This window comes from Rutidosis leptorrhynchoides, chromosome 2 (assembly GCF_046630445.1).
Source record: "Rutidosis leptorrhynchoides isolate AG116_Rl617_1_P2 chromosome 2, CSIRO_AGI_Rlap_v1, whole genome shotgun sequence".
NCBI lineage: Eukaryota > Viridiplantae > Streptophyta > Magnoliopsida > Asterales > Asteraceae > Rutidosis > Rutidosis leptorrhynchoides.
Genome location: NC_092334.1, coordinates 701,795,554 through 701,867,642, shown reverse-complemented (window position 1 = coordinate 701,867,642; position 72,089 = coordinate 701,795,554). Strand labels below are relative to the sequence as shown.

General features: G+C 34.8%; 2 protein-coding genes across 2 annotated transcripts; both read right to left on the bottom strand.

The window, feature by feature from the left end:
- Window positions 1-35,677: 35,677 nt before the first annotated feature.
- Window positions 35,678-38,962, bottom strand: LOC139894138 (DEAD-box ATP-dependent RNA helicase 35). The gene is made up of 3 exons (XM_071877342.1): window positions 38,825-38,962; window positions 37,507-38,408; window positions 35,678-36,646 (listed from the first exon to the last, which is right to left on the bottom strand). The coding sequence occupies exons 1-3, from the start codon at window positions 38,825-38,827 to the stop codon at window positions 35,782-35,784; spliced, it is 1,770 nt and encodes a 589-aa protein (XP_071733443.1). The 5' UTR covers window positions 38,828-38,962; the 3' UTR covers window positions 35,678-35,781.
- Window positions 38,963-41,476: 2,514 nt separating this feature from the next.
- On the bottom strand, window positions 41,477-41,932 carry LOC139890424 (uncharacterized). Its single transcript, XM_071873306.1, has one exon. The coding sequence runs from the start codon at window positions 41,930-41,932 to the stop codon at window positions 41,477-41,479; it is 456 nt and encodes a 151-aa protein (XP_071729407.1).
- Between the last annotated feature and the right edge of the window lie 30,157 nt (window positions 41,933-72,089).

Here is a 72,089-nt window from a genome sequence, read left to right as displayed (position 1 = left end):
GGAACCATCATTTGGCAACTAGCATGAAATATCTCATAAAATTACAAAAATATGAGTAATCATTCATGACTTATTTACATGAAAACAAAATTACATATCCTTTATATCTAATCCATACACCAACGACCAAAAACACCTACAAACACTTTCATTCTTCAATTTTCTTCATCTAATTGATCTCTCTCAAGTTCTATCTTCAAGTTCTAAGTGTTCTTCATAAATTCCAAAAGTTCTAGTTTCATAAAATCAAGAATACTTTCAAGTTTGCTAGCTCACTTCCAATCTTGTAAGGTGATCATCCAACCTCAAGAAATCTTTGTTTCTTATAGTAGGTTATCATTCTAATACAAGGTAACAATCATATTCAAACTTTGGTTCAATTTCTATAACTATAACAATCTTATTTCAAGTGATGATCTTACTTGAACTTGTTTTCGTGTCATGATTCTGCTTCAAGAACTTCGAGCCATCCAAGGATCCGTTGAAGCTAGATCCATTTTTATCTTTTCCAGTAGGTTTATCCAAGGAACTTAAGGTAGTAATGATGTTCATAACATCATTCGATTCATACATATAAAGCTATCTTATTCGAAGGTTTAAACTTGTAATCACTAGAACATAGTTTAGTTAATTCTAAACTTGTTCGCTTACAAAAGTTAATCCTTCTAACTTGACTTTTAAAATCAACTAAACACATGTTCTATATCTATATGATATGCTAACTTAATGATTTAAAACCTGGAAACACAAAAAACACCGTAAAACCGGACTTACGCCGCCGTAGTAACACCGCGGGCTGTTTTGGGTTAGTTAATTAAAAACTATGATAAACTTTGATTTAAAAGTTGTTATTCTGAGAAAATGATTTTTATTATGAACATGAAACTATATCCAAAAATTATGGTTAAACTCAAAGTGGAAGTATGTTTTCTAAAATGGTCATCTAGACGTCTTTCTTTCGACTGAAATGACTACCTTTACAAAAACGACTTGTAACTAATTTTTCTGACTATAAACCTATACTTTTTCTGTCTATATTCATAAAATAGAGTTCAATATGAAACCATAGCAATTTGATTCACTCAAAACGGATTTAAAATGAAGAAGTTATGGGTAAAACAAAATTGGATAATTTTTCTCATTTTAGCTACGTGAAAATTGGTAACAAATCTATTCCAACCATAACTTAATCAACTTGTATTGTATATTATGTAATCTTGAGATACCATAGACACGTATACAATGTTTCGACCTATCATGTCGACACATCTATATATATTTCGGAACAACCATAGACACTCTATATGTGAATGTTGGAGTTAGCTATACAGGGTTGAGGTTGATTCCAAAATATATATAGTTTGAGTTGTGATCAATACTGAGATACGTATACACTGGGTCGTGGATTGATTCAAGATAATATTTATCGATTTATTTCTGTACATCTAACTGTGGACAACTAGTTGTAGGTTACTAACGAGGACAGCTGACTTAATAAACTTAAAACATCAAAATATATTAAAAGTGTTGTAAATATATTTTGAACATACTTTGATATATATGTATATATTGTTATAGGTTCGTGAATCAACCAGTGGCCAAGTCTTACTTCCCGACGAAGTAAAAATCTGTGAAAGTGAGTTATAGTCCCACTTTTAAAATCTAATATTTTTGGGATGAGAATACATGCAGGTTTTATAAATGATTTACAAAATAGACACAAGTACGTGAAACTACATTCTATGGTTGAATTATCGAAATCGAATATGCCCCTTTTTATTAAGTCTGGTAATCTAAGAATTAGGGAACAGACACCCTAATTGACGCGAATCCTAAAGATAGATCTATTGGGCCTAACAAACCCCATCCAAAGTACCGGATGCTTTAGTACTTCGAAATTTATATCATATCCGAAGGGTGTCCCGGAATGATGGGGATATTCTTATATATGCATCTTGTTAATGTCGGTTTCCAGGTGTTCACCATATGAATGACTTTTATCTCTATGTATGGGATGTGTATTGAAATATGAAATCTCGTGGTCTATTATTATGATTTGATATATAGGTTAAACCTATAACTCACCAACATTTTTGTTGACGTTTTAAGCATGTTTATTCTCAGGTGATTATTAAGAGCTTCCGCTGTCGCATACTTAAATAAGGACGAGATTTGGAGTCCATGCTTGTATGATATTGTGTAAAAACTGCATTCAAGAAACTTATTTTGTTGTAACATATTTGTATTGTAAACCATTATGTAATGGTCGTGTGTAAACAGGATATTTTAGATTATCATTATTTGATAATCTACGTAAAGCTTTTTAAACCTTTATTGATGAAATAAAGGTTATGGTTTATTTTAAAATGAATGCAGTCTTTGTAAAACGTCTCATATAGAGGTCAAAACCTCGCAACGAAATCAATTAATATGGAACGTTTTTAATCAATAAGAACGAGACATTTCACTGCCAATGTTACACTCATGTCACAGGGTGTAATACAGGCCTCAAATCCTTCTATGTCCAAAGATCACCTTTCTTTTCAACAAGAAGGCTGTGAGGACATACCAACCCTACCCACATCCATTGGCACTACTTCTCAGACTGAGGCACAAGTCACCATGGTTGGCCTGCATCAGGCTTTGACCAGGTTGACTAAGGAGTTTGATGACAAGCTTTCTGTTGTGCAGTCTAAATTTAATAATCTTAACTTTAATAATAATTTTGTTTCTAAAACTGAGTTGATGGAGGTGAGGAGGTTGGTTGGGGATATGCAGGGGTTGACTGGTTCAAGTGGTTCAGGGTCTGTAACAGAGATTAATCAAAGGTTGACAGAACTGGAGAAAAGAATGGCTGGTGTTGATGAAATAAAAGAATGTTTTACTGGATTTGCATCTGATATTTCTTCCCTCAAGGCTGAACAAACTGAAATTTGAAAGTTCCTATCTACTCTTCCTTTGGATGATGTCAAAAAGGGGGAGAAAAGAAAAAGATCAGATGATGCAGATATTGCAGGTATTGAGGGGGAGCAATCCAAGAAGACTCGCATTGAGGGGGAGCAATCCAAGAAGACTCAAATTGAGGAGGAGGATATTACTGATAGGGGTGATGGTGAAAAACAGGGTAATTCTAGTGGTGTTTTGGTTGCTGCTACACAAAGAGCAGATGGTGATCTTAGGGCTCAAATGAACAAAAAGTTCAGATTCAGAAGATATGATGGTGACATTGTGAAAGTTGAGGTTGAAAGGTCTGAGTTTGAAGGTGTAATTCTTTTGCTTACAATTACTCATATATCAGACAGGAGGTTAAGGGTTAAAATAAATCAAATAGTTCGTTTGGGTTTTTGTGAATGGAGAGGCATAGCTTTTTGTATTAAGGAGTGTGCAGGGGATCAGGTTATTTTGGATGAAGTTTTAAAAAGGGTGTTTATGTTTGTTTGAAGAGGGGTTCATAAGCACTAAAGATTATGAGGTGTTTTGTGAAGCTTTTAATCTGGAGATGAAAGAAAGAAGAGTTAAGGGTAATGTTGAAAGGTATGTTGTTCCTGAGCATATGGAATTTGTGGATAATATGTATGTTGAATATTTGGATGGTTTAATGATTAAGACCACTGGAAATCAAAAGATGTTAATTAGGTGTGATCATTTTGAAGGAGCTGGTATCGAAATGTTGATTAGTTTACTGTCCAGATGTGAAACACAACAAACAACTCCTTTCAGGATGCAGTTGTTAAAGCACTTGCATAGCAAGCTGAGCATGTTGGAGAAAATTTCTCATATGAAGAGCAAGTGCAAGCTAATTGAAAGGGAGTATGCAAAGATGTTTGTTTAGGAGTTGATGTGGTAGCGGAGTGGTATATAATACTATTAAATTTTACAACGAAACACTATTAAATACGATACAATTTTACACAAGATATTTATTTATTTATAGAATGGATATACTTAAACCTTGCTACAACACTTATAGGCAGTGTACCTAATCGTACAGTAGTGTAGTTTTTAGTAAGTCCGGTTCGTTCCACAGGGAATCTTTTTTAAACAAAGCTCAACGCTATATTAGTTTACTTTTATAAAAATACAAATATATATATAAGTAATATTATTATTATAAAGGTGGGGTTTTTACCGTTTAATGACCGGTTTGTCGATTTTAAAACTTTAGTCGCAGTTAAAACCAAATGTAAAATATTAAAAATAAATACAAGACTTAAATTAAAGCATGAAGTAAATAACGATAAATGAAATTGCGAATAATAAAAGTGCGATAAAATAAACTTGCGATAATTAAAAAGTACGATAATTAAAAGTGCGATTAAATACAATAACAATAAAAATGCGATAATTAGAAGTGCAATTAAATATAAAATAAAGGAAATTAAATATGAAATAAAAGAATTATGCTTATTTAAACTTCCGTAATCATGATGTTTGACGTGTTGATTTTAGTTTTATGCCCATGGGTTAATTGTCCTTTGTCCTGGATTATTTAATATGTCCGTCTGGTTTTTGTCCATAACAGTCCATCAGTCATAAATATAAAGTGCGAGTGTCCTCGTCAAATTATCCTTATACCCGAAGTTAAATATTCCAACTAATTGGGGACTTAAACTGTAACAAGATTTTAATACTTTGTTTAATAATTACACCAGGATGTCGACTGAGTGTAACCCAAGGTTTTAATATTTTGTTATCAATTATACCAAGTGTCCTTTGTACATAATTTCACCCCTGTTTTAATTATTCTAGCGGCTATTAATCCATTCCCGTGTCCGGTTAAATGAACGATTATTCGTACATATAAATACCCCGCCCATCGTATCCGATTGAGTGTATATGGTAATTTATAGGGATGCCCAATTGTAAATCTTTATATTAACATTAACAAACTATCATTTAGTTAAACAAATATAAAGCCCATTAATAGCCCATAGTCTAATTTCCACAAGTGTCGTTCTTTTGTCCAAACCCCAATTATGGTACAAAGCCCAATTACCCAATTTTAGTAATTAGCCCAACATCATGATTACTTCGGATTAAATAAGCATAATAATAACTTAGCTACGAGACATTAATGTAAAAAGGTTGAACATAACTTACAATGATTAAAAATAGCGTAGCGTTACACGGACAGAATTTCGACTTACACCCTTACAATATTCGCTAACATACCCTTATTATTAGAATTATAATTAAAATTAAAATTAAAATATAAATTATAAATATAAATATATCGTATGAATGAGGAGAAAAAAAAAGATGATGAAAATGATCAGAATTCGGTTTGCTTTATAGGGAGTTTCAAAACTGGGGGCTCCGCGACTCGCGGCCATTTTGGCCTTCAAACTCCGCGAGTCGCGGAGAATGAAATTACAGCTCACATCTTTGGAGTCTTTCTCTGCCGACGGTTTTTATTTATAAATATAATATATATATAATTAATATAATTAATTATATATTATATTATATTTATATACCTAGTTAACTTGTAATTTTTAGTCCGTTGCGTCGAGCGTTGAGAGTTGACTCTGGTCCCGGTTCCGGATTTTCGAACGTCCTTGCGTACAATTTTATATTTTGTACTTTGCGTTTTTGAATCTTGTACTCTTGTAATTTCGAGACGTTTCTTATCAATAATTGGAACCTCTTTGATTGTCTTTTATACTTTTGAGCTTTTTGGTCGTTTGCGTCTTCAATTCGTCGAATCTGTCTTTTGTCTTCACCTTTTATTATTTAAACGAATATCACTTGTAAATAGAACAATTGCAACTAAAAGTTTGTCTTTCTTGAGGAATAATGCTATGAAATATATGTTCGTTTTTAGCATTATCAAATATTCCCACACTTGAGCGTTGCTTGTCCTCAAGCAATATCGTCTTGAAATACTAGAATCACTTCTTTATTCTTCACACTTTGTACATCAGTGATTTCTATACGGTGGTATAAACAATGGTAGTAACGATATGGTTTACAGTCCCACATGACTATAAAAATTTAGATCCATTAAGGAAACTGGATCTTTATGAAAACATTTGATCTTTTGAAAATTAAATCTAGTTTTTACCCTAGATAAGTTTTCCGGAATAACCCTTTACCGGTGTTTGCAAAATATTTTTGTGGGTTTGGTGGGTTTCAGATTTGAAAATTTTAGCTCAAAACTTATGGTTTTGTGTCACCCACTTGCTAACCTTGTATTTGGAAAGCAACACGTCCAGTTTACTTGTCCCGTATATTACCTTTCGGTAAACTACCGTCCGGTTGTAAAGGAAAGCGTTGAACAAGCGACTGTTAAGGCAATGTCCCCTGACATTCTTTAAATTATGGTCTATAACGTGTCGGATGCAATTACTATCCTTGGTAGGAGCAATAGTAAAGCTCACCCTCATGATTTTTCGATATGGCACAAGGTCCTGTCTTTGACCACTATGCAACCACCGTTCTTACGGTTGACACCCTATTTAGTTCAGGTGACCTAATGAATTCCAGGTGAATTCCTAGGATTTTACGTTCAATGGTAATGAATGCATTGAAAATAGGATTTTCAGAAAACAAATCGGTTTGTAATTTTGATCAAAATATTTTCTCGTTCAAGCTCGAGTTTAGATATCATTGAATTCCATGAGTTTGTAATTCTCAATCTTTAAGGTCAATCTCAAGGATTGAGTGATATCAGTCTTAAAAGCTGATTTTTAATCTTTAAGGAGATTATCCTTTCTGGGGATCTGATTCATTAGTCTTATCCGGCTAATTTGCATGGTGCCCCCCCATTGTACGAGATAAATCTTTCTCATGGTTAGGATAAATCTGACCACTTGGCGACCCTGTTTAATGCTAAGGTCCGTGGATTTCCTGCTGATTTTAGTGATGACTTTTCTAGATTTTTCGTCAACCTACAGCTGGTCTGGACGACAACTTCATGACCTAAATCAAGAAGCGCGTTTCTTTTTCGGAAGACTTTACTTCCTTTTAGTGATGGAATTGATTCATCGTGTAGATCCATCTTTTCTTTTCTTTCATTTGGTAAAACAGTTTAGTTTAGTCCAAAGCAAAAGTATTTTCAGTTATTTGTTACAGATATATGTGACATATGTTTAAGATAACTTGGTAAATTTTCCCACACTTGGCTTTTATTTTCCTTTTTATCGTCCTCTATTCTATTTTAAATGAATTTTAACATTTTAGTTTGTTTCTCAATTTATGTCCTTTCCGAGGTAACAATAATTTCGGTGTTAAAACCTAGTTTTATCGTTCATAAGTATGTATAAACATGATTCATTTAATTAAAAATTTTGAAAAATTTTACTAGAATTGGGTAGTCAGTATATAAGACCAGGGCTGTTCTTTATTATCATAGAGCACTAGATTCTAATACAACTACTGCTTTACTAGTATTTTTAATGGTAACCAAGTGTATAAAGTAAAAAATTTTAAAATCCGAAAGAATTTAACCCCTTCCCACACTTAAGATCTTGCAATGCCCTCATTTGCAAGAAATCAGGAATAATTTAAATTATTGAGGGTGATTTGTGTGAAAATGATTAAAATTTTACCAAAGTTTCCAAATATATTGGCGTTTGTTTTCTGAATGATAAATGGTGCACATCATTTGTTCATTCCGTCTTGTTGTTATTTCACATATATTTTGCATCTTGTCGTCAAAATTAGTTGCTTTTGCTGAACTTAATGCCAGTCTTTGAAAATGCGTTGTTTTACCCCGCTGTGTACATAAGATCAACTGCAAACATATATACATATTTTTGAAGTTTGGTATATTACCCCACATTCAAAAATTATTAAAATCTAAGAATAAAAGTTAGATAATTATAAAAATGATTACAATATTAACAAAAGTATTAAACGTATCAATAATTACAAATTACAAAAAAAAAAAAATAATAAGTATACTAGGGATGATACTGGTACCAATAGGGGTTCCAGGCATAACCATAGGTGCTATAGAATGCTTCGGCAGGGTCATACGTAGGATATGGTGGCTGCATCTCTATAGACCAAGGAGGGAAGATGGGTTTCGGTGTAGGAATATAGTTTCTACCTATATGTTGGCAATGAGCTATGATTTGGTTCTGATGAACTTGCCAATCTTCAAATGCTCTCTGTCTAGCATTTTCGTATTCCTGAGAAGCTATAAACCTTTGCATTTCTTGCATCTCATTCCCCCCTCCTACATTACCTTGCTGTTGGTTTCTCTCCACCTGTGGATGTCTACCATGGTATCGTACTGCGGCGTTATTTCGCCTCTTCAAAACTTTCGCACCATGGTATACATTTAAACCTATAGTATCGCGGGGTTCTGGTTCTTCTACTAATAATCCCCCCCGACTTATATCCACACCGAGATATTCACCAATCAAAGTAATAAAAATACCACCTCCTATTATGCTATGCGGTCGCATCCTCCGAACCATAGCTGATAAATAATAACCCACACAATACGGTATACTTACAGCGCTTTGTGGGTCTCGAATACACATATGGTAAAACAAATCCTGTTCATTTACTTTTTTCTTGTTCTTACCCCTTTGTGTAATCGAATTAGCTAAAAACCTATGAATCACTCTTAATTCGGCTCTATCTATATCCAAATAAGAGTAATTTCCCCCTTTGAAACGGTGATGGCTTGTCATTTGACTCCACACACCGTGTGTATCAAAATTTTCATCTATCTTTCTACCGTTTAGTATCAACCCTCTACAATCGGCAGATGCTAACTCCTCAGGCGTATATATACGTAAAGCCTGAGCCATGTCCAGTAAAGACATGTGGCGCATCGAACCGCCTAACAAAAATCTAATAAAAGAACGATCGGTTAAACTAGCTACCCGATCATTCAACTCTATACTACATAACAATTCTTCACACCATACTTTATATACAGGTCTACGCATGGTGAATAAACGTACCCAGTCATTAAAAGTAGAATTACCATACCTCTGTACAAGTAATTCCCTAATTGGCCCGGCCAATTCTACAGCTTCTAAGGGTCCCCATTCTATGACCCTCGGTACCTCAACAACCTTAGAATGAAGAGTATGAAAACCCCTTTGATATTTTGGATAATCTATCCAAAGTCTGTCAAATCTCAAGTTCGGGTGCAACTCTTCCAAGTGCATATCAGAAAAGGTCATGACTGGATGAGGTATATCCTGCTTGTAGTAGTTATCCACCTCCTGTTGTTCCACATTCTCAGTAGGAGCATTGCGGGCTTGGGATGAAGATTCACCCCTTTCAGTCTGCAAAACACATCAAACACAATTTTTGTGCATCCAAATATGCATTAGTGTCAGCAAAATCATCAATCAAAATAATTATAATGACATTATCAATTTATATCAAACTTAAGCTCATTTTCATATTGTCATCAAATCTACACTTTTTCAAATAAGCATATACGAAAATGTTCGCCAAGTTCATAAGCATTCAACTCAAATAACATGTCAAAATAATCATTACTAGTAATTAAACAAGTTTCAAATGGCATTGTCTTTCAAAAATCAAGTTCATGAATTTTAGACTTGAAAAAGTCCACTTTAATTCTCAAAATCATGTTTAGGCTCAAAGTTTGGATCATTTAACTACCTAGACATGTTACACTACTCAATTTAGCAACAATTCATGACAAAAATCGGCCATAACCTGTTTATATCAAAAAGCCCCAAATTTGCTCAAGAACACAAACCCTAGATTACTCAAAATTTGAAGTTTAAGGCTTCTAATCATGTTAAACAGCATCAATCTAGGTTATACAAGCATAATACATAAACAATTTAAGCATAATTACACTAAAAAGTATCAAAATCAAATTGGGGAAAAAATAGCTCAAGAACACTAATTTCGGATTAAATGGTGTTTAGGTGTAGAAATTTACCGTTTTTCTTGAGTAATTCCTAGATAGCATCCTTCTCAACATGATTTTAGTAAAAGATTTGGTGATTAACGGTTAAAAATTGTGATTTTGGGGTGTATTTTTCGGGTTTTTCGTGGGTTTTTTCGCAGTTTGTTTGAGTTGTGGAGTGTGAAACTGAGCTGTTGCAGCTCTTTATTTTTTTTCTGTAATCCGGTACTCCCGCGACTCGCGGTGAAATACCCTTCAAACTCCGCGAGTCGCGGAGTTTGCTATATTTTTTTTTTTTATATAATCATTAACTTATAAAACAATTAAGTACTTAATTTTTAAAATTTTGTTTCCCTTGTTATTTAGGACGAGGTCGTTTCGGATCGATGTCCTAGTCCGTCCTTCGACAAAATTTTAAAATTTGTCTTTTTGTAGCGATTGTTTTAAAAGCTAAGATTTTTTTTGTTTTTTTAATGTTTTTGGCATACTTTAATTCAATAAGATTAAAAATAATGATAATAAAAGTTCTCGTCCCTCCCTCGGGTAAAGCAATTTCGGTTCAAAGACCTAGTCTTCAACTTACGACGAATTTTAAAAATCATATTTTAACTTAATGAGATAAAGTAAATTTTTGTTTTTAAATTCACACAACTTAAATATAAAATTCAAAATTAATATTAAAATTTCACACCAAACTTAAAATTTGAAATGCATAAAATTAAAAATTCATATTTTAAAAATTAAAAATTCACACCAAACTTAATTTAAAAATTCATATTATAAATTCATACCAAACTTATATTAATTTTTCAAATATTTACAATTTTAAAAACATTGTTTTTACAAAGTTTACAATATTAATTTAAGATTTATATATTAATTTTAAAAACATGGTAAAAATAAAATTAAAAATCTTTTTGTCTTTTTATCCCACTTTAATCAATCAAATATTATCAAAAATATGCGCCCCTCTTTTCGGTAAAGTAATTTCGGTTCCAAGACCTAATTTAACTCATGACGAATTTTTGAAATATTTTGTGTTGATTGATTAAAGATATTTATACCTTAAGAATAAACGTTAAATTTCGCAGTGATGTAATAAATTTTTGAATGATATCAATAATTTCGGTCGCCAAACCTAATTTTATTCAATACCAATTTAATACTTTTTAGCGAACAAATTAGCGTTTATTATCAAAAGGTTAAAAATAAAAATAAAAACTGTACAGACATACCTGTGAAATACATTTCTTAGTTATATGATCTATCCCATTCATAAGATAGTCGGTTTAATTGGTTTTCCATGGCTACATAGGCGTAACCTCGAGCATTCAGTGTCTTTTCTCCTAAACATATGAACGGTCCGTCTCTGCATAAAGTAACAAATTCGGTATTTGAATAGGTTTGATTATTTGAACATTTACCTCCATGTGACCATTTTCCGCATTTGTGACATCTTTCTAGGTGTCGTGCTCTTCTTTTCGCTGCGGATTTTGATTTTCCTTTACCAAATTGTAACTTATTATCTTCGCATCTGGATTCTTTTCTAACTCCGTCCATTCTTTCTCTGATTACTGATACTAATTCACTCGGTAGTATGTCATTATTACGTTTAGTGATCAAAGCGTATAGCATTAGACCATGGTTTAGTTCACAGGCAGTCTTCATTTCGTAAAAACCTAAAAAAATAAAAATTCAGAATGGGGGGAGAAGACTAGTTCTTTAGGGTCTGCTAGGGAAAGACCATTTGGGTTCCATTTTCGAGAACTACACGAAAACAGACAATCTAACTCTAACAGAAATACATATTATCCTTTAAAGACTTGATTCTCCCCACACTTAGTTAGCTGTGGTGTCGAAATTGTGATTAACTTCCATCGGACCATGTATGTAATGTTTAACTCTGTGACCATTAACTTTAAATTCAATCCCATTTGAATTTATCAATTCTATCGTTCTGTATGGGAAAACTCTTTTGACTATGAATGGTCCAGACCATCTTGATTTCAATTTTCCAGGAAATAGCTTGAATCGTGAATTGAAAAGAAGAACTCTGTCTCCTTCTTTAAATTCTTTTGAACTACTGATTCTTTTATCATGCCATTTCTTCATTTTTTCCTTATAGATTAACGAATTTTCGTATGCTTCATGTCTTAATTCTTCTAATTCGTTTAGTTGACTTAATCGTAGACGTCCAGCTTCATGTAAATCAAGATTACATGTTTTCAAAGCCCAAAATGCTTTGTGTTCAATTTCTACTGGAAGATGACATGCTTTTCCATAAACAAGTCTAAAAGGTGTGGTTCCAATTGGAGTTTTGTAGGCTGTTCTAAAAGCCCAGAGTGCATCCTCCAATTTAATGGACCATTCCTTCGGATTTGATCCTACGGTTTTCTCTAGAATACGTTTTAAAGCTCGGTTGGTATTTTCAACTTGTCCACTTGTTTGTGGATGATATGCGGTGGAGATTTTATGAGTTACTCCATATCTTTTAAGAACTTTCTCAAGTTGATTATTACAGAAATGAGTACCCCGATCACTTATTAAAGCTTTCGGTGTTCCAAACCTTGCAAAAAGACGTTTTAAAAAGTTGACTACAACTCGTGCATCGTTAGTTGGGAGAGCTTGTGCTTCCGCCCATTTAGATACATAATCAATGGCTACGAGTATATATAGATTATTATGAGATTTTGGAAATGGACCCATAAAGTCAATACCCCAAATGTCAAATACTTCACATACTTGGATGACATTTTGTGGCATTTCATCACGTTGACTTATTTTTCCAGCCCTTTGACATGCATCACAGGATTTGCAAAGAAGGTGTGCGTCTTTGTAAATTGTAGGCCAATAGAATCCAGCTTCATAAACTTTTCTTGCTGTTAGTTGAGGCCCATAATGCCCTCTTGTTGGTCCTGTGTGACAATGGTTTAATATTTTACTAGCTTCATCTCCAAATACACATCGGCGTATTATTCCATCGGGACAACTTTTAAACAGATGTGGATCTTCCCAGAAATAGTGTTTTATATCACTGAAGAATTTCTTTCGTCTTTGGTACGATAATCCTTTTTCAAGGAATCCACAAACCAAGTAATTTGCATAGTCTGCAAACCATGGGATTTCTTTATAATCTATCTTCAATAGATATTCATCAGGAAAATTGTCTTGTATGGCTGATTCATTTAGAACTTCTAATTCGGGATTTTCAAGACGAGAAAGATGATCAGCGGCGAGATTTTCTGCTCCTCTTTTATCTCGGATTTCAATATCAAACTCTTGTAAGAGTAAGATCCAACGGATTAATCTTGGTTTAGCATCTTGTTTTGAAAATAAGTATCTAAGAGCAGAATGGTCGGTATAGACCACCGTTTTTGCTAGAACGAGATATGATCGAAATTTGTCAAAAGCAAAGACAATAGCAAGGAGTTCTTTTTCAGTAGTTGTATAGTTCGTTTGTGCTCCTTGTAACGTCTTACTAGCATAATATATAGGTTGAAATCGTTTTTCAATCCTTTGTCCTAAAACGGCTCCCATTGCAAAATCACTTGCATCGCACATTAGTTCAAATGGTAGATTCCAATTTGGTGTTATCATGATCGGTGCATTAGTGAGTTTCTCTTTAGGAATATTAAAATATTTGATACACTCATCTGAAAAGATGAATGGAGCATCCTTTTCTAGGAGTTTATTCATAGGAGTGGCAATTTTAGAAAAATCTTTTATGAAACATCGGTAAAAACCGGCATGCCCTAGAAAACTCCTAACTCCTCTAACATTGGTGGGATGTGGAAGTTTAGCAATTACATCTACTTTAGCTCTATCCACTTCAATTCCTTCTTTTGAAATTTTATGACCAAGAACGATGCCTTCTTTAACCATGAAATGGCATTTCTCCCAATTAAGTACTAGATTTGATTGTTCGCATCTAAGAAGCATTCGTTCAAGATTAGCTAGACATGATTCAAATGTATCACCGAAGACTGAAAAGTCATCCATGAAAACTTCCATGCATTCTTCTATCATGTCGTGAAAAATCGCCATCATACACCTTTGAAAGGTTGCAGGGCGTTACAAAGTCCAAATGGCATGCGTTTGTAAGCAAAAGTACCATAAGGGCACGTGAATGTGGTTTTCTCTTGATCCTCGGGTGCTATTGGAATTTGAAAATATCCGGAAAATCCATCTAGAAAACAATAGAAACTATTTCCGGCTAATCTTTCCAACATTTGATCTATGAAAGGTAAGGGAAAGTGATCTTTTCTGGTGGCGTCATTTAATTTTCTATAATCAATACACACACGCCATCCTGTTACAGTTCTAGTAGGAATAAGCTCATTTTTCTCATTTGTAATGACAGTCATGCCACCCTTCTTAGGCACGCATTGAACTGGGCTTACCCATGGACTATCAGAGATTGGATAAATTAAACCTGCATCTAGCAGTTTAATAATCTCTTTCTTAACTACATCTTGCATATTAGGATTTAGTCTTCGTTGGCGTTGCACATACGTTTTATGACCTTCTTCCATAAGGATTTTATGTGTGCAATACGAAGGACTTATTCCTTTAATATCATGAATCTTCCATGCAATGGCTGATTTATGAGCTTTCAACACAGAAATGAGTTGTGATTTCTCATTTTCAGTAAGAGAAGACGATATTATTACAGGTAATTCAGATTCACCATGTAAATAAGCGAATTCCAAATGGTTTGGAAGTGGCTTTAACTCTAATTTCGGAGGTTCTTCTATCGATGATTTATATCGATATCTGTCTTCTTCTTTTAGCATTTGAATTTCTTCTGTTGTTGGTTCATATCCATTAGCTATAAGTGTAGCTAACATTTTAGCTTCATCAATTGGTTCATTACCTTCTCCTAAAGAGCATTCTCCTGTTCCTTGTAATTCTGGAAATTCTTCTAATAATTCTGCATGTGCATCTATAGTTTGAATATAATAACATGTATCATCTGCAGATTGTGGTTGTTGCATTGCTCTATCAACTGAAAAGGTAACACTCTCATCCTCTATACTTAGGGTCAGTTTCTTACTGAACACGTCTATCATTGCTTTAGCCGTGTTTAAGAATGGTCTTCCTAATATGAGAGGAACTTGAGAATCTTCTTCCATGTCCAGAACAACAAAATCTACTGGAAATACTAAAGTACCAACTTTAACTAGCATGTTCTCCATTATCCCTCTAGGATATTTTATTGATCTATCGGCTAGTTGTATGCTTATTCTGGTTGGTTTCAATTCTCCAAGGTCTAGTTTAGTGTATAGTGAATACGGCATTAAATTTATACTAGCACCTAAGTCTGCCAATGCTTCTATTGAATTAAGACTACCCAGAAAACATGGAATTGTGAAACTTCCTGGATCAGATAGTTTTTCTGGTATCTTATTCAACAGCACTGCTGAACAATTAGCATTCATAGTAACAGCCGAGAGTTCTTCCATTTTCTTTCTATTTGAGATTAGATCTTTCAAGAATTTAGCATATCTAGGCATTCCTGAAATCACATCAATGAAAGGAAGATTTACATTTATCTGTTTAAACATATCCAAGAATTTGGATTGCTCGGCTTCAAGTTTTTCTTTCTTCATTTTACTCGGATAAGGAAGTGGTGGTTGATATGGTTTAACATAAGGTTTAGCCTTAGCTGTGTTATCTTCATTAATCTTTTCAACTACCGGTTCTTTTTCCTTATCTTGATCAGGTTGTGGTTCTTGTGGAGTAGGAATGACTTCATCAGAAGTTACAGGTATTTCAGGTGGTTTAAGTGTTGTACCACTTCTTGTGGTAATGGCTTTAGCTGTTTCATTCCGGGGGTTAGCATTTGTATCACTAGGTAGACTTCCCGGTTTTCTTTCACCTATTAACCTTGCTAGGTTACTTACTTCTTGTTCCAGATTTTGAATAGAAGCTTGTTGATTTCTAAATGCTTGAGCATTTTGTTCATTGGTTTGTTTCTGAGATGTGAAAAACTGTGTTTGAGTTTCAACTAGCTTTGTCATCATATCTTCTAAATTCGGCTTTTTATCATCGGTTTGTTGTGGTGGTTTGTTTTGAAAATTTGGTCTTTGCTGATTGTAAGTATTATTGGATCCTTGTTGATTGCTAGGACCTTGTTGGTTGTTGTATGGAATATTTCGGTTATAATTCTGGTTTTGATTGTAAATCGGTCTTGGCGGTTGATAATTATTCTGATAATTATTTCCAGGCCTTTGGTTTATGTATGAAATATTCTCTCTTTGTTCCATTGTTAATTCAATACTGAGACAATCTTTTGTCAAATGTGGTCCTCCACACTGCTCACAACTAATTCGTATTGAGTGAATATCTTTAGTCATCTTTTCCATTCGTCTCTCCACAGCATCTATCTTTGCGGAAATGGAATCTAAGTCATGGCTAGAATCGGCTCTAGCTGCTTTAGATGATCTAATGATATCTTTTTCTTGGTGCCACTCATGTGAGTGGGAAGCAGTGTTATCAATAATTTTGTAAGCATCAGTTTCGGTTTTCTTCATAATAGAACCACCAGCTGCTATATCTATGTCTTTTCTTGTAGTGATGTCGCATCCTTGGTAGAATATTTGTACTATTTGACAGGTGTCTAAACCATGTTGCGGACATCCTCTTAACAACTTTCCATATCTTGTCCATGCCTCATATAGAGTTTCATTCGGTTTCTGTGTGAACGTAACAATTTCTGCTTGAAGTCTTACGGATTTAGATGCAGGAAAGAATTGTTTAAGAAATTTGTCAACTAAAACATCCCATGTATCAATCGCCCCTTCAGGTAACGATTCCAACCAATCTTTGGCTTCTCCCTTTAAAGTCCAGGGAAATAACATGAGATATATCTGTTCATCCTCCACTTCTCGGATTTTAAATAGTGTGCAGATCCTATTAAAGGTACGTAGATGTTCATTTGGATCTTCCTTCGGCGCACCACTAAATTGGCATTGATTAGTCACCATGTGTAGAATTTGTCCTTTGATTTCATAATCTGGCGCATTAATGTCTGGATGAGTAATTGTGTGACCTTGGCCAGTGCGTTTAGCTCTCATTCGGTCTTCCATACTTAAAGGTTCCAGATTCTCCATAATTGAATTTGTTGAATCGGTATCACAAGATGATTCTGATTTAATGGTTCGTTCCTCAACAATCTCTGTTTGAATGATTGGTGGCTCCGGAGGAAAGTTTAGTGGTTCAGGATCTACGAACCGTTCCTGAATATTCTCCGGATTCTCAATTGTGAGGTTGGGTTCAAAAAATGGATTATCGGAAATTTGAACTGAAGTACTTGGTCGACTGGATGACGATTGTAAAGAAAAATCAACGGCTGTTATATTTGCTAAATGTCTTGATCTAGTTACAGGTGGTGAACGTACAAAAGGTGGTGAACGTCTTGCTCGGTGCATTCACTGAATATCCTATTAGTTTTAAAAAGGAAAGAAAAATTATAATAAGTTATCCAATTAATAGACTTTTCTGATTTTGCCCACGTTTCGAATAGCCAAAAGATGCAGCAGAGGGGCAGGATTCGTTTGGTCTCAATATAATTGAGGACTGTTTGGCTCCAATAACCCGGTCCACGTACAAATCCAACTATTACTACGAACCAGAAAATTTTGATGTCTATTAATTTAATCACTTAAAATAAATTTTCGTAATTTTAAGAAATATAGATAAGAAGTAGAATAAAAATCTATGTCCTAAAAACTAGAATAGCGAGAAATAAGAAAGAAAAAGAGTTCGTCGGAAAAAGGTTGAAAAAGAAAAATGGTTGAAAAATAAAAGGTGACGGAAAAATAAAAGAAACTTATAAAACTTAAAAATACTTGACTAACCTAACCTTATTACTACAACTAACTTAAAATTATAATCGCAAATTGAAATTACTAATTGGAATGATAATTGATACATAGGTAAAAAGTCGTCTAAAAATATTAAAGCTTACAAGAAAAACTAAATCCCAAATGAAAATAACTTAAAAAGAAACTAAAACTTAAAAAGGCGTCGCAAAATTCTAAAGCACCTAAATCTTAGTCTAAAGAAAAAGCACTTAAGGAATTCTACGGCAAAGCCTAAAAATCTAGGAGTAAAAATAACTATGGCAAAAACTAAGTTTAAAACTAAATATGAGCTAAAAATACAAAAGTTACGCTAAAGCGATTAAAAAGGGACAAAATATAAAAATATACAAAAAGTTGTAAAAATTACAATTTTTATAAAAATATTATTTTTATATTATTTATTTATTAAAACTATTAATTTTACAATTTAATAAAACTAATTAATACTAAATACATAATTTAAATAAAAAGTAAATGTTAAAATAAAATTAATTATAATAATAATAATAATTAGGGTTAATAATAATAATAATTATTAAATACCCCGTAATTAATGCTGAATTAGGGTTCTGTCGCGTGTCAGAGTCACTCCGCGAGTTGCGGTATTTAAAACATCAAACCCCGCGAGTCGCGGGGTTCAGAATTTCAACTGACAGGTTTAATCTTCAACGCGTTTTTCTTTATTTATTTATTTATTTTATTTTATTTTTAATTTTTTCTGTTTATAAAAAAAAATATGTGTATAAATAAAACTTATATTTAAAACTTAAATAAAAATAGAATCACTTTATAATTTTATAAATAAAAATCTTAAAACTAGATTTATATATATATTTTTTTTCTTTTTCTTTTTTTCTTTTTTTTAAAAACAAAATACTTAAATAAAACTTATGTTTTTATAAAATAAAAATAAAGAAACTTTATAAAACTTAAATATTTAACAAAATCTTAAAAATATACAAATTTTTGTTTTTCTTTTTATATTTTCGAATATTTAAAACGTTTTTTTTTATATATATTAGCATTGCGTTTCCGGCGTTTAGAAAGTTCCCCGGCAGCGGCGCCAAAAATACTTGATGTGGTAGCGGAGTGGTATATAATACTATTAAATTTTACAACGAAACACTATTAAATACGATACAATTTTACACAAGATATTTATTTATTTATAGAATGGATATACTTAAACCTTGCTACAACACTTATAGGCAGTGTACATAATCGTACAGTAGTGTAGTTTTTAGTAAGTCCGGTTCGTTCCACAGGGAATCTTTTTTAAACAAAGCTCAACGCTATATTAGTTTACTTTTATAAAAATACAAATATATATATATAAGTAATATTATTATTATAAAGGGGGGGTTTTTACCGTTTAATGACCGGTTTGTCGATTTTAAAACTTTAGTCGCAGTTAAAACCAAATGTAAAATATTAAAAATAAATACAAGACTTAAATTAAAGCATGAAGTAAATAACGATAAATGAAATTGCGAATAATAAAAGTGCGATAAAATAAACTTGCGATAATTAAAAAGTACGATAATTAAAAGTGCGATTAAATACAATAACAATAAAAATGCGATAATTAGAAGTGCAATTAAATATAAAATAAAGGAAATTAAATATGAAATAAAAGAATTATGCTTATTTAAACTTCCGTAATCATGATGTTTGACGTGTTGATTTTAGTTTTATGCCCATGGGTTAATTGTCCTTTGTCCTGGATTATTTAATATGTCCGTCTGGTTTTTGTCCATAACAGTCCATCAGTCATAAATATAAAGTGCGAGTGTCCTCGTCAAATTATCCTTATACCCGAAGTTAAATATTCCAACTAATTGGGGACTTAAACTGTAACAAGATTTTAATACTTTGTTTAATAATTACACCAGGATGTCGACTGAGTGTAACCCAAGGTTTTAATATTTTGTTATCAATTATACCAAGTGTCCTTTGTACATAATTTCACCCCTGTTTTAATTATTCTAGTGGCTATTAATCCATTCCCGTGTCCTGTTAAAAGAACGATTATTCGTACATATAAATACCCCGCCCATCGTATCCGATTGAGTGTATATGGTAATTTATAGGGACGCCCAATTGTAAATCTTTATATTAACATTAACAAACTATCATTTAGTTAAACAAATATAAAGCCCATTAATAGCCCATAGTCTAATTTCCACAAGTGTCGTTCTTTTGTCCAAACCCCAATTATGGTACAAAGCCCAATTACCCAATTTTAGTAATTAGCCCAACATCATGATTACTTCGGATTAAATAAGCATAATAATAACTTAGCTACGAGACATTAATGTAAAAAGGTTGAACATAACTTACAATGATTAAAAATAGCGTAGCGTTACACGGACAGAATTTCGACTTACACCCTTACAATATTCGCTAACATACCCTTATTATTAGAATTATAATTAAAATTAAAATTAAAATATAAATTATAAATATAAATATATCGTATGAATGAGGAGAAAAAAAAAGATGATGAAAATGATCAGAATTCGGTTTGCTTTATAGGGAGTTTCAAAACTGGGGGCTCCGCGACTCGCGGCCATTTTGGCCTTCAAACTCCGCGAGTCGCGGAGAATGAAATTACAGCTCACATCTTTGGAGTCTTTATCTGCCGACGGTTTTTATTTATAAATATAATATATATATAATTAATTATATATTATATTATATTTATATACCTAGTTAACTTGTAATTTTTAGTCCGTTGCGTCGAGCGTTGAGAGTTGACTCTGGTCCCGGTTCCGGATTTTCGAACGTCCTTGCGTACAATTTTATATTTTGTACTTTGCGTTTTGAATCTTGTACTCTTGTAATTTCGAGACGTTTCTTATCAATAATTGGAACCTCTTTGATTGTCTTTTGTACTTTTGAGCTTTTTGGTCGTTTGCGTCTTCAATTCGTCGAATCTGTCTTTTGTCTTCACCTTTTATTATTTAAACGAATATCACTTGTAAATAGAACAATTGCAACTAAAAGCTTGTCTTTCTTGAGGAATAATGCTATGAAATATATGTTCGTTTTTAGCATTATCAGGAGTACAGGTTGTTTTGACATCATCAGATAGGGGGAGATTGTTGGGAAAAATAGAAATAATAATCTGATGAGTCAAAAGTATTTTGCAGATTTTAGAGTCTGGAGATTTAGAGTCTGAAGTTGCAGACTCTGGAATTATTGAAGTAAACATATGATGATTTCTTGAAGCCAAAGTCAAAGAATATTCTGGAGATATGCTTGTTATTTAAGAAGATTTGTTTTGAAGATTTGATTTTATCTCTAGAGTTGACTTCCTAGTTATTAACTAATTTGGTTTGTTTTTAGTTTATCTTTTCCATCTTTATTGGTAAGTAGTTATAAAAATCAAATCTCCAGATTTGATTTTTACCTGTATAAATAAGGGGCGTATGTTTTCTTATGAATTTGTACTTTCCACAATCAATATTATCAGTCTTTCATTCTATTATCGTGTTCTCTCATTTTTTGCACTTTAATTCTTATTTATTGTATAAAGTGAGAGTCTGGCGTTCATAGTCGTATTACTGTGAACTAATAGTCTTGAACCTGAAAATTCTATTTGATAGCAAAGAGGTTGATTATCGAGCCAAACGTCTTTCCAAAAAAACGTATCATCTCCCTTATTAACTATTTTACAGAATGATTCAGTGAATTGAAATCCCAACTTCGAAAGTTCAACACTGTATTTTAGTAGCTATATAAACTCATTCTATTTATTAGTATTACTTTACCATTTTACTATTTATTAGTATTACTTTACCATTTTACTTCTTATTTTTATCTACATTTTTCATTTTTCATTTTATATATTATGCATAAAATAAGACTATAAAAAATCTAGCTGATTATTTTTCATCTATTCTATTTATAAAAATAAACTAGTCATTACTACAATAAATAAAAAACTATAATTAAATTGAAACGGAGGATTATCGTTATCGTTCTTATTCGAAATAATTGTGCCGTTGGTCCCTCCATTTTACCCTAAAAAGCTAACAGTGTCCCTCAAGTTTTGTTTTGGCTTTCAGCATCCCTCTATTATCACTTTTTTTGATTACGCGTCCCTCCGTCAGTCAGACGTTAATCTTGGACGTTAAGTCCCATCACAAGCAGGAAACGTGATGGGTATTTTTATCCTTTTAATCTATTTGTCTTTTTCTTTTCTTTTTTTCATTTATTTTAATCAATCTTTCTTCCATTTTATCTTCATCATCTTACCTTTATCTTCATCCCCAAATTAAAATCTTAACTTTAATACTCAACAATCCTTCAAAACCTCTCTCCCTTCTTCATCTGAATTAAAAATCCTCTTTCCCTTCATCCTCAACAAACCTTCATCCTCGCATTATTTTAAAACAATTATTATACATTTGTTAATTGTTACAACCAATTATTAACTTATTTCTGAAAATTAATAACCAAAATGGTTTGTTCTAGAGCACATTTTTATCCTATCAGCCCAAATACAGCCAGCCATGTGGTTTGTAATTACACCATTCACTATAAACGAAAAGCCCTAGGAAGGTATAGAAAGCAGCAAATAAGAAACCGTATATAGCCATGCCTACTATCTGTAGCAACAAAGCCCTAAATTAACATCATAATTGCATAAAATGTATGACTATCAAAATCAAAGAAATAAATAAAACCTACAATCACGCAAAAATGATAATAAAAAATTACATCACAAATTCAAACTCTAATTAACACCGTAAGTCAGTAACAATGCAAATGGATGAAATCAAAACTACGTTAGCTAATAAAACCCTTATTAACATTATAATCATGCGAAATTAATATTAATTAATATTAATTTAATATATACTATAATTACAGAAGCTAATATAACCCTATCTAAATCAGTATTCATGCGAAATCGATTTTGGGTTTAAATCAAATTCGATTTTATGTTGTTGCTTGCGATTTATGACTACAATGGAGATTGATGTACACCAACGATTTGTTATTTTATGATTTTGGAACGATGGGATAGATGGGTTTGTTGTTTATGATTAAGATGTGAAAAAATTGAACACGATTTGGATTTTTTTTTTTTTTTTTTTTTTAATTTAAGGTTTGCAATTTTGGAGAAATGTTTTAGATTCAGATGAAGGGGGTCTTTCATGCAAAGCACATGTTAAGGGTTAACGGATATTTTTAACGGAATTTAGATGGAGGGACTCGGTATACTTAAATGGGATAATAGAGGACGTTGAAAGCCAAAAAAAAAAATTGAGGGACGCTCTTAGCTTTTTAGGGTAAAATGGAGGGACCAACGGAACAATTATTTATTCTTATTCCTTAAAAAACAAACAAATGATCAAATATTAGCAAAGGGAGGTGATCCGTACACCACTTTATTTTTGCCATACACCATCAAAATAATTATTTGGACATTTTTACCCTTTCTTTTATTCACCACCAACTCTCCTTAACTTCTCAAAGAAAAGGTAAAAATGTCCAAATAATTGTTTTAGTGGTGTATGGTAAAAATAAGGTGGTGTACGGATAATACTTGCGACAAAATCAAATCATAGTACATCCTAAGATCTCACAAGTCACAAAAACTCAAATGTGATGAAATTCCAGCCGTCCGATTAAAAATGCGGCTGCACCGAACAACCCTAAAATCAATCCAATCACATAAAACACATCACTATCCACGCGTCAACCTTATCCTTTTTATCTCTCTTCCACCTACAAATATTAAATTAAACCCCCCCACCGTTTCACCATCTTTTTTTTTATCCGGCTACAATTCCGATCAATTTACGGCTATATATACTCAATTTTCCGATAAATGGCTCCGGCATTACTGTCAACTCTCGCAACGGAATTGATAATTCCGATTTGCGCAATTATCGGAATCTTATTTTCGTTGTTTCAGTGGGTTTTAGTGTCAAAAGTTAGGGTTACACCTGAACCTAACGGAAGTTTGGGGAATAATAATAATAATAAAAATGGTTATGATGATTATTTGATTGAAGAAGAAGAAGGTGTTAACGATCATAATGTTGTTATTAAATGCGCTGAGATTCAAAACGCTATATCTGAAGGTTAGATTTTAATTTCTTATACTCCGTATGTGTAAATTATATGGTTTGTGGATATTGATCAATGTTACTTTTTGTTATTTGTGTGACCAATTTTGAGGCTAAAATTTACTCGTATAAGGTTTTATGTAGCCTCATGGCAAAGTGTATTTCTTTTGGTTAAATATGTTCATTTTATAGTTGAAGGGTTAAAATTGCGAAGTTGTAAATTTGTTATGCTTATTCAGTTATTCTCTGTAGACTCGTCGGGCCCTTAATTCATTTATTTATTTACTTTTGAAGGTGTTAAACAAAACTTAGGATAACAGAATATATGTTATCTCTATTCATAAATCAATTACCATGCTTTAACTGCAAATTGATGCTAAGTGATTGCTTAAATGGTACTAGTGTTGGTGGTGATTTTAGTGTCATCTAACAATCATTGTAAGTAATTGGGATTAACTTGAAAAACAAGAGTTGTCTAGACACTATCACAAGGGTTGACTAGACACTGTCGCAATATGGCGGGGGTCAAGGGGCCCGCCCCCCTTGGGGTCCAAGGGGCAGCGCACCTGGATCTTCTATACTGAAGAGGTGCTTCCAACCGAAAATCCACTACTCTTCTATACCGAAGAGGTGCTTCCAACCGGTTTTCCCGCCAAATGTAATGACTGTTAATTAACAGTTATTCCCACCTAAATGAAGGGTTGTGTCCCTTCGTTTTAACTGTCTCCAACAGAATATCAATTCGGTTTTGGGATTTCTGTTTTTCATAACAACATACACAGAAAACATAACATTCTCACTAATACTATAATTTGATATCTTCTTGTCTAGAATCAAATTGCGTTCTTGTCTATCCCAATTAAGATATCGTGCAACCCGAGGTAGGAAAAGTTCGAAATACTTAATTTTGAAAGCGTTTCGCGATTCAAGAATCAATTAGGAATTATCAATCTGCAACCCGTTTCATAACAACTAGTATGACATTGATTAGTTTAATAATGACATGGAGTCATGGATTGCCCACAGCCCACCTGATTGATTAACTAGAATGTAATAAACAAATTGTATGTGACAACACTAACCAATTTCGTAAAATATGTTAATGTAAGATGTAGATAGTCATGCACTTTTTTAATATGTACTCTCTTCTTATCTATATTTTGTCTACCTGATTTTGATTCGAGCTCTAATCATGTCACTGTATTCTAATTAATTCATTGTTGATTCAACTGATGATTGGCGGTAAATTTGTCGATTTAAAAGTTTTAAGTTTTGGTAGTTATAACAAATGCTACTTGTAAGTACTTTCTTTATTAAAGATCGTTTCTAATCATCTCAATCTCAGTAATTCTTGTTTGCATCTATGTAGTTAAGTTTTATGACAATTTGGTTGGTGATTTTTACTGATTCAGTTTTTTTTTTTTTTTTTCAAATGTGATAGGTGCGACGTCGTTCTTGTACACAGAATATCAGTATGTGGGCGTTTTCATGGTGGTTTTCGCAGTTTTGATATTTCTTTTCTTGGGTTCCGTTGAGGGATTCAGCACCAAAAGCCAACAGTGCACCTACGATGTTTCTACAATGTGTAAACCCGCTTTAGCAACCGCTCTGTTCAGTACAATCGCGTTTATACTAGGCGCTATCACTTCGATTGTTTCCGGTTTCCTCGGTATGAAAATCGCTACTTACGCTAACGCGAGGACAACGTTAGAAGCGAGAAAAGGTGTCGGTAAAGCTTTCGTTACTGCGTTTAGGTCCGGTGCCGTAATGGGATTTCTTCTTGCTGCGAACGGGCTTTTGGTTCTGTACATTGCGATTAATCTTTTTAAATTGTATTATGGGGATGACTGGGAAGGACTTTTTGAAGCGATTACTGGTTACGGACTTGGTGGTTCTTCGATGGCGTTGTTTGGACGAGTTGGCGGTGGTATTTATACTAAGGCTGCTGATGTCGGCGCTGACCTCGTTGGAAAGGTCGAACGGAACATTCCGGAAGACGACCCTAGAAACCCGGCGGTAAGTCATGTTGATATATTTCTGTCAAAGTTTTGAGTAACTCAATTTTCGTATTATGCTAGTTTTTTTTACCCGTTTGGAACAAATATATAACCCGGATTGACCCCCTTGTTGGAAGGTTGCAAAAATTGATACTCGGAGAGTAATCAGTCAGGACATTTTAGGGAGTACTTGGCAACCCTCGGGGAGTACGGGGAGTAGTCGGATGTTGACTAAGTTTAACTTTAACTGACTTTTGACCAAGTTTGACCGATTTTCTGAGTAATCCCCAGTTTTGATCGATTATACGAGTAATCCCGAGTTTTAACCGATTTTACGAGTAATCCCGAGTTTGACCGTGTTTTGACCAAGTTTGACTGATTTTCTAAGTAATCCCGATTTTTGGCCGAGTTTTAACCGATTTTATGAGTAAACCCGATTTTGGCCAAGCTTGGCCGAGTTTGACCAAGGCTGACTGAGCTTGACCGTGTTTCGACTAAGTTTGACTGATTTTCTGAGTAATACCGATGGCCCAGTTTTAACCGATTTTATGAGTATGGCCAAGTTTGACCAAGTTTGGCTAAGTTGGTTGACTGAGCTTGACGAAATTTGGCCGAGTACTTTTCGAGTTCTCCCGAGCTGAAACCTGCACTTGCCGAGTATTTCCGAGTTCTGCAACACTGCTTGTTTGTCATGTAAATTATACGCCATATTGATAAGAGTCAACCATTGAAAGTGTACTCAAGAAGGAAAGATCGTGTCAATGCTGAAAAGGTGGGACAATTTAACTCTATCTTTGGAAACTGGCTTAATCCTCTGGAGCAAATCAATTACTGATTCTGGCACAATCAATTCTTTTATGACTTTCCAGGAAGTCAGGAAGAGATTTCTGCCATAATTACAGCTTATGAATAATATATATATTATAGGCTAGTCTTCATTTTATTTCATTCAGTTTTTATATATCTCTGGTACTTGTAATTGGAGACTTAGCCCCTCTCGAATCGGGCCACTATCCTTTGTTTTTCTAATAAAATCTAGCCTATTTATCAGTTTCTTAGTTTCAGTTCTTATCATTTGGTTCCGTTGCCGGGACACGAATATGGTGCAGACCCGGAATAGCACAGGAGATGGCAGCAACCCTCCTGATCCAATCGCCGTTCAGTTAGCAGCCATAGCAGCAAAATTAGAATCTATTGAAACAATGAAGGAAGATATAGCAGCGCTTAAAGCAGGAGAACACTCTCGTGGAAGCAAGACTGATGAAGGGGAAAGTTCGTGGAGGGGTCGACAACACAGTAGACCCTATAACAAAATTGATTTCCCCACTTTTAGCGGAGGTGATCCTCGCGGATGGTTGTTGAAAGCAGAAAAATATTTCAGGTATGATCACATTCCTGATGAAGATAAGGTGGAGGTAGCCTCAATGCATTTAGAAGGAGATGCCTTAGATCTTTACTCTTGGTATTCCAGCGACCACCCAATCCTTTTTTGGGAAGAACTGGTCCAAACCCTCACCAAGAATTTTGGTCCAGCCGAATTTCAAAACCCGGATGAGTTTCTTTGCAGCATAAAACAAACGGGTTCGGTCCAAGAATACAGGCAGGAGTTCGTGAAAAGATCGTCACGAGTGTCAAATTGGCCGGATCACTGTCTCTTAGGCATTTTCTTGAACGGTCTTAAAGATGAGTTAAAATCAGATGTAAGGATTCACAAGCCTCGTACTGTGTACAACGCAATGAGCTTGGCTATGGAGTTTGAATCTAAACTCTCGTCTCATCGTCCAGGGAAGGGTACCTCTTGGTCCTCAAGCGTAAAAAATCCTCCATCAGACTCCAAATCAACACTGGTCACTCAGGTTCCAACATCTACCCACCCCAAAAATACCACCCGGATTTCCGACACGGAAAAACAAAATCGGTTTCTTAAAGGTGAATGTTTCAGATGTGGTGACAAATATGGGCCGGGTCATCGATGCAAGACCGGTACCCTTAAGACATTAGAAGTTGAGGATGATATGGAGGAAACTCACACAACCGAGTTGCCTAGTTTTGATCAGGACCAAGAAGAAACCGCTGAAATCAGTTTACATGCTATCTTAGGGAAACCACACCCTACAACAATGAAAGTACAAGGTAAATTGTTTTCTACCGAAGTCCTAATTTTAATTGACGGGGGTTCAACGCATAATTTCATATCGGATGTCTTGGTGGGTGAACTCAAGTTGGCATCCAATCCGGTGGCACCATTTGGTGTCCAAATTGGCAATGGAGACGTGATTCGATGCAACAACATTTGCAAAAATCTTCCTGTTCAGATCCAGGAGCTTAAAATATCTCAAGATTTCCACCCCTTTTCACTCGGAGGTGCTGATCTTGTTTTAGGGGTCCAATGGTTAGCCACCTTAAACACGGTTCAAGCTAATTGGAAAGAGATGTTCATGATCTTTACGATAGGGGGAAAGCAATACAAGTTACAAGGTGTTGCGTCAGGCCCTCAAAAATCTTCCAGCTTTCAACACCTTGCCGTTGATCCTGATCAGTTACCATGCATCCCAACCATATTACAACCCATTGTAGCCCAGTACACTGCTGTTTTTGAGGAACCTCAGGACCTACCCCCCTACCCCCTGTCAGATCTCAAGACCATTCAATCCCACTATTACCCAACTCAACCCCACCTAATATCCGCCCTTACCGATACCCGCACTCCCAAAAAAACGAAATAGAAAAACAAGTAGAGCAGCTGATGGCAGCCGGTTTTATACAGCCTAGTACCAGTCCTTTTTCTAGTCCAGTCCTATTAGTAAAGAAGAAGGACAACACGTGGCGGATGTGCATCGACTACCGGGCCCTTAACAAAATAACCGTAGCCGACAAGTACCCTATACCAAACATCAATGAGTTGCTGGATTAATTGTATGGGGCAAGGGTATTTTCAAAACTCGACTTACGATCAGGTTATTACCAAATAAGAGTAACAGCCCAGGACATCAACAAAACAGCTTTCCGAACCCATTCGGGCCATTACGAGTTCAAGGTTATGCCTTTCGGCTTAACTAATGCCCCTTCCACCTTCCAGGCTGTTATGAACGATTTATTTCGTCCGTATTTACGACGTTTCATACTTGTTTTCTTTGATGACATTTTAGTTTACAGCTCAAGTATGGAGAAGCACATGTCTCATCTAGAGCAGACCTTGAAATTGCTGCACGACAACCGATTTTTTGCCAAATTATCAAAATGTTGTTTTGGACAAGAACAAGTTCTGTTTTTGGGTCATATAATTAGCGCGGAAGGAGTTAGTGTGGAAGAAGAGAAAATTTCAGCGGTGGCAACATGGCCCATTCCCACATCAGTAAAACAGGTGAGAGGTTTCCTCGGGCTAACAGGGTACTATAGGCGTTTTGTCCGTAATTATGGACTCATAGCTCGACCGCTCACTGCCCTAACCAAGAAGGAGGGGTTTTCATGGTCAGAAGCGGCCCTCAAGGCCTTTAATGACCTGAAACATGCACTGCTAACGACACCAGTTTTGAAGCTGCCAAATTTTTCTAAACCGTTCGTTATAGAGTGTGATGCTTCCTCAGATGGGGTGGGGGCGATTCTATCACAAGAGGACCATCCAGTGGCTTATTTTAGCAAGGGGTTCTCTCCTTCTAACCGATTTAAATCGGCTTACGACAGGGAGCTCTTAGCTCTAGTACTTGCTGTCCAAAAATGGAACCATTACTTGCTTGGCCGGCACTTTATTATCCGTACTGATCACTATACCCTCAAGTTTTTAGTGGAACAACGTATCACCACTACAGACCAGCAACGGCTCTTGCTAAAACTCATGCCATACGATTTTTCAATTGTGCATAAAGCGGGGAAAGAGAACAAAGGGGCAGATGCCTTGTCTCGTCGGCCTCACTCGGGTGAATTATTAACACTTATCATCCCTTTTTGTGTTGAGATAGCCGAGATCAAAGCTGGATTGCAATCAGACCCATTCACTCGCAATTTAATCAAGAAATTGCAGGAACAACCTTCATCCGTACCTGATTACTCCTTAGCGGATCAGCTCTTGTTTTATCATAAACGAATGGTGATCCCAGAGATACACGATATCAGACTCAAGCTTCTTCAAGAAGCACATGACACTCCGATCGGTGGTCATGGAGGTTTTTTAAAAACCTATAAACGGCTCTCTTCTCGTTATCATTGGCTAAAGATGAAACAAGATGTTAAGGAGTTTGTCCAGCAATGTGTTATATGTCAGCAACAAAAGTACCAAACTTTGGCTCCAGCGGGATTGATCCAACCCCTACCAATCCCAGACCGGATTTGGGAGGATGTATCTATGGATTTCATTGCGGGTTTACCACCATCTAATCGTTCTGACACTATTTTAGTGGTGGTGGATCGTTTAAGTAAATATGCTCACTTCATTTGCTTATCCCATCCTTACACAGCTAAAGGAGTTGCAGCAGTTTTTTGTAAGGAAATTGTCAGGTTGCATGGGTTTCCGCGTTCCATTATCTCTGATCGAGATGTTGTTTTCCTTAGTAATTGTTGGCAAGAACTATTTAGATTGAGTCAAACAAAACTGAAATTGAGTACAAGCTACCACCCGCAAACGGATGGCCAAACCGAAGTTCTAAATCGCTGCCTAGAAGCTTACTTACGTTGCTTTGCTAATGAGCAACCAACCAAATGGAGCACTTACTTACCTTGGGCTGAATACTCCTACAACACTGGATACCACACAGCCACTGGAACTACTCCTTTCTCAGCTGTATATGGTCGTGATCCCCCTGCGTTGTTCCCTTATGTAGTAGGAGAAACCAAAAATGCTGAGCTGGAACAACTGTTAGTTGATCGTGATGACATGCTTAAGCTTCTCCGTCAAAACCTTCAGAGAGCCCAAGATAGAATGAGAAACCAAGCTAATCAGAAACGAAGGGAACTAACATTTCAGGTTGGTGACTGTATTCTTAAAAATTCAACCATATCGCCAGAAAAGCTTGGCTAAACGTCGATATGAGAAGTTATCCCCAAGGTTTTTCGGGCCGTATCGTATTAAACGTGCAGTGGGCCCAGTCGCTTATGAGCTGGAATTACCACCAGACGCTAAAATCCACCCGGTATTTCACATTTCAATGCTCAAACCGGCACGTGGGTCGTTTTCTTCGGTACCAACCACACCTTTACCCATCACCAAGGACTGGGAGATTGATTTACAACCTAACTCGGTCGTCACACATCGATGGGTTTCTGAAGCTGGCCAACCTGTCCTAGAATTGTTGATTTCATGGTGTAACCGCCCCTTTGAAGAGTCTACATGGGAAACCTATGATTTAGTGGCTGAACAGTTCCCTGCATTCCGTCTTGAGGACAAGACGTTTTACCGGGAGGGAAGTAATGATAAGAGTCAACCATTGAAAGTGTACTCAAGAAGGAAAGATCGTGTCAATGCTGAAAAGCTGGGACAATTTAACTCTATCTTTGGAAACTGGCTTAATCCTCTGGAGTAAATCAATTACTGATTCTGGCACAATCAATTCTTTTATGACTTTCCAGGAAGTCAGGAAGAGATTTCTGCCATAATTACAGCTTATGAATAATATATATATTATAGGCTAGTCTTCATTTTATTTCATTCAGTTTTTATATATCTCTGGTACTTGTAATTGGAGACTTAGCCCCTCTCGAATCGGGCCACTATCCTTTGTTTTTCTAATAAAATCTAGCCTATTTATCAGTTTCTTAGTTTCAGTTCTTATCACATATCTTGTGTATTTACTGTTCATTCCTAATTGTAGGTGATTGCCGATAACGTTGGCGATAATGTGGGCGACATTGCGGGGATGGGATCCGATCTATTCGGCTCGTATGCCGAATCATCTTGTGCAGCGCTCGTTGTTGCTTCGATTTCTTCGTTCGGTATCGAACATAACTTCACCGCAATGTGCTACCCGTTACTCGTTAGCTCTGTCGGAATTCTCGTATGCTTAATAACCACACTATTCGCAACCGATTTCTTCGAAATCAAACACGTTGATGAAATCCAGTCAGCACTGAAAAGGCAACTTATTATCTCAACAATTCTTATGACTGCTGGTGTTGCCGTTGTTAGTTTTATCGGGCTGCCAACATCTTTCACAATATTTAATTTCGGAACACAAAAAGTTGTGTACAACTGGTAAGCACACGTTTCTTTGTCGGTTGACTTTTACTTATGTATTACAGTATTGAGTAATTGATGTGTACGACTTATGAATGCAGGCAACTTTTCTTGTGCGTTTGTGTTGGTCTTTGGGCTGGACTTATCATCGGTTTTGTGACCGAGTACTACACCAGCAATGCTTACAGGTATTCTTATTTTTTTAAAAATTACATGAGCGGTCCCTGTGGTTTACCCTGTATTTCACTTGGGGTCTTTCAAACTTTTTTATTAGAGATGAGGGGTCGTGTACTTTACACTTGTTTCACCAGGGGTCCTGCAACTACCGAACGTCTAAAGCACGCGGATCACTCATTAAAAATAGTAATAAGGACCCCTAGTGAAATATGGGGTAAACCACGGACACTCATGTAATTTTTTCTTTCTTTTATCTTTAATTACGGCTAGCTATGTTTTTTTTTTTAATTGTGAATTGATATCTCTTATAATTGATGTAGTCCTGTGCAAGATGTTGCTGATTCCTGTAGAACTGGAGCTGCAACAAATGTTATTTTCGGTCTTGCTTTGGGATACAAATCCGTAATCATTCCTATATTTGCGATAGCTATCGGCATCTTTGTGAGTTTCAGCTTTGCAGCCATGTATGGGATTGCAGTTGCTGCTCTTGGAATGCTTAGCACAATTGCAACTGGATTAGCCATTGATGCTTATGGTCCCATTAGTGATAATGCTGGCGGCATTGCTGAGATGGCAGGCATGAGTCACCGAATCCGTGAGCGGACTGACGCCCTTGATGCTGCCGGGAACACCACTGCTGCTATTGGAAAGGTGATCAATTTTCCTTTATAAATATTTTGCTTTATGAATTTGCTATTGGCATGGTTGCTAACGATCATTGCGGCGGTTTGGTGACTAACGTGTCCCGTTTTGCCAAAAACGTCTAATTTGTCGGTCAGCACGTAACAGTCGGTCAACGTAGGTCAAAAGTTTACTTTCCATGTGGCCTTAATCTAGTCTGATACCTGAAAAATGGGTCAGGTTGGGTCGGTTTGAGTAATGGGTCCGATTATTGAATGGGTCCAAATAAGTCCGGTTGGGTAGCGGGTCGGAAAACGGGTCAGTTTTCAGTCTCACCTTTTGTGATTCAATTTAAATGATATAACCATGAATGCTTTCATAAATGTTTGACGGATGAAACTTATTATGATCTTTATGCTCGACCCGTTTGACCCATTCTTTTGACCCATTAGACCTATCTGTTTTATTGAGCTTTAGGAATTGATAGCCATTGGACTTGTTCCTTTATATTTTATATGGACCCAATAGGATGGAGGAAACCCATTGAACCTTTTAAGGTTTGTCCCAAAAGTTTGACTCAAATGTATAGGACCCAAAAGTTTGACCCAGTCGACCCAAATTTGATAGTATGGGTCTCAATTGCCATGTATAATCTAGTATAAACAAAAATCGCAGGCCCTTTGATAATTAGTCGTTAAGACACTCGCAAAGATAAGTTAAGAATTACATTATAATTATAAAAAACCTATATATTATTCAAACTAACACTGCACCATCTTATACATACAGGGATTTGCTATTGGATCTGCAGCACTGGTCTCGTTAGCGTTGTTCGGTGCATTCGTGAGCCGTGCAGGAATTCAAACAGTTGACGTGTTGACCCCCAAAGTCTTCATAGGTCTAATTGTGGGTGCAATGCTGCCATATTGGTTTTCAGCTATGACAATGAAAAGTGTCGGTAGTGCTGCTTTAAAAATGGTTGAAGAAGTCCGTAGGCAATTTAATACCATCCCGGGTATTATGGAAGGTCTCGCAAAACCCGATTACTCAACGTGCGTGAAAATATCAACCGATGCTTCTATTAAAGAGATGATTCCACCTGGCGCACTTGTTATGTTAACTCCGTTAATTGTTGGCACGTTTTTTGGAGTTGAGACACTTTCGGGTGTCCTTGCTGGTGCTTTAGTTTCTGGTGTTCAGGTTTGAATATATTATGTTTGATAGGTTTTGCAAGTGTGGTTATAGTGATAATGGATTGTTGGATTAAGTTTTTTCGTTAATTGATGGTGTACAGGTGGCGATTTCTGCATCGAATACCGGTGGTGCGTGGGACAATGCGAAGAAGTATATTGAGGTGTGATTATTGTTTACGTGTCGCCTTAGTTGCTATATTGGGTCACATGTCAAAATTGTTTTGTGTAAAATTGGGTCGGGGCCGCCCGCCCAAAAAAATATAGTTAGAATGTTGGCTAAGAAATATATTTTAGATAGCTGTTGAGCTGATTATCTGTTAAAATGTGGTCATGGTTGTTTCTGGCGGTGTCAAAATGGGCGGGTCAAATGGGTAGTTTTTTGTATGGCTTAAAAGTGGGTTGTATGGTTATTTCCTCTTGTATATGCTACTAAACTTGTGACCATTTTATGATATGATTTAACAGGCTGGTGCATCAGAACATGCAAGAAGCCTTGGACCAAAAGGATCGGAACCACACAAGGCTGCAGTGATTGGTGACACCATTGGGGACCCACTCAAGGATACCTCGGGCCCATCTCTCAACATTCTGATCAAACTCATGGCTGTGGAATCGCTCGTTTTTGCACCCTTCTTTGCTACTCATGGTGGATTGCTCTTCAAACTTTAGGCCTCCTACATCTATTTAGCACCAAGTTAGGTTTTTGAGTTGGTCGTTAGGTGGTGATGATGGTGAAAAATATGTTAGTTTCTTAATACCAGTTGGTGTTCTAAGTTTAGCTGTTTTTACATTTTATAGTAGTTGCAGGTTTTAGGTGATCTATTTTGGTGCAGTTTTTGCTGGTTGTTTGGTCAGTATAGACACTATATACTCCAGCTGTAATCGCCTTCCATCTGTTTAAAGAAAAAGTTTTTCGGTTTTTAGAATACATAAAATGCAGCTATTGGTCTTGTTTTTGTTTTTTATATGTATTTTTTAATCTTTATATATTATTCCTTTTTTTATTCTGTTTCTTTTAATATATTCGGGTGGCTGTCACGATGTTACTTACCATACTCAGTCTGGTCTAAGATTGAACAATATTGTTGAGATTGAACAATATTTTTGTATTCAATTCCAAACTGATAGCTTCAGATTTGTTAATTTGTGGCTTAAGATATATAAATACTTCCCTGTGTCCTAAAGCAATTGTCTCCAGTCTTTAAATAACTGTCTCGTTTTGATTTTAGAAAATATTATTTCAACCTTTAACTTTAACTTTGAATATATTTATTTGTGTTATATAATGAACTTTTTAACTTCCTAACATATTTATTTGTGTTATATAATGAAATGTATATGAATATGAATGAATTTGATTTTAATCATGTTTTCATATTTATGTGTTATTATATAATGAAATGTATATGAACGAATTTGATTTTAATCATCCTTTCATTGGTATGATTCTAATTAAGCATTATGAAACAAATATAAAATATTTAAAGTCAAAAGAAGGCTTTTAAATTAAATTGAGACAGTTGTATCGACTATTGAGAGGGAAAGAGGAAGTATGGTGAAATATGGTAGTTTCAACTTCCAAGTGTATAATACGAAGTAACTTTTTTTAGATGCGGTGAAAACGCCAACAGTAAACACTAGCCTTCAATTAACCACACAAGATTGCACAAAGTGTAAAACCAGTTTCATGATAAAATGAAGGTAAATGTATGAAAACACAAGTTGAAATCTAGCAAAACTTCATCAAATTAAGTCAAGCAAACCTTCATACAAAAGATGACTTGTATAGTGAAACCATTCAAGTACAGAAAACAACTTGTAACACCTCAGATTTCTCCTCTATATCCTCCCGAACCAAAGTAATCCCTCCTCGAGCTCGCAATCTGCTGACTTTTCTGATGCTCAAGTTTAGGACAATCGCGTATACGATGACCAAGTCCACCACAATACGCGCACCCTTTCACACCACTCACATTAGCAATCGCTTCAACTTCTTCCATCGGGTCATTCAACTCAGCCAGAACTGGCGGTATCCTTTGTTTCGCTTCTTGCAACAAATGCTTCAAATCAAGAAGTGTAGTCTCACTTTGATTCTTATTAATAAAAGTTGTCGCAATTCCCGTTTTCCCGCACCTCCCGGTTCGTCCAATTCTATGAACATAGTTTTCGATTTCCGCAGGCATATCGTAATTTATCACGTGTTGGATATCGGGAAAATCTAAACCTTTTGACGCAACATCAGTTGCAACCAACACGTCTTTTTTACATGCTTTAAAAGACGAAATGGCGGATTCACGGTCTTCTTGATCTTTACCACCATGGATAGCGACGGCTTCGACACCTTTTAATAAAAGATACTCGTGAATTTCGTCCACGTCACTTTTGTTTTCGCAAAATACTAAAACGGGAGGTGGTGTTTTTTGTAGGCATTCGAGGAGGTATACGAGTTTGACTTCTTGTTTAACGTACTCGACTTCTTGGATGACGTCGAGATTTGCTGCTCCTGCTCGACCTACGTTGACTGTCACGGGTTTGACCAAAGCACTTCGGGCGAAGTTTTGGATCTTTGCGGGCATGGTTGCGGAAAATAGAAGAGTTTGTCGTTGCGCTTTGAAGTGGTCGAATACTTCTCTGATGTCGTCTTCAAATCCGAGATCAACCAATCGGTCTGCTTCATCTAAAGTCAAATACCTGTAAAAAATCACATGTTAATACACTACTAATTACCATAATAATATAAGTAATAGTGCCATGAAACTTGAAAATGCTTATAAGAATCGACAGTTTAAAGTTACAGGCCTAACTTGTGAGACTAAAGGAATTGGTCAAGAAGCACTGTGTTGAAATGTTTACAACAACCTAATGTTCTACTAAAATTAGTTTAAATTAAGGATTTATATAATTGTATTTGATATAATAAATATTTACCAAAAATCTAACCATTTAAACAGGAAATTGTTGGCTAGTCAATCTGCACTAACGAATACCCATTTTGACCTGCCCTCACTTTTACAGATTACCCAACTCCATATACCTGCATTTTTTATCTTTTCATGCCAATGATAGAAGAGGTCATATGGCTTGAACACAAATACTGCGAACAGTAAAAGGGTCTACAATCGTTCAAAGTGTACACAATCACTTACAACCTCCTGAAGTGTTGTATTAATAAATTATTTGCATCATTAGTGTTAGAATAAATTAAATTGTATTAGTTATGTATTAATTATTAGAAGATTATAGAACTGTATCCTTTTCTTTCTAGAATAGTATCCTTTCCTTTCATATGTCATCCTTGTATCTATATATACTCATTATGTACTAGAAGAAAGAATCAGGTAATACAATTACAAATGTATCCCTTTGGGTTTTTGGTTGCTAATCGTAGTGTTCTTTTCTTTTGTTCTTATCTTTAGTTTTTGTTTCCTGTTTAAGATTACAATTACAATTAGATATAGAGAACTTTATCAATAACTAAAAGATTACCCATTTTGTTTACTAAATAATGATATGATATGATATAAAACAATGAAAAGAATAAGAGTGCTTACCTGCAAACGTCCAGATTCATCTTTTTCTTAGCAAGAAGATCCTTCAACCTTCCCGGGGTAGCAACAACTATATGAACACCCTTCTTAACAATATCCAGTTGTGATCGCATATCAACCCCTCCAATACAAAGCAACGGTCTTATTTCCGGATATCCCGCTTCCTTCAACGGTAATAAAAACTCCTCCACAACCTCATACGTTTGTCTCGCTAACTCTCGTGATGGACAAACAATCAACCCAAACGGCCCTTCACCTGCAGCAATCGGCATCATAATCTCCTCCTGTATTGCCATCATAATCAACGGTAACACAAACACCAATGTTTTACCGGACCCAGTAAACGCAATCCCAATCATATCTCTACCCGAAAGAATAACAGGTAATCCTTGAACTTGTATAGGTGTCGGTTGTACTATTCCTTTCTCTTTCAGTTTCTTTAAAACAGGTTCAGGAAACCTCATATCTTTAAAGTTTTTAATCGGGGGTGGGACATCATCACCGTCAACGATAATATGCCATTGTTTTCGGATCGCATCACATGCTTTTTGTGACATTTTTCTGATCGGTAACGGCGGTTTCCAGCCTGTCGGTAGAGGTTCAGAATATGTAATCCCTTTTGCGAGTTCACGAACAGACATTAGTGTTTTTCTGTCAGAAAGATTTTCCATCATTTCTTTTTCTTGTTGAACGGCTTGTTCGGCGGGTGTGACTTCAGGTTGATCACGTTTAAGTTGTGTTGCTTTTACAAGCAAACTAGGTTTCATTTCCACTTGTTTTGTCTTTTCGGTTTCGTCTTCAAACGTTGTAGCTTGCCCTTTACGTTGAAGAATCTTTTGTGCCTCCATTGCTCTTCGTTTTGCAACGGGGATATACTCCTCATAATCATCATCACTCTCCGGATCCTGCAAGAAATTAAAGCTCGTTCAAACGATATTCAATTCAACGTCTTTATATATTACTCACGTCTTTATACAGTTAGCGATACACAAACTACTGATACAAAATTATTTAAAATATATATATATATATATATATATATATATATATATATATATATATATATATATATATATATATATATATATATATATATATATATATATATATATATACACAAGTTCTAGCCAAAAAGAGTGTTCATTCAGGCATTACGTCGAACAGTTGAAACCATCAAACCGAACTCAAACCTAAAATCTTCAGTCTAAACAGTAGAGACTATTTACAAACACAAATTTCAATAAAACCCTAGAAAATTAATCGAGAAAATTTCAATACATGTAACCTAACTATCTAAATACGTAAATGAAAAGTAACATACCATTGTTTACGATTTGGGGCCCGAATTAAAGTTTGCAATAGAGATCTGACGAAAACAAACTGTCTGTTTCGTTTATCGATCGTATTTCTAAGGTATTTGAAGGCCCCAAAAATGAATTAAATAAATATTATCCTAAATACTCCGTTATTATAGTGACGCAAGGTCGGTTGGTCGTTCAATATAAAATCAGAAGAAACTGAAAATGACCAAATAGTCCCTCACCTTTTTTTTGGGCGAAAAAATGAACATATCATTAAAAACCTTTCATCAAATCGATGAAAGTAAGAATACAAATGAGTTTCTCGGCTAACATACAAGCTAACAATATAAAGTTAAACCTAAAGACATAAGATACCTGGATTGATATCCCATACATAAAATTGATGGCTAAAACATAATTTATAAGAAGAAGCCCATAAAAATACTTTGAGCTTTATTTGATGCACGATGAATGAAGAAGTAAAACCTTTTGGGAAAGAGGTGTGAGAGAAAAATTGATCGAAGACTTTGATTATATCTTCTTCAATAAACGACCAAGTTTTCTTGAAAAACTTCAAAGTGTACCCATCCGGACCCGGAGTTTTGTTACCGTCGAACTCGAAAACAACATATCTGATTTCTTCAGTTTCGAACATAAGTTCAATGTCCGCAGACTGTTGGGCTGAAAGGCGTGATAGGTGTAGATCGGCCCAGAAGCTTATGGGTGGTATATGGGCATGTTGGGAAGAGAATAAGCTTTGAAAATATGACAGTGTGTAATTTTTAACAATATTTGGCTCTTCAAACCACACTCCTTCAATCTCCATACCGGTAATAACGCTTGATTGTTGTTTAATTCGAGACACGGCATGAAAGAACTTCATATTCTTGTCCCCTAATTTAAACCAAGTGATACGAGAGTGAAGTCTCTTCTTTGCTTCTTCTTTTAACACAAGATGTTTCTTTTTATTTTTGCAATTAACGAGTAGCATGGATTCGGCTTGTGTTAGATCACGCATTTTGTACAATTCTTTAATTTGCTTTATCTCACCTTCACATTGTTTTATTATGAATTGAGCAAAATGCAATTGTTGTGCTTTCCATATCATCGCACCAAATTGAAAGAAGACCACCGGATTGTCCTTGAGAACTAACTTGAACGTGTTGAAAAAAATGATTTTTCCATATAGAATTCAAAATGAGTTGTGAAACGTTTTTGACCATTGTTTCTTGTATTGCTAGAAACTCGACATGAAAATGATTGACCATGACACCCGCCATTAGGCCTTTATTTATGTTACCGAGGCCTCGGGTGTTCCATGAGGCTAGCCTCATGCTTTTGATAGTCATTTTGGCAACTCTTCTGCCGCCAACTTATCCATAACGTTCCCAAATTTTAATAACTCTTCTTTAAAGGACCCTTTAGGCTTGCTTTGAAGTTCAACCGAATCACCACCATAAATATTGACAGATTCTATTACATGATCAGAGAACTTATTGCTTCTAATTTCACTAACGGTATCGAATAATGGAGAATTGATGGTTGTTGTTGATCCATCAATAACGTGGTTAGGGATAAGGGATGTTATTTTGGAATCTTTTAAACCCACTTGCTTATCTACTTTAATAGAAACTCCTCTTTTCCTAATTACATCACATTCCTCATTACATTTTTTTTTATCATAGCATGCTTTGTGGTTTTGAATGAAGTCAGTAGACTTTTGAGTGGGAATTTGGTAATTTGACTATTTTGAAATTTAGTGGGTGGTGTATTTTTAACCTATGTATCCTTACGAGTAACAGAGGGTAATGGTGGAAATTGTGAATCATCAAAGTCAACTTGTGTATTTTGGGGTAAAGAAACATGGTCTTTTCTATAGCATTACAATCTTTGTCAACCATATCTATATTAGGAAAGGGGAATAATGGATTTTGGGACTTACTGCATTCGACATTTTCCACCTCCAATGCTATGTCTACCCTTTTTGATGATAGAGTAAGAGCCCTTTTTGTCCTATTCCCTTCTTTGGATGAGAGAGGTGTTCGGAACAAAAACATTGGTACCTAAAGAGTCTATTTCCGGCTCTTCATCTGCAGCAATGATCGGCTCAACCACAATCGTCGGAGTGGTGACATTTTTCGGTGAAGTATATTTCTCAGAGAGAGGATTTGAAGCAGGAAGCGTGGATATTAAACTTTTAATGAGGAGATTGTGTTCCTCGATAGAAGCATCTGACACATCTTCAATAGTTGCAGATTCATGTATCTCTTGAACCCAAACCTTACACCATTTTTTTGTGTTTAGAGAAACCTTAACATATTGTTGAATAGGTGACGGGTCTGCAATTTCGGCCATTACGAAAAGAGATTCAGCGTTTCTTAATTGAGATGACTCGGGTCAACATGTATCACTTGACCACCCAATTCTCCTACAATCAGGTTCAAAGAGTCAATAGAAGCACATTCGATCGGACAACCTTTCACCTCTAAATGAACGAATCTAGAAAATTTAAGAGCACGTTGCTCCATTGGTTGTACTTTCAAGAACTCTAGCTTGCTCAATGTAGGACCCGAATTCATTCTTTTATAACTATCGGGATCCTTGCATTCAACTATGTAGCCGTATTTTCCCCATGTTGAGACGGAATTAACAGTGATTTCCCTGCTTCTTAATCAGTTGAACAATTTATCAGCTTTAATGGGTTCTCTGTCGATAACCAATGCAGCCATCTTCATCCTTTCTTGAATATCGTGTTCAACGATAAGCAATAATCCTGGTTTCGAATTGAAAGGAGTTGCTGTTTTCTGAGATTCTTCGCCTACCAAATCAGATTTAGCAAAACCAACAGAAACCAACCTACCGGAAAATAATGCTATGTTCATGGACCGTATGGCATTGAAAGCAGAATCAATATTAACGAATTTAATGAAAACAAATGGCCTGCCTTGTTTCCAACCAAAACCTTTAATCTGGCCGAATTCTTTAAATACGTAATTGATGTTGGCTAAGGAAGTTGATTTTGGAACTCCTCTGACGAAAATAGTTGATTTTCTTGAGAAGGAATTTTGCTTGAATCGATGGTTGGAATTGAATGGGTTTTGTGTTTGTGACGCCCCGTACAAAACCATCGTGTACGGATCATCAACAACAGGATCATTACAAGGTCAAACACTATATGCTGTTTGAAAACCAGTTTGGCGTTCATGAAAATATAGCATTTTACTAACGTGCTTCCTATGAATAGAGGCATAAACATAAGTATGTGACCCAAGGGCCGTTATAAAGCCTTTGTTTGAAAATAACGTAAGTTACGAATGCAAAATAAATGTTTCATGATTGAGACATCTCTAAGTAATGCAGCGGAAGTCTAACACAGCAAGTCTGTAACACAAAGACAGCAAGTCTAACAGCGGAAGCAACAACGTCTAAGCACCTGAGAAATACATGCTTAAAAAGTCAACACGAATGTTGGTGAGCTATAGTTTGTTTGTAATCAGTAATGTAATATAGGCCACGAGATTTCAGTGCTTCAACCAGCAGTTTAAATCAGTAATCCAAATCAGTATGATAAAGTATATGTTCAACCGTGGGCACCCGGTAACTAACTTAACGTAATAATACCCCCTAAAAGTGCACTTGGCGAGTGGGTATGTTCACGAAGTATTAAACACCCGTTAAATGCTAGCGCGACTAGCCCGAGTGGGGATGTCAAACCCTATGGATCCATATCTAAAATTCGCGTTCACCGGTTCAAAGACCAATGATTAAACGTTACCGAGCTAAGGGGAAAGTTTAAGCCGTTGTATAACCCACACATATAATAAGTTTAAGTACTCGTGCCTAGTATGTAAAACGTAAAATGCGCAAGTATTCTCAGTCCCAAAATAGTTAAAGTAAAAAGGGATGCTATAACTCACAGTGAAAAGTAGTTGTAAAGTTGATTCGGGAAAGTAAGCAAGTAGGTTGTCCAAAAGGTCCTCAACCTAAGTCAAAAGTTACTAGGTCAGTAAATCGTTTCCAAAGGTTTAAAAGTATGTAAATTAGGTCTTAAGTATCATCATCATTCATCATTAAACAAAAAGTGTAAAGTAAGTTTTAAATCAAGAATAAGGTTTAAAACAAGGGCTGATTTCGTTCAGTCGCCATGGCCTCTATACAAACTGAAATGAGGTGAGACCAGTGGCCATGGTTCCGTATATGAGTCCCCTAGGTACTGATAAATTTACAAAACCAAACTCGTCTTCGTTTGACCGCGGTGACGGTTTAAGTGCGAGTAGGTCAGAAATTTCAGCACAACGTTAATAGGGTGTAGTGACTTTCGGGAGGCCATAGATCCTAAACCGTAACTCGGATTAAGACGAGGTCTAAACGGAAAATCATCTACTCAAACTGAACTAACTGAAAATCAACTTTAGAGTAGCCCAGGTGACCTGATCAATTCCAGAAACAGTAGGTAAAGGTGTTCCGGTGGGTTCTTGGTGCTTGATGCTCATCACGGTTCTCATCCTTGATGCTTGTAGCTTCAAGTGTACAACTCGTTGATGTGTTTGCATCATTTTATCCAAGGTTTGACCATCATAACACTTGTGTATGTCTAATATAAGTAGCACAACTCATTTAAGGGTTGTAAGTAGTTTGATGAACCAAAGTTACATCAAGATCTTAGATCCGACACATACATGAGTTATAAAAGAAATATTAAGCTACAAACTTGAAAGTAAACTTAAATAAACAAGATCTTAAGTTGTAGAACATAGTTCTTAGTTAGATCTTGAAGATCCTAGACCCAAAAGTCTAGATCTAACATAAGTGTACAAAGTAATAATTAAAAAGTTTTACTTTCATGTTCTTGAACTTACTAAAGTAGTTCAAGAAATATGAGATCAAGATTAACTAGTAATACTTGACCAAATTAACAACATCACAACTTTAAATAAATAAAATGAAGAAATAAATTAAAGTTACAAGTATTATGTTCATGTTTGTTTCATACTTAAGAAGATTCAAATCAAAGTTTGGATCTTAGGATTTAAGTCTACAAAACATGAACACAAGTATGATAATGAAACTTATGAACTTCAAATCTTTAAAACATTTAAGTGTAGAACCATAAACTAACAAGTTTAGATTCTTTTTCTTGGTTCTTCATCAAACAAAAGATGGAAGAAAGCAAGATTACATGATGATACAAGTTATGGAACCTGGTCTTTAACAACAACAAACAACAAGTAACTACAATCTAGTAAATGATGATGATGAATTTCGGTTTTCTTCAAGGAAAAAGGAAGAAAGAAAAGATATAATGCTTACAATTTTTGGAGAGAAAGTTGAGAGAAAATGAAATGACCCGTTCATATACATTATAAACGATTCATAATAGTTGATTACATCGCGAGGTATTTGACCTCTATATGATACATTTTACAAACATTACATTCGTTTTAAAAGACAAACTTTCTTTACAATGAAAGTTGGCGGCATGCATACCATTTCATAATACATCCAACTATAATTGACTTAAAAATAATCTTGATGAACTCAATGACTCGAATGCAACGTCTTTCAAAATATGCCATGAATGACTCCAAGTAATATCCTTAAAATGAGCTAATGCACAGCGGAAGATTTCTTTAATACCTGAGAATAAACATGCTTTAAAGTGTCAACCAAAAGGTTGGTGAGTTCATAGGTTTATCATAACAATCATTTCAATATATTAATAGACCACAAGATTTCCGTTTATAAATATATGTACACTCACAAGTGTATAAAACCGTTCTGCTTATGTTGAGGCCTCAGTAACCAACCTTAACAATAATATAATAAGTCATCTTCGCAAAGATGGATACGTACACTCGCAAGTGTATAAATAATCCTCGAAGTACTAAACATCCGCCCACTAGCTCTTATGTCTAGTGCAGCCTACATGATGGGGGTGTTAAGCCCGATAGATCTATCTTTAGGATTCGCGCTCACATGCTCTTATAACATGTAACTAAATTACCTAGCACATCAATCCGCAGAATTATCATTTTTGATCACTTGTCTCTATTTCGCAAAGCATTTATAAAAGCAGCGCATGTATTCTCAGCCCAAAAATATATATTGCAAAAGCAATTAAAAAGGGAGCAAATGAAACTCACCATACTGTATTTCGTAGTAAAAATACATATAACGTCATTTAACAAGTGCAAGGTTGGCCTCGGATTCACGAACGTATCAATATTGAGATTCAATATTGCAGGAAAGTACGTAGACGCAACGGAGATGATAAACACTAGATTGACCTCACGAGCATACCCATGAACCATACCCATCACCTCCATAGCTATAACCCATAATTTTCTTAGCTTCGACTCATTCAAAAAACTATTTTTAAATCACTCGGACATCACTCCGTCGTAATATTTTATGTATACTAATAATATCTTGAAATAATACAGAGCAAATATATATATATATATATATATATATATATATATATATATATATATATATATATATATATATATATATATGTATATATGTAAATCGATTGAGAGAGTTTAGAGAAATATATTTTCAAGTTTCTATGAAATAATGAAACCTATTGAATTCTATTTATAATAGATTTTTGAATTATTAAAGTGAATTATTAAAGTATGAATTATTAAAGTGAATTATTAAAGTATTAATTATTAAAGTGAATTATTAAAGTATGAATTATTAAAGTGAATTATTAAAGTATAAATTTTTAAAGTGAATTATTAAAGTATGAATTATTAAAGTGAATTATTAAAGTATGAATTATTAAAGTGAATTATTAAAGTTAAAGTAAAGTAAAAGTAAAGTAAAGGTAAAGTTAAAGTATAGTAAAAGTATAAAAACTATGTATGTATAATACGCGTATAAATATATATAATATTAATTTAAATCGTTATATATATTTAATGAAATAAAATATAAATATCATTATATTTATTATACTGGTTAAGTAATGAGTTGTCAAAAGTGATTCTAGATATTTATAAAAGTTATATATATTTTAATAATAAAGTTCTTTTTAAACTGAAAACGTTTTTGTACGTTTGAAAATAGATTAATAGAATATTATGGAAACCAATTCTCCACTAACTTTTGTCTAACTTTCGTAAATGACACTTTTTGTTTTTATTTATAAATATCTTTACAAATTATTCCGAATATCGTTAAAAGGAATAGATTTTCTCAATCATAGTGGACCTCTCAACAGAGACTTGTAATCATAATTCAATGTTTCTGATAATTCAAGCATTTAATATATATTTTATAATTTCGTCGATAATCATATTGAAACAAATACGTTCATGTAAAACATTATACGTTTAAATAGTTTTTTTGACATTTTCAATTTATAATATATACACATATACATACATATTCATATATGTTCATTTAATGGTTCGTGAATCATTGGAATTTGGTCGAGGTTTAAATGAATGTATAAACATAGTTTAAAATCCTTGAGATTTAACTTAACAAACATTGCTTATCGTGTCAGAATAATATAAAGATAAAGTTTAAATTTAGTCGGAAATTTCTGGGTCGTCACAGTACCTACCCGTTAAAAAAATTTCGTCCCCGAAATTTGATAGAGGTCGTCATGACTAACAATGAGAATGTTATTATGACGATTATAAAGTTTTATCATGTCTAAGAAGTATGGATAAAATAATTCGATTACTCGAAGCGTATGAGGGAAGTTATCGTAAATGAAGGAAATAAGATTATAGTGATTCGTCATATCTTTTGACGTCATCACAATTGATCTCCGAATTTAAAGAAAATCTTTGTAATCTATGTTGGATTTGATGCTTCGGTGATTAAGGAGATTATGATTCTCTTCGAATTAATACAATAATCCATCTTGATTTCTCTGTCGGGTATTTCACTATAAATCCACCTCCTTCATTTCCTTACAACTCACACCTTCTATTCTTTCTCCCTCAACTCATATTTTAAAGTATTTGTCAATATGCTTCATCCAGTACTGATTCTCGATATACTCCTCACTTTCATATCTGTCATTCTTCTTTTTCATCTGCCTCCGGAAGAATCTATTTACTTCTACTATACTCTTGGTTTTATAGTGTTTTTAGTTCTCCCGTGTCTTTATATTGCTATATGCATTGATATATACGGTTTGTGATTTCTGGGTTGTTGTTGGGTTTTATATCTTCCCTTATATTTCAAAGTCCTTGCTTCTTCTATAATCATTGTCATCCACAGTTAATGCTCTCTTCTATTTGCTATGATTTATACTCCCATTTCTAGTTCGGAGCTTTGTCCTTTCGTTTCTTCTTCTTGCGATTAAGCACCGCTTGTAATGGTCCAGAATTCGCAGATATAAATTTCAGAATGAACGTCGTTAATGTTCTAGGAAGGAAATTGTAATGACACGATCTTGATTTGTTAATTTACCAAAATACCCTGAAAAGACCGAATCATCAAGAAAATATATTCTTGATATTTTTAGAGATTAAATAGAATACAAGAGTCGTGTAACATAGCACATGATGACGTTATGATCTGTGAATCATCATGTTCCATTTAGAAACTCAGCATGAATTACTGTAATATAATCACGTTGATCAAGTGTCATTATATTATACTAACTCATGCTTCAGCTCCCAACACTTCTTTAAGAATATTCCTATTTTAAACTCGAATGTTTCAGAATTTAGAAACTAAAATAGTTTCCTTTATGATATAATACAGATAGCGCGAAGAGGTAAATGATTTCAGATAAGAATAATTATAAAAATATCTTCAGAAGTATGGATGATATTTATAATGAAAGATACGATGATATCTTAGAATGTCTAATATCAGAGGATGATGAAGGATATTGTCCGCAGGGGTTTAGAGTTAGGAGCAAGGTATTCGTTAATGACTTCAGCAAGTAATGAATCATTTGGATCCTTTGAAGGCAGGTTCAGCCTTTATGATTTGTCCACAGCCTCCTTCATACTTTGCTCAATCCGTTTTCCATTTCTAAAGCTTCTCTTTTTCTGAGCTTTGCCAATATACTATCCTTTATAATCCAACTTTTTACTGTTAAGGTCGTTTACAGTTTTTGTTGCTTTATCAGCATTTTTCAAAATTTCGAGAACTGGTTCGCAGTTTAGGGTGTTTTTCAGAAATTTCTCATTCAAAGAATGTAAGTCTTGGAGGTAGACGTTGTGTGTATATGTAATTGTTGATGTAGACATGCTGCGAGGTTTCAAAATACTGATTGCTGATTCTCAATAATTGGTATGGCAATTCTTGTTATAAGGTACGAATAAATATATGATAGGGTTTCGATAATTATAATGATTTTTTTTTTTTTTGGAAAGTCATAGATCAGTGAAGTTGTTGGTAAGTTTATTGATAATGTGGTGAATATAAACGATTCCCCAGTAACGTTGGCGAAAGGGCAACGTATCTATCGAGGTTATAATAAGACTAGTCCGACTGAAAAGTCGAAGTTGACTTGCTGGAGCTGTGACAAAACTGTCTACTTTGAAAAGGAATTGAAAAGTCATTTTAGCTAATAAATGCCAAAGGGTCTGACACGGATACGCGTTGAACTATGACTTTGGCTTCGAGAGCTTTTTAGGTACATAAATGTGGGTAATATGTGGTTAGATCATCATCTCGATTGTTCATTGTTTGAAGTGTCTTCGAAAACTTCGGAGAGTTTGAACACAGTTTGTAATCGTTAATATACATATGATGTTCTAACACAGTTTTGAAGTCAAAGTATAGCTTTGAAAGATGTAGGAATCTAAGAGTGATGTCTTCTGTTAAATCATGACTTGGATTTTGATTTGTCAAAATCAGAATGCGTAATCAAATTTGGGTGAGAATGGTTGTTTTGATTACTATACAAGAATGTATATTGTTGTGAGATTTTGGGAGTATAGTTGATGATTTGCTTAATCAGATTCGAAAAATGTAACATATTAATTGTGAATTTATATATCTCTCGGGTATTACCTACCCGTTAATTTTTTTTTTTTCACAATTAATATTTTGTACAACAGAATTTTATTACAGTCTTTATGAAAATATATATGTGCATATTTTCTTCAGATGTAACATAGATTTAATGAGTTAATATTAAATTAAACTCATTTGATTTACGGTTGAAACTAGAACTGAATAATCCCTAAAGAATTTAGAAATTACATAACTTCTACGGAGTATTTATTCAATAAAATTGAAATTATGAATTAATACTTCGTTATTTGTTGGTGTTTGTAACCCTTGCACCATATTCTCTAAAGCCACTACTCGAGCGCGAAGCGCGTTGACTTCTTCTGTTACACCGGGGTGATTTTCGGTTCGGACGAGCGGATAAATAAAATCTAGAATTTGATGTAGCATATAATCGTGACGAGATACTCTGAAAATGAGAGAGCAAATGGTGTTTCAGACTGGTTCGCCGGTAAGTGCTTCAGGTTCATCGCCAAGAGAGCAATGTGGTGGATGGAAGGGATCACCTTCTTCTTGTCTCCAATTATTGACGAGGCTACGAACCTATCCCCAATTCATCCAGAATAGATGATGGCTAATTGGTTGATCCATTCCGGTCACACTGCTTTCGGAGCTTGAGTGGGATTTCATATCGGAATTCGAGGGACTTGAACTAATGACGAATTCCATTTCGTTCGATTGAATAAAGGATTTTTCGATATGAAATGATTTTTCGGCTATCGGGTGATATTCTAATTACATAGAATATCTATATATATATAGCGCAAAAGATTTCGTAGATTACGGAGGAATTTACGGAATATGTCAGGCAAAGTTTACAGTAACAGATACGTTAAGATATGAATTAGCAGATACGCTAAGATATGAATTCTGTCTATACACTATTCATGCAATCCATGCAATAAGATGTGTCTAGACTAAGAATGATAAGCAAGTAATTTCTGACAAGAATGATGAGCAAAACTTTTGACATGCAGACACGGTCGAAGTCCAGACTCACTAATGCATCCTAACGACTATCAGTTAGACACACTAATGCAGACCTGGTTCGCTAAGACCACCGCTCTGATACCAACTGAAATGACCCGTTCATATACATTATAAATGATTTATAATAGTTGATTACATCGCGAGGTATTTGACCTCTATATGATACATTTTACAAACATTACATTCGTTTTAAAAGACAAACTTTCTTTACAACGAAAGTTGGCGGCATGCATACCATTTCATAATACATCCAACTATAATTGACTTAAAAATAATCTTGATGAACTCAATGACTCAAATGCAACGTCTTTCAAAATATGCCATGAATGACTCCAAGTAATATCCTTAAAATGAGCTAATGCACAGCGGAAGATTTCTTTAATACCTGAGAATAAACATGCTTTAAAGTGTCAACCAAAAGGTTGGTGAGTTCATAGGTTTATCATAACAATCATTTCAATATATTAATAGACCACAAGATTTCCGTTTATAAATATATGTACACTCGCAAGTGTATAAAACCGTTCTGCTTATGTTGAGGCCTCAGTAACCAACCTTAACAATAATATAATAAGTCATCTTCGCAAAGATGGATACGTACACTCGCAAGCGTATAAATAATCCTCGAAGTACTAAACATCCGCCCACTAGCTCTTATGTCTAGTGCAGCCTACAGGATGGGGGTGTTAAGCCCGATAGATCCATCTTTAGGATTCGTGATCACATGCTCTTATAACATGTAACTAAATTACCTAGCACATCAATCCGCAGAATTATCATTTTTGATCACTTGTCTCTATTTCGTAAAGCATTTATAAAAGCAGCGCATGTATTCTCAGCCCAAAAATATATATTGCAAAAGCAATTAAAAAGGGAGCAAATGAAACTCACCATACTGTATTTCGTAGTAAAAATACATATAACGTCATTTAACAAGTGCAAGGTTGGCCTCGGATTCACGAACGTATCAATATTGAGATTCAATATTGCAGAAAAGTACGTAGACGCAACGGAGATGATAAACACTAGATTGACCTCACGAGCATACCCATGAACCATACCCATCACCTCCATAGCTATAACCCATAATTTTCTTAGCTTCGACTCATTCAAAAAACTATTTTTAAATCACTCGGACATCACTCCGTCGTAATATTTTATGTATACTAATAATATCTTGAAATAATACAGAGCAAATATATATATATATATATATATATATATATATATATATATATATATATATATATATATATATATATGTAAATCGATTGAGAGAGTTTAGAGAAATATATTTTCAAGTTTCTATGAAATAATGAAACCTATTGAATTCTATTTATAATAGATTTTTGAATTATTAAAGTGAATTATTAAAGTATGAATTATTAAAGTGAATTATTAAAGTATTAATTATTAAAGTGAATTATTAAAGTATGAATTATTAAAGTGAATTATTAAAGTATAATTTATTAAAGTGAATTATTAAAGTATGAATTATTAAAGTGAATTATTAAAGTATGAATTATTAAAGTGAATTATTAAAGTTAAAGTAAAGTAAAAGTAAAGTAAAGGTAAAGTTAAAGTATAGTAAAAGTATAAAAACTATGTATGTATAATACGCGTATAAATATATATAATATTAATTTAAATCGTTATATATATTTAATGAAATAAAATATAAATATCATTATATTTATTATACTGGTTAAGTAATGAGTTGTTAAAAGTGATTCTAGATATTTATAAAAGTTATATATATTTTAATAATAAAGTTCTTTTTAAACTGAAAACGTTTTTGTACGTTTGAAAATAGATTAATAGAAAATTATGGAAACCAATTCTCCACTAACTTTTGTCTAACTTTCGTAAATGACACTTTTTATTTTTATTTATAAATAGCTTTACAAATTATTCCGAATATCGTTAAAAGGAATAGATTTTCTCAATCATAGTGGACCTCTCAACAGAGACTTGTAATCATAATTCAATGTTTCTGATAATTCAAGCATTTAATATATATTTTTTAACTTCGTCGATAATCATATTGAAACAAATACGTTCATGTAAAGCATTATACGTTTAAATAGTTTTTTTGACATTTTCAATTTATAATATATACACATATACATACATATTCATATATGTTCATTTAATGGTTCGTGAATCATTGGAATTTGGTCGAGGTTTAAATGAATGTATAAACATAGTTTAAAATCCTTGAGATTTAACTTAACAAACATTGCTTATCGTGTCAGAATAATATAAAGATAAAGTTTAAATTTAGTCGGAAATTTCTGGGTCGTCACAGAAAATGAGTGTAAGTATGTGTGTGTAAAAATGAGGTGAAGACTAGCATATAAGTATCAAAAAAAATATAAAAAAAAAGGAACTTCCTCTCATGCCCATAAGGTGGACGGTTTGGAAGGCTTAAAGGGGAAGGTCAAGGTGCAACTTTCATGTGTTGGGAGGTGGTGAAAGCTTAAAATGGAAATAAAGTTAAATGTATGGAGAAGAGTTCTAGCATGCTTGTAAGTATTTGTCTCCTTATTTCACTAATTAATCTAAGTTTAATCCTTAATAAGTCATTAGCATAATGTTGGGCTAACTAGTAGTCCATTAAGAAAAGTAGCGTGGGCTTCCAAGTCCATTAGCATGAGTCCATGTAAGTATGCAACAATTAAATAATTAAAGCCCAAGTGATTAACTAGTAACATTAGTTAATTAAAAATGATTAATAATAATTAATCATGAACGTAAATAATATTCTAAATATTATTCGTGAAAAGTACGTGTGTCACAAAGACGAGTCGGGCCATGGGAAGTCAATTACGGTTTTAAGTCCATTAAGGTAACTAATAAGCATTAATAAACACTTAGCTTAAATAAATAAGCTCTTAAGCCAAGTAATTGTTATAATAAATAACAATCAAGTTTACGCAGTTATAATATTCCAATTACGACAAAAGTTTAACGTGTACCAAGTACGTATCTCGTTTAAAACGATAAGTGACACCAACGGTCGTAAAAGCATTCGGGGATCAAGTTAAGTGATTACACACTTAATAACACGTAGTAAGACATTAACGAGAGTAATTTATCATGATTAAAGATCCCAGAGCATAAGCTAGCTTAGTACGCATAAATATGCAGTTTCGTGAAAGCACAAAGCACGAAAGCAAGTCGAAAAAGCCGGGTTGTTACATTACCCACCTGTTAAAGAAAATTTCTTCCCAAAATTTTGAGGAGTGACCAACAATGGTACCGTATTTGAATAAGAAGGAGCGTATCAAAGTTCCGTGAGACTCGTGGCTCAGAAGTGAGTTATTTACCTTGAAAGGTACTTCGGCGTATGAAAGTAAGAATAGGTATATGCCATTAATTAAGTCTCTTGTCCTAAGAGATCAACAAATTGATTTCATTTCTGAATAACATGAGTATGTCATCTGAATGTATATCCACAAAAGGAAAGATGGTGTGTTTAGCCTTACAAGCATCTTCAGTAAGCTGGATGCGTAAAATGCATCATGAATGTTTCAAAACTCATCTAAAACATCGAGCGCTTATGTCGTAATACAAAGCTGACAGGTAGAATGGAAAACATGGTGATCACAACCATGCGATTTGATGTCTGGATAGTGTTAGTCACGGATTTTACTAACCCCTTGATTTCGGAAGGAGGCCATAGGCATAAAGAACCCGATATTTAAGATCGTTTCATTTGAATAAGTGAATCGAAATTTTAGCTGAAAGTGACCAATCGGACTTGCACGCCATAATTATTTATAGAGTCTTCAGGACGGTCTGAACGAAAAATGAAGGGTATCACCCATTTTTACCATGCAGCAGGTGGACTTATCCTTGGATGAAATGAAAGCACAGTTCTGTAATGTAACTTCATCCTTTCAGTTACGTGTTGAAGTTAGGGTTAACATTAACTAGGACAACAGATAGTTGCAACCAACGAAGGAAAGAATATGTAGAGTGACCACATCAGTGTTGTAAGTGTTTTAAGCAGTCCCTTCCCAAAGAGATAGCAAGATTCATAGGTTCTCAAAGTATCTTATATTACATTTCCGAAAGAAGGTCGCACGAAAGGTGTGGTCTTTGAACGAGAGTGAACTCTTCGAGCGGTTCGTTCTGAATTTATCCGTGTACTTAAGGGGACGCGCGGATGAGAAGATACGTAAACCCTTGGTCATAAGGAATGATTTACCCTAAGTGAAAAGAATCCCAAAAATGATTTCTTGTACCTCTACATACATATTCATAGAGATGAGGCTTACGAGGGTGTTGCGATTTTTCGTGAAGTATTGAGAACAGAAATCCACCTAGTGCCTTTCCTATAATAGGGTGACCATTGTGTGTACCTCAGAAAACTGATTTATTGGCCCGCGTTTTTGTCATGTCCACCCTTAAAAGGAACATTTTATGGGTGCAAAGATTTTCTAACAATTTTTATAAAACTGCCATCTAAAGTGGCTCAAGAGTTTTTAACAAAGATCTTCATAGTAAGTTTCATCCCTAACAGAGGGCGAGAGAAAGTGTGATCCATACATGGTGTAGTCTAATACGAAAACTTTTAATAAAATCAACCAAGGAAGTTTTGAAAAACCGTTAAATGTTTGATGTGACAACATAAACGGAACGAAGTTCCGGGCAAGTTTAGAAGTAGGTACAACGTGTACCATTTTGCACAAAACTATTTGACTCAAGTTGAATAACTCGATAAAGGAGCGATTTTTAAATAATTTGAAGATAGAGCTTAGTATGTACTAACCAAAATAAGTAAAGGTAAATTTATTAACTTAATTATATACATACATATATGATTTTATAAATCGCATAAGTGACAGAAAATTTTTTATTACTTTTATTTGTCCATAAATCTAGTGAGGACCGCACGAATAATCAACGTGTGAAAATCAACGTGTAAAAATTTTGATAAACATAGCTTTTCGTATTCCGGAGGCCGTGATTTGAAAAAGATTGAGTGGAAAATCTTTAAATCATCGGGTGACAAGTTACTAGGTAATGAAAATTAATGAATCAAATGTAGTTTTGATAATTATTAGGACATAAGCCTTTGGGCCAAAAATGTTCACGTACGAAGCCGTTGCTAAAAAGTGAGGTATGAAGGATAGAGCATGAGGACGAGAAGTTAATCGCTTCTTGTCTTTGCAAAATGCCAAACAGGTTATGACTAATATTAGAGTCGGAATACTGATGGTGTTAATATTACTAAATGAAAATGTCCTGGGATAAGTTAGAACTTAGAGTTATGTAGGAAAGAGCATCGTTCCAGCAGGTGTAACAAATAAAGTCCTTAGGATAACGCAATAATCTTGAATGGTTTAAGTGTTAGTGGATGCCCGTATGCTCTGCGTGACGTGGTAGTAAGTGCCTTCATTACATACACACATATGAATCTCTCGATTTCGATGGTTGTAAAGTCTTCACGATGACTTGGGTACGAATGAGCAACAAAGAATTTTATATAACAAGCAACGAAATTTTTTTATAGAAATCGTTTAAGGTGAAAATGTAAGAAAAGAAACGAAGTTCTTAGTAAATATAGGTTACTCCAAGTAAAATGTCTTTTGATTAAAAGGATTGATTTGTAAAAGTGAAACTAAAATTTCACATGTGCTAGTCAAAAGTAAGTAATCATTTACTTTATTATATATAACATATACGGCTTCTAAAATTTATACGATGGCAATAAAATAAATTTATTTTTATAAAACTTTGAGAGGATCACACGGTAAAATAGTGTGTGTAAAATTTTGGCAAACAAAATTTTCATATTTCGAAGGTTACAAGTTGGATAAAAATTGATGAGGGTTGAGTAAAAGATTTTTGAAAATTTTGGGTGATATTTGAGCAAAAAAATGTCACGAGGTAATGAAAACTGTTGAATTTAAATGTGATTGATGACTATTAGTAGGGCACAAGTCCTTTGACCAAAAATGCTTAAGTATGAAGCTGTTGCTTATAAGTGAGGTACGAATAAGAGAGTATGAGGATGCGAATTAATCACCCATTGATTTTGAAAAAATTTCGAACTGGTATGACTAATATCGAAATGAGAAGGATGATGTTGTGCTTATCATCAAATAAGAAATCTCTCGGAATAAGTTAGGATTCAGAGTCGCGTAAGAATGAGTATCAAATAAGATTCTTGGGTAGTCCTTACCATAGAATTTGAATCGCTGAAGTGACGGGGTACAATTTTCCTTTATGTATCGTTGCGCAAGTTTGTCCGTTGTATCGGTTTCTCTTGTGGGTAGAAAGTGAGCAGATTTGGTGAAGCGGTCAACAATAACCTAGATGGATTTTAGCTTACTATTCTCGCGAGGTATACGAAAAATTTTCTCACTATAAATATCCTTCGCTTTCATCCTTGAAAGTCAGCCCGTTCCAACTATTTCCTCAAAGCTTCCCAACCTGATGAGTATTAGGTTAATCCTAAAGTCCATTCCAACTACTACATTAAAACTTCCAAGTTTTGTTGACATGAGGTCATCTCCAAATGACCCACCTGTATTTGTAATGTACTACCTTAAATCATTCCTCTATCTCTGCCAGCTTACCATTAGCTTATCCTATAGAATACTTAACTCTCATGGTTGTTAATGGCTTATTAGTCATAACACTAAGATTCTTAGATATAAGGTTTCTATTGCTCCAGTATTAAACAACCTTGAGACAATAAAACATTGTGATGAAACGTACCCTAACTAAAATCAGGATCCATGCGAGTTTCCATAACTAAGATAATGATTGCTCTATCGCAAGTCAGTACAAAGTTTTTCCTATTTGCGAACTTTTTCCTTAAATATCCAGGGTGTCGATATCTATAACAAATTTTCGGGTTATCAAATCTGCAATCAAGGCCCCTCTTGTACAGTATCTTGTCTACGTGGTTATTCCTTCCCTACCTTTAACAGACTATAATATGTATGCTAAAGTGATCCCTGCCAAAATTTTCCCTGGATCACCTCATATTCCTCATGTAGTAACATTGGAACTTCTGCATGATTTACTTCAATATAATCACGCTGGCCTGGCATCATTATATTGTACTAAATCGTACGTTCATTCCAGTATCACCCCATATGGTCAATGTAACGTGATCACTTCCAGTTATACTCAATTTCATATAACGGTGCTTTATCTATGCCATCTCAAAACATAATCTACTTAATTAATCTCACAGTTTCTCGATGTGGGTGCATAGGTTCCGTAGGTCATGCATCAATGCCTAAGTGTCCCGAAATTTCTTCAAAATGTTCGGGTTCAGGTAATGTCGTTAGGTTCCTTTCTAGAAATTCAATCTGGGTCTCGCGTCGAGCTGTACGTGTAGCAAGTTGTGATATGATATGTCTCGAGGTAACTCCCATATCTTTGGGTATGGATGAGCATCTGTAGAAGGCACTCTGACCCTGTGAAAGGAGATGTCCTCCTGACCTCTCCAATGCCCAAGAGTGTTTGGGACCTAAGTCCAGAAGTGTCGTTAGATCGTCGAGCAGTGGTGAAGAATGAAAGAGTTAAGTGACGGTTATGAAAGCGTACAAGATATGTGTCAACTGAACAACCTTCTATTTGTAGTGACCCGAACTTTTCCATGTTTATATATATTAATTGAGATTGATGTTTACATGATTAAATGTTTCCAACATGTTAAGCAATCAAACTTGTTAAGACTTGATTAATTGAAATAGGTTTCATATAGACAATTGACCACCCAAGTTGACCGGTGATTCACGAACGTTAAAACTTGTAAAAAAAAACTATATGATGACATATATATGGTTATATATATAGTTAACATGATATTATGATAAGTAAACATATCATTAATTATATTAACAATGAACTACATATGTAAAAACAAGACTACTAACTTAATGATTTTGAAACGAGACATATATGTAACGTTTATCGTTGTAACGACATTTAATGTATATATATCATATTAAGAGATATTCGTACATCATAATATCATGATAATATAATAATTTAAAATCTCTTTTGTTATTATAAACATTGGGTTAACAACATTTAACAAGATCGTTAACCTAAAGGTTTCAAAACAACACTTACATGTAACGACTAACGATGACTTAACGACTCAGTTAAAATGTATATACATGTAGTGTTTTAATATGTATTTATACACTTTTGAAAGACTTCAATACACTTATCAAAATACTTCTACTTAACAAAAATGCTTACAATTACATTCTCGTTCAGTTTCATCAACAATTCTACTCGTATGCACCCGTATTCGTACTCGTACAATACACAGCTTTTAGATGTATGTACTATTGGTATATACACTCCAATGATCAGCTCTTAGCAGCCCATGTGAGTCACCTAACACATGTGGGAACCATCATTTGGCAACTAGCATGAAATATCTCATAAGATTACAAAAATATGAGTAATCATTCATGACTTATTTACATGAAAACAAAATTACATATCCTTTATATCTAATCCATACACCAACGACCAAAAACACCTACAAACACTTTCATTCTTCAATTTTCTTCATCTAATTGAACTCTCTCAAGTTCTATCTTCAAGTTCTAAGTGTTCTTCATAAATTCCAAAAGTTCTAGTTTCATAAAATCAAGAATACTTTCAAGTTTGCTAGCTCACTTCCAATCTTGTAAGGTGATCATCCAACCTCAAGAAATCTTTGTTTCTTACAGTAGGTTATCATTCTAATACAAGGTAATAATCATATTCAAACTTTGGTTCAATTTCTATAACTATAACAATCTTATTTCAAGTGATGATCTTACTTGAACTTGTTTTCGTGTCATGATTTTGCTTCAAGAACTTTGAGCCATCCAAGGATCCATTGAAGCTAGATCCATTTTTTTCTCTTTTCCAGTAGGTTCATCCAAGGAACTTAAGGTAGTAATGATGTTCATAACATCATTCGATTCATACATATAAAGCTATCTTATTCGAAGGTTTAAACTTGTAATCACTAGAACATAGTTTAGTTAATTCTAAACTTGTTCGCAAACAAAAGTTAATCCTTCTAACTTGACTTTTAAAATCAACTAAACACATGTTCTATATCTATATGATATGCTAACTTAATGATTTAAAACCTGGAAACACGAAAAACACCGTAAAACCGGATTTACGCCGTCGTAGTAACACCGCGGGCTGTTTTGGGTTAGTTAATTAAAAACTATGATAAACTTTGATTTAAAAGTTGTTATTCTGAGAAAATGATTTTTATTATGAACATGAAACTATATCCAAAAATTATGGTTAAACTCAAAGTGGAAGTATGTTTTCTAAAATGGTCATCTAGACGTCGTTCTTTCGACTGAAATGACTACCTTTACAAAAACGACTTGTAACTTATTTTTCCGACTAGAAACCTATACTTTTTTTGTTTAGATTCATAAAATAGAGTTCAATATGAAACCATAGCAATTTGATTCACTCAAAACGGATTTAAAATGAAGAAGTTATGGGTAAAACAAGATTGGATAATTTTTCTCATTTTAGCTACGTGAAAATTGGTAACAAATCTATTCCAACCATAACTTAATCAACTTGTATTATATATTATGTAATCTTGAGATACCATAGACACGTATACAATGTTTCGACCTATCATGTCGACACATCTATATATATTTCGGAACAACCATAGACACTCTATATGTGAATGTTGGAGTTAGCTATACAGGGTTGAGGTTGATTCCAAAATATATATAGTTTGAGTTGTGATCAATACTGAGATACGTATACACTGGGTCGTGGATTGATTCAAGATAATATTTATCGATTTATTTCTGTACATCTAACTGTGGACAACTAGTTGTAGGTTACTAACGAGGACAGCTGACTTAATAAACTTAAAACATCAAAATATATTAAAAGTGTTGTAAATATATTTTGAACATACTTTGATATATATGTATATATTGTTATAGGTTCGTGAATCAACCAGTGGCCAAGTCTTACTTCCCGACGAAGTAAAAATCTGTGAAAGTGAGTTATAGTCCCACTTTTAAAATCTAATATTTTTGGGATGAGAATACATGCAGGTTTTATAAATGATTTACAAAATAGACACAAGTACGTGAAACTACATTCTATGGTTGAATTATCGAAATTGAATATGCCCCTTTTTATTAAGTCTGGTAATCTAAGAATTAGGGAACAGACACCCTAATTGACGCGAATCCTAAAGATAGATCTATTGGGTCTAACAAACCCCATCCAAAGTACCGGATGCTTTAGTACTTCGAAATTTATATCATATCCGAAGGGTGTCCCGGAATGATGGGGATATTCTTATATATGCATCTTGTTAATGTCGGTTACCAGGTGTTCACCATATGAATGATTTTTATCTCTATGTATGGGATGTGTATTGAAATATGAAATCTTGTGGTCTATTGTTACGATTTGATATATATAGGTTAAACCTATAACTCACCAACATTTTTGTTGACGTTTAAAGCATGTTTATTCTCAGGTGAATATTAAGAGCTTCCGCTGTTGCATACTAAAATAAGGACAAGATTTGGAGTCCATGTTTGTATGATATTGTGTAAAAACTGCATTCAAGAAACTGATTTCGATGTAACATATTTGTATTGTAAACCATTATGTAATGGTCGTGTGTAAACAGGATATTTTAGATTATCATTATTTGATAATCTACGTAAAGCTTTTTAAACCTTTATTTATGAAATAAAGGTTATGGTTTGTTTTAAAAATGAATGCAGTCTTTGAAAAACGTCTCATATAGAGGTCAAAACCTCGCAACGAAATCAATTAATATGGAACGTTTTTAATCAATAAGAACGGGACATTTCAGTTGGTATCCGAGCGTTGGTCTTAGAGAACCAGAATTTTGCATTAGTGTGTCTTATCGAGTTTGTTAGGATGCATTAGTGAGTCTGGACTTCGACCGTGTTTACTTGAAAAATGATTTCTTAACAAATTTTGTTGGAAACTATATATTTTTTAACATGTGAATATTATGTGATATATTAATCTCTTAACGTGTTTGATATTATGTGATAGATGTCTACCTCTAGAACAAGTCCCATTGACTCACCTAATAATAATGAAGAGTCAAATGTAAATTGGAATGATTCGTGGACTGATTCACAAGTTCCCGAAGAGGAACCGGAAGAAGAGTCGGAACCGGAAGAAGAATCGGAACCGGAAGAAGAATCGGAACCGGATGAAGAAATAGAACCGGTGGGGGAAATAATAAAACGGTTAAGTAAAAGAAAATCCTCAACCAACCGACCAAGGTTAATTATGGTCAATGGTGTTTCCGCCAAGGAAGCAAAATATTGGGAGGATTACCAATTCTCCGATGAATCGGATTCCGACGAGAATTCCGATGATGTTATAGAAATTACCCCAACTGAATTTAAAAAGGCAAAAGAAAATAATAAGGGAAAGGGCATAAAAATAGAGAAATCTAATTCCAATCCCGATGAACTTTATATGTATCGTCAACCCCCGAAGTCCTTAAGTTGTAACAATGACCCGGGAACCTCTAAACCACCAGGTTTTTCTAAACCAATGTGGATAACGACGGCTCGTATTAGGGGAAAATCATATATCCCTAGAAACTTGGAAAAACGAACCAAAACCGAAGAAGAAGAAACAAGCGAGTCGGAATAAGATAGTTGTATTCATGTGGTGTAATATATGTAATATAGTGTGCTTATGCTTTATGATATATGTAAAAATTGCTTGTATTAATAAGTATTTTTTTTTATGAATCTAACTCTTGTCTATTTTACAGTATAAAAACGCAAAATGGATAGACAACCCAATATTTTAAGAGACCTACCCGGAGACATGATTGATGAAATCTTGTCTAGAGTCGGCCAGAATTCTTCGGCACAACTATTTAAGGCGAGATCAGTTTGTAAGACATTCGAAGAACGTTCCAAGAATGTCTTGGTTTATAAGAGACTTTCGTTTGAAAGATGGGGGATATCACATTGGGAAACCCATAAGTTACGATGTGTTTACTTTGACGCATATATTGCGGGGAACCCAAATGCTATTTTACGCAACGGGTTAAGAAATTATTTTGACTCAATATATCCGAATATTGGACTTCGTGATTTAGAAAAAGCGGCTAACATGCAACATAAAGAAGCATGTTATGCTTACGGATTAGTAATGTTCGCTTCTCACCAAAGTGAGAACAAGAACATCGGGCTACAACTATTAAACAAAACGTTTCCACAAGTGACGGAGTCAGTAATTGGGGTAAGAAATGAGGTTTTTAGATTATTACGGGACTGTTGGACATTACGTAACCCTCGTCCCTTTGATGACGTTACAACACGCTGTCTTATCAACGGCCATAACGGTTATGTTGCACAAGACCAAGGATGGGAAGTAGTCCTAGTAAAACCAGAATGCATGACTTGTTTCTGGACGTATGAATTACGTGTCTTTATTGCCTTTGCTGAACGACTTGTGTACTAGCTAGAATTGTCTTCACAACTATCTTGTATCAAAGTTATTGTGTGCTATATTTCATGCTTTATGTAAAATAAGCGGTATTGTAAGTTTGTAAAATATTGTATAAAAGTTTGAACGCGAAATATTATTATAATCAGTTTTTCATATAGAATTGTAGTAGTTGAATTGTATATTAGCTACTAAGTATGAACTTAACGGGTAGGTACTACCCGAATTTAAACTTATAAAACGCTAATATGAAGAAAAAGCTTTTATAAATGAGTTCATATTATGCTACGAAATACTATTAACTACTCTTAATATTCTGTATGATTAACTTGTTCCATTTAACTATTTTGAAGGAAATGGCACCGACTACTCGACACACCGTGAATATGAATGAAGAGGAATTCCGTACTTTTCTAGCTTCAAACATAGCCGCAGTACAGGCTGCGCTACATACCAACAATAACCTTGGATCTAGCAGTACAGGAAATCGTGTAGGATGCACCTACAAAGAATTCACTGCCTGCAAACCTTTGGAATTTGATGGAACCGAAGGACCGATCGGATTGAAACGGTGGACCGAGAAGGTTGAATCGGTGTTTGCCATAAGTAAGTGTACTGAAGAGGACAAAGTGAAGTACGCTACGCATACCTTCACAGGTTCTGCGTTAACATGGTGGAATACCTATCTAGAGCAAGTGGGACAAGATGATGCGTACGCACTACCGTGGTCAGCATTCAAGCACTTGATGAACGAGAAGTACCGTCCCAGAACCGAGGTCAATAAGCTCAAGACAGAACTTAGAGGGTTACGAACCCAAGGATTTGATATTACCACGTACGAAAGACGATTCACAGAATTGTGCCTATTGTGTCCGGGAGCATTCGAAGATGAGGAAGAGAAGATCGACGCGTTTGTGAAAGGATTACCGGAAAGAATCCAAGAAGATATAAGTTCACACGAGCCCGCCTCCATACAACAGGCATGTAGAATGGCTCACAAACTAGTGAACTAGATTGAAGAAAGAATTAAAGAACAGACTGCTGAAGAGGCCAATGTGAAGCAAGTCAAAAGAAAGTGGGAGGAAAACGGTGATAAGAATCACCAATACAACAACAACAGCAATTATAACAATAATCGCAACAATTATCCCAACAATCACAACATCAATCGCAACTACAACAAACGGCCCAACAACAACAACAACAACAACAACAACAGCAACTACAACAATCATCCCAACAACAATAATAACCGCAACAACAACAACAATCAGAAGCAGCTATGCCAAAGGTGTGAAAAGAATCACTCGGGATTCTGCACCAAATTTTGCAACAAGTGTAAAAGAAATGGTCATAGCGCGGCGAAGTGTGAGGTCTACGGACCAGGGGTTAATAGAACGAAAGGAACAAATGGTGTCGGAACGAGTAATGGCGGAGCAAGTAGTGTCGGAGCAAGTTATGCCAATGTAGTTTGTTATAAATGTGGAAAACCAGGCCACATTATTAGAAATTGCCCGAACCAGGAGAACACGAATGGACAAGGACGTGGAAGAGTTTTCAATATTAATGCGGTAGAGGCACAGGAAGACCTGGAGCTTGTTACGGGTACGTTTCTTATTGACAATAAATCTGCTTACGTTTTATTTGATTCGGGTGCGGATAGAAGCTATATGAGTAGAGATTTTTGTGCTAAATTAAGTTGTCCATTGACGCCTTTGGATAGTAAATTTTTACTCGAATTAGCAAATGGTAAATTAATTTCAGCAGATAATATATGTCGGAATAGAGAAATTAAACTGGTTAGCGAAACATTTAAGATTGATTTGATACCAGTAGAGTTAGGGAGTTTTGATGTGATAATCGGTATGGACTGGTTGAAAGAAGTGAAAGCGGAGATCGTTTGTTACAAAAATGCAATTCGCATTATACGAGAAAAAGGAAAACCCTTAATGGTGTACGGAGAAAAGGGCAACACGAACCTACATCTTATTAGTAATTTGAAGGCACAAAAACTAATAAGAAAAGGTTGCTATGCTGTTCTAGCACACGTCGAGAAAGTACAAACTGAAGAAAAGAGCATCAATGATGTTCCCATCGCAAAAGAATTTCCCGATGTATTTTCGAAAGAATTACCAGGATTACCCCCACATCGATCCGTTGAATTTCAAATAGATCTTGTACCAGGAGCTGCACCAATAGCTCGTGCTCCTTACAGACTAGCACCCAGCGAGATGAAAGAACTGCAAAGCCAATTACAAGAACTTTTAGAGCGTGGTTTCATTCGACCAAGCACATCACCGTGGGGAGCTCCTGTTTTGTTTGTCAAGAAGAAAGATGGTACATTCAGGTTGTGTATCGACTACCGAGAGTTGAACAAACTTACCATCAAGAACCGCTACCCACTACCGAGAATCGACGACTTATTTGATCAACTACAAGGCTCGTCTGTTTATTCAAAGATTGACTTACGTTCCGGGTATCATCAAATGCGGGTGAAAGAAGATGATATTCCAAAGACTGCTTTCAGAACACGTTACGGTCATTACGAGTTTATGGTCATGCCGTTTGGTTTAACTAATGCACCAGCTGTGTTCATGGACCTTATGAACCGAGTGTGTGGACCATACCTTGACAAGTTTGTCATTGTTTTCATTGATGACATACTTATTTACTCAAAGAATGACCAAGAACACGGTGAACATTTGAGAAAGGTGTTAGAAGTATTGAGGAAGGAAGAATTGTACGCTAAGTTTTCAAAGTGTGCATTTTGGTTGGAAGAAGTTCAATTCCTCGGTCACATAGTGAACAAAGAAGGTATTAAGGTGGATCCGGCAAAGATAGAAACTGTTGAAAAGTGGGAAACCCCGAAAACTCCGAAACACATACGCCAGTTTTTAGGACTAGCTGGTTACTACAGAAGGTTCATCCAAGACTTTTCCAGAATAGCAAAACCCTTGACTGCATTAACGCATAAAGGGAAGAAATTTGAATGGAATGAGGAACAAGAGAAAGCGTTTCAGTTATTGAAGAAAAAGCTAACTACGGCACCTATATTGTCATTGCCTGAAGGGAATGATGATTTTGTGATTTATTGTGACGCATCAAAGCAAGGTCTCGGTTGTGTATTAATGCAACGAACGAAGGTGATTGCTTATGCGTCTAGACAATTGAAGATTCACGAACAAAATTATACGACGCATGATTTGGAATTAGGCGCGGTTGTTTTTGCATTAAAGACTTGGAGGCACTACTTATATGGGGTCAAAAGTATTATATATACCGACCACAAAAGTCTTCAACACATATTTAATCAGAAACAACTGAATATGAGGCAGCGTAGGTGGATTGAATTGTTGAATGATTACGACTTTGAGATTCGTTACCACCCGGGGAAGGCAAATGTGGTAGCCGATGCCTTGAGCAGGAAGGACAGAGAACCCATTCGAGTAAAATCTATGAATATAATGATTCATAATAACCTTACTACTCAAATAAAGGAGGCGCAACAAGGAGTTTTAAAAGAGGGAAATTTAAAGGATGAAATACCCAAAGGATCGGAGAAGCATCTTAATATTCGGGAAGACGGAACCCGGTATAGGGCTGAAAGGATTTGGGTACCAAAATTTGGAGATATGAGAGAAATGGTACTTAGAGAAGCTCATAAAACCAGATACTCAATACATCCTGGAACGGGGAAGATGTACAAGGATCTCAAGAAACATTTTTGGTGGCCGGGTATGAAAGCCGATGTTGCTAAATATGTAGGAGAATGTTTGACGTGTTCTAAGGTCAAAGCTGAGCATCAGAAACCATCAGGTCTACTTCAACAACCCGAAATCCCGGAATGGAAATGGGAAAACATTACCATGGATTTCATCACTAAATTGCCAAGGACTGCAAGTGGTTTTGATACTATTTGGGTAATAGTTGATCGTCTCACCAAATCAGCACACTTCCTGCCAATAAGAGAAGATGACAAGATGGAGAAGTTAGCACGACTGTATTTGAAGGAAGTCATCTCCAGACATGGAATACCAATCTCTATTATCTCTGATAGGGATGGCAGATTTATTTCAAGATTCTGGCAGACATTACAGCAAGCATTAGGAACTCGTCTAGACATGAGTACTGCCTATCATCCACAAACTGATGGGCAGAGCGAAAGGACGATACAAACGCTTGAAGACATGCTACGAGCATGTGTTATTGATTTCGGAAACAGTTGGGATCGACATCTACCGTTAGCAGAATTTTCCTACAACAACAGCTACCATTCAAGCATTGAGATGGCACCGTTTGAAGCACTTTATGGTAGAAAGTGCAGGTCTCCGATTTGTTGGAGTGAAGTGGGGGATAGACAGATTACGGGTCCGGAGATTATACAAGAAACTACCGAGAAGATCATCCAAATTCAACAACGGTTGAAAACCGCCCAAAGTCGACAAAAGAGCTACGCTGACATTAAAAGAAAAGATATTGAATTTGAAATTGGAGAGATGGTCATGCTTAAAGTTTCACCTTGGAAAGGCGTTGTTCGATTTGGTAAACGAGGGAAATTAAATCCAAGGTATATTGGACCATTCAAGATTATTGATCGTGTCGGACCAGTAGCTTACCGACTTGAGTTACCTCAACAACTCGCGGCTGTACATAACACTTTCCACGTCTCGAATTTGAAGAAATGTTTTGCTAAAGAAGATCTCACTATTCCGTTAGATGAAATCCAAATCAACGAAAAACTCCAATTCATCGAAGAACCCGTCGAAATAATGGATCGTGAGGTTAAAAGACTTAAGCAAAACAAGATACCAATTGTTAAGGTTCGATGGAATGCTCGTAGAGGACCCGAGTTCACCTGGGAGCATGAAGATCAGATGAAGAAGAAATACCCGCATCTATTTCCAGAAGATTCGTCAACACCTTCAACAGCTTAAAATTTCGGGACGAAATTTATTTAACGGGTAGGTACTGTAGTGACCCGAACTTTTCCATGTTTATATATATTAATTGAGATTGATGTTTACATGATTAAATGTTTCCAACATGTTAAGCAATCAAACTTGTTAAGACTTGATTAATTGAAATAGGTTTCATATAGACAATTGACCACCCAAGTTGACCGGTGATTCACGAACGTTAAAACTTGTAAAAAAAAACTATATGATGACATATATATGGTTATATATATAGTTAACATGATATTATGATAAGTAAACATATCATTAATTATATTAACAATGAACTACATATGTAAAAACAAGACTACTAACTTAATGATTTTGAAACGAGACATATATGTAACGTTTATCGTTGTAACGACATTTAATGTATATATATCATATTAAGAGATATTCGTACATCATAATATCATGATAATATAATAATTTAAAATCTCTTTTGTTATTATAAACATTGGGTTAACAACATTTAACAAGATCGTTAACCTAAAGGTTTCAAAACAACACTTACATGTAACGACTAACGATGACTTAACGACTCAGTTAAAATGTATATACATGTAGTGTTTTAATATGTATTTATACACTTTTGAAAGACTTCAATACACTTATCAAAATACTTCTACTTAACAAAAATGCTTACAATTACATTCTCGTTCAGTTTCATCAACAATTCTACTCGTATGCACCCGTATTCGTACTCGTACAATACACAGCTTTTAGATGTATGTACTATTGGTATATACACTCCAATGATCAGCTCTTAGCAGCCCATGTGAGTCACCTAACACATGTAGGAACCATCATTTGGCAACTAGCATGAAATATCTCATAAGATTACAAAAATATGAGTAATCATTCATGACTTATTTACATGAAAACAAAATTACATATCCTTTATATCTAATCCATACACCAACGACCAAAAACACCTACAAACACTTTCATTCTTCAATTTTCTTCATCTAATTGAACTCTCTCAAGTTCTATCTTCAAGTTCTAAGTGTTCTTCATAAATTCCAAAAGTTCTAGTTTCATAAAATCAAGAATACTTTCAAGTTTGCTAGCTCACTTCCAATCTTGTAAGGTGATCATCCAACCTCAAGAAATCTTTGTTTCTTACAGTAGGTTATCATTCTAATACAAGGTAATAATCATATTCAAACTTTGGTTCAATTTCTATAACTATAACAATCTTATTTCAAGTGATGATCTTACTTGAACTTGTTTTCGTGTCATGATTTTGCTTCAAGAACTTTGAGCCATCCAAGGATCCATTGAAGCTAGATCCATTTTTTTCTCTTTTCCAGTAGGTTCATCCAAGGAACTTAAGGTAGTAATGATGTTCATAACATCATTCGATTCATACATATAAAGCTATCTTATTCGAAGGTTTAAACTTGTAATCACTAGAACATAGTTTAGTTAATTCTAAACTTGTTCGCAAACAAAAGTTAATCCTTCTAACTTGACTTTTAAAATCAACTAAACACATGTTCTATATCTATATGATATGCTAACTTAATGATTTAAAACCTGGAAACACGAAAAACACCGTAAAACCGGATTTACGCCGTCGTAGTAACACCGCGGGCTGTTTTGGGTTAGTTAATTAAAAACTATGATAAACTTTGATTTAAAAGTTGTTATTCTGAGAAAATGATTTTTATTATGAACATGAAACTATATCCAAAAATTATGGTTAAACTCAAAGTGGAAGTATGTTTTCTAAAATGGTCATCTAGACGTCGTTCTTTCGACTGAAATGACTACCTTTACAAAAACGACTTGTAACTTATTTTTCCGACTAGAAACCTATACTTTTTTTGTTTAGATTCATAAAATAGAGTTCAATATGAAACCATAGCAATTTGATTCACTCAAAACGGATTTAAAATGAAGAAGTTATGGGTAAAACAAGATTGGATAATTTTTCTCATTTTAGCTACGTGAAAATTGGTAACAAATCTATTCCAACCATAACTTAATCAACTTGTATTATATATTATGTAATCTTGAGATACCATAGACACGTATACAATGTTTCGACCTATCATGTCGACACATCTATATATATTTCGGAACAACCATAGACACTCTATATGTGAATGTTGGAGTTAGCTATACAGGGTTGAGGTTGATTCCAAAATATATATAGTTTGAGTTGTGATCAATACTGAGATACGTATACACTGGGTCGTGGATTGATTCAAGATAATATTTATCGATTTATTTCTGTACATCTAACTGTGGACAACTAGTTGTAGGTTACTAACGAGGACAGCTGACTTAATAAACTTAAAACATCAAAATATATTAAAAGTGTTGTAAATATATTTTGAACATACTTTGATATATATGTATATATTGTTATAGGTTCGTGAATCAACCAGTGGCCAAGTCTTACTTCCCGACGAAGTAAAAATCTGTGAAAGTGAGTTATAGTCCCACTTTTAAAATCTAATATTTTTGGGATGAGAATACATGCAGGTTTTATAAATGATTTACAAAATAGACACAAGTACGTGAAACTACATTCTATGGTTGAATTATCGAAATTGAATATGCCCCTTTTTATTAAGTCTGGTAATCTAAGAATTAGGGAACAGACACCCTAATTGACGCGAATCCTAAAGATAGATCTATTGGGTCTAACAAACCCCATCCAAAGTACCGGATGCTTTAGTACTTCGAAATTTATATCATATCCGAAGGGTGTCCCGGAATGATGGGGATATTCTTATATATGCATCTTGTTAATGTCGGTTACCAGGTGTTCACCATATGAATGATTTTTATCTCTATGTATGGGATGTGTATTGAAATATGAAATCTTGTGGTCTATTGTTACGATTTGATATATATAGGTTAAACCTATAACTCACCAACATTTTTGTTGACGTTTAAAGCATGTTTATTCTCAGGTGAATATTAAGAGCTTCCGCTGTTGCATACTAAAATAAGGACAAGATTTGGAGTCCATGTTTGTATGATATTGTGTAAAAACTGCATTCAAGAAACTGATTTCGATGTAACATATTTGTATTGTAAACCATTATGTAATGGTCGTGTGTAAACAGGATATTTTAGATTATCATTATTTGATAATCTACGTAAAGCTTTTTAAACCTTTATTTATGAAATAAAGGTTATGGTTTGTTTTAAAAATGAATGCAGTCTTTGAAAAACGTCTCATATAGAGGTCAAAACCTCGCAACGAAATCAATTAATATGGAACGTTTTTAATCAATAAGAACGGGACATTTCACTATTGTTCATACGTTGTACGTGACTAATTAGAGTGAGCTCAGGGTGCGGTTACTCCGACAAGTCCTCCAATATCTCCTCCTCTGAGGATCAACTTTAGTGGGTGTGTAATCCGAGGGGTACTCCTCCTAGATTGCGTGAAGTAATGTTTCGATCTCTGGAACTGTGGAACAGTAGTAACAGGTGGATTACACTACTAGTTCTTAGGGTTAGACGAGTGGGAGAGTAGTTCAGAAAAACATCTGAACTGGGAAGGATAAGTTCTTCAAGTCGGTATAGCGAATAGTAGACATGTAGCAAGATCTTAATCAGGCATATCAACTACAGCAGCCTAGATCGTTTACAGCAGCACGTAGCATGGTAATAGTAATAGTATCATACCGAAGTAACATGCTAAAAGCAGATGCAGTAGCGAGAGTAAGCAAAAGCATACAGCGAGTTTACATAGCAGTAAAAGGAAACGGTTGCATGCAGTAAGTTCATACAGCAGTAGAAGTAAGCAGTGGCATGCAGTAGTATAACACAGCGGCATGCAACAGGTTCCGCAGAAACAAGTAAACTAGCAAGTTGTAGATTAGTCCTATTAGTGAATCCTACTCGGTCCGGTCTAGACTCACTAATGCAACCTAATTCCCTACAATCAATGCTCTTATACCAAATGTGATGCCCCGTACAAAACCATCGTGTACGGATCATCAACAACAGGATCATTACAAGGTCAAACACTATATGCTATTTGAAAACCAGTTTGGCGTTCATGAAAATATAGCGTTTTACTAACGTGCTTCCTATGAATAGAGGCATAAACATAAGTATGTGACCCAAGGGCCGTTATAAAGCCTTTGTTTGAAAATAACGTAAGTTACGAATGCAAAATAAATGTTCCATGATTGAGACATCTCTAAGTAATGCAGCGGAAGTCTAACACAGCAAGTCTGTAACACCAAGACAGCAAGTCTAACAGCAGAAGCAACAACGTCTAAGCACATGAGAAATACATGCTTAAAAAGTCAACACGAATGTTGGTGAGCTATAGTTTGTTTGTAATCAGTAATGTAATGTAGGCCACGAGATTTCAGTGCTTCAACCAGCAGTTTAAATCAGTAATCTAAATCAGTATGATAAAGTGTATATTCAACCGTGGGCACCCGGTAACTAACTTAACGTAATAATACCCCCTAAAAGTGCACTTGGCGAGTGCGTATGTTCATGAAGTATTAAACACCCGTTAAATGCTAGCGCGACTAGCCCGAGTGGGGATGTCAAACCCTATGGATCCATATCTAAAATTTGCGTTCACCAGTTCAAAGACCAATGATTAAACGTTACCGAGCTAAGGGGAAAGTTTATGCCGTTGTATAACCCACACATATAATAAGTTTAAGTACTCGTGCCTAGTATGTAAAACGTAAAATGCACAAGTATTCTCAGTCTCAAAATAGTTAAAGTAAAAAGGGATGCTATAACTCACAGTGAAAAGTAGTAGTAAAGTTGATTCGGGAAAGTAAGCAAGTAGGTTGTCCAAAAGGTCCCTCAACCTAAGTCAAAAGTTACTAGGTCAGTAAATCGTTCCCAAAGG

Excerpts from the sequence above, each read along its gene's own strand:
- LOC139894138 (XM_071877342.1), bottom strand. Across the intron at positions 36,647-37,506 it reads ATGAATCTGGACGTTTGCAG|GTATTTGACTTTAGATGAAG; the intron begins GTAAGCACTCTT and ends GATTTTTTACAG.
- LOC139890424 (XM_071873306.1), bottom strand. The coding sequence starts at position 41,932 with ATGGTTTTGTACGGGGCGTCACAAACACAAAACCCATTCAATTCCAAC.